Here is a 70,506-nt window from a genome sequence, read left to right as displayed (position 1 = left end):
CTTGATGTTCCGTAATTGCATTTATTGTGTGTACCACATAATGGAAGATTTTATTATCTGTTATCCACTCGAATTCTTTGTGCCATAAAAAGTCACATCTTTTGGCAATCATAGTGCTTGTTCTTTGGGACAAGAATCATAGTTTGCCGTTGTTTTGTGCTCCTAAAGCCTGTACCGTGGTGTTAGACATACAGTATGTGGAGGCCTCCTTGATAAACCAGTGTTTATGGTACACTCGCTCCAAGTCTTGCCTGCCCTGCTTAAATGAGCCACACTCCACAGAGACATTTAGCTTTTCCGCTGGCCTCGCTTCGTCTTAAGGAGCATTCCTGGTCACTTGTGTGTAGGTCTTTCTGATGTGAACCTTTCCCCTTAGCATTAGAGCAGCGATGGGGAAGTTTCATCTTTCTGAAAAGCCCTGCCTCTGTCATCTTTTTTCTCGTGGGTTTCCATTCACACAGGGAAGCGGTTAAGAAGAGAATGGTTCAGAACCAGACCACATGGGTTCAGACCCTACTGTTCCCAGTTATCTCTGCATTCCTTCTGTGCCTCAGTTTCCTTCATTTCAAAGGGGGCTCACAAAAGCAGTAAGTACTTCAGAGTGTTGTTGGGAAGATTAAAAGAGTTGGCTCAGGCCAGCAAAAAGGAACAGTTCTTAGTACATAGTAATGGAGCAATGAATGCTGGCTGTTACCGCTGCGTTCTTATTTGGATTTAATAGCTGCTATTCTTTGTTAAAGGTATCTTCTTAATGCTTTTACTAAATGCCTTTGAAGCAATCACATTTTGAAATTGCCTCCTGAGCCGGGAGTGGGGGGCAGGAAATTTTTGTTTTTCCAGTACCAGCATTTAATCCTCCCATCCTTCAGTAAAAATTGTAAACCATGTGTTAGAGACACTGCTATGACTAAATGCTTATGTCGCCCCCAGTTCATATGTGGCCCAGTTCTCTGATGGTCTTTGGAGGTGGGGCCTTGGGAGGCACTTAGCTCAGGAGCGGGGAGCTCTGGAAAGAAGGACCTTGAGAGATGGTCTCTCTGTCCACCACGTGGAGGCACAGCAGGTGTGTCCATCTGCAAAGCAGGACCATGGCTCTTGCTAGCAGCCGCATCAGCCAGCACCTTGACCTTGAGAGATGCACGTCTGTTGGTCAGGCCACCAGGTTTTGTTATAGTAGCCTGTCCAGACTAAGACAGACACCTGTTTGCGTAGACACAACCTACGGCTTGGGGGTCTCACAGTAAGAGTCGGAAACACAGGTCAGGTCTCTCCGGAGCGGCTTGCTCTGTGATGTAACTGTGTCGGTATGCCCGTGTCCAGGAGGATGGAGCCCACTGCCTGGAAAGTCCAGGAGGTCTTCCCCGAGCAATTGACCTGACCAGCAGCTGAGTCTCCAAGGTGGAGAAGAGATGTGCTCAGCGAGGACGGGAAAGGTCATTCCAGACGGGAAAGGTCATTCCAGACGGGAAGGGTCATTCCAGACAGGAAAGGTCATTCCAGACGGGAAGGGTCATTCCAGACGGGAAAGGTCATTCCAGACGGGAAGGGTCATTCCAGACGGGAAAGGTCATTCCAGATGGGAAGGGTCATTCCAGGTGGGAAGGGTCATTCCAGGTGGGAAGGGTCATTCCAGGTGGGAAAGGGCATTCCAGACGGGAAAGGTCATTCCAGACGGGAAGGATCATTCCAGATGGGAAGGGTCATTCCAGATGGGAAGGGTCATTCCAGGTGGGAAGGGTCATTCCAGATGGGGTCATTCCAAATGGGAAAGGGCATTCCAGACGGGAAGGGTCATTCCAGACGGGAAGGGTCATTCCAGGTGGGAAGGGTCATTCCAGACGGGAAGGATCATTCCAGATGAGAAGGGTCATTCCAGATGGGAAGGGTCCTTCCAGACGGGAAGGGTCATTCCAGGTGGGAAGGGTCATTCCAGATGGGGTCATTCCAAATGGGAAAGGGCATTCCAGACGGGAAGGGTCATTCCAGATGGGAAGGGTCATTCCAGGTGGGAAGGGTCATTCCAGACGGGAAGGGTCATTCCAGATGGGAAGGGTCATTCCAGACGGGAAGGGTCATTCCAGATGGGAAGGGTCATTCCAGGTGGGAAGGGTTATTCCAGGTGGGAAGGGTCATTCCAGATGGGAAGGGTCATTGGGAAAGGGCATTCCAGACAGGAAGGGTCATTCCAGACGGGAAGGGTCATTCCAGGTGGGAAGGGTCATTCCAGGTGGGAAGGGTCATTCCAGATGGGAAAGGGCATTCAGGACAGGAGCCAGCACTGCCATAGCCCTGGGCACACAGGCCGCCGGAGGGAAAGGAGGCTTGGAAAGTGGGAGGAGGGCACAGGCAGGATTTCTGTTTCTTTTATGTCAAGTCAAAGAATTTCTGTTTTATTCCGTAAGTGGGAGCCAGTCGTAAGACCTTTTCTCAGCAGCCAGGCAAGAGGCAAACTGAGCCGGCCATTGAGGTTTTTAGTCTACGGGGCTGAAACCTGCGTAGGTGCCATTCATTCCAGGTGCTGCGGAGGAAAGGTGAACGAGACGCACCTTCTTCCTTGAGGTTCTCACAGCTACCGGAGGGACAGGGAACTATGACTAGCTGCACTGTAGGCTCTATACTCTAGGTGGGGTTTTTGTAACAGCAGTGCCTTTGATATGGTTCCCAAAGAGGAGCGATCATTTACTGTGGACACGTGACTGAGCTAGTGTTACATATGTGAGCACTCTCAGATGCCAGAACTTACTCTTTTTTTAAAAAAAAAAAAAAATGATTTCAGAGAGAGGAAGGGGGAGAGAGATAGAAGCATCAATGATGAGAGAAAGTCATGGATCGGCTGCCTTCTGCACATCCCACACTGGGGATCGAGCCTGCAACCTGGGCATGTGCCCTGACCGGGAATCAAACCATGACCTCCTGGTTCATGGGTTGATGCTCAGTCACTGAGCCACCCTGGCAGATGAATTATTATGCATCGTAGTCACTGTGTATTCTCAGCACTGAGCATCGCTTAAACATCGATTCTAGCATAACCTTTTGTAAGTTCAGAATATAATTAGAGGCATCTCATTAAGATTTAAGAGAAGCACTTTAAACCCTTTCAGGCAAAGTCTTGTGATCACAAATTTCAGAACAATACGGATTCTTTAAATGACACAAGGTGGAAAGCAAACGGAAAGAACCGTTGAGAAGAATAAAAAAGAGAATGCTGAAGTTCAGCGACACACAGAGAAATGAGACATTTTCAGAGAAATCGCGCGCCCTTTTCATTCTGAGTCCTCTCCGCTCTAGACTGACTAATACGCGGCGCTCAGTTGACTGTACTCTTTCAAACGTGACACGCATCCCGAGAACAGCTCTTTCTGCCAGCCCTCCCTGAGCGTGCCTGTGGTTGGAGTCTTAGTGTTCTTTCACCTGACACCCAGAAAAGTCCACCGTTTCCTCTGAATGGGCCATCTTTTTTACTGTGTGATTGCCCCATCTTCATGTGGGAAGTTCTCTGGATCGTAGGTCTGAATTAACTGACGAGTCCATGTTTGCATCTGACCCGAAGCACTCATCACACTCCCTCCCGTGGGAGGTCTGTGACGCCCGTGGTAGCAGAGGAGCTGGAGGAAGGAGGTCAGGGGGTCCCAGGCCCCTGTGAAGGGTGCAGTTAGGACAATAGGGGGACAGAGGACACAGTGGGAGGAGACAAAGTTGGAGGGGGAGCCCCCGGAAATAAGAGTTGTGGGCATAGAAGCGGGGTGCTAACTGTGTCTATTTCTTTAAGAAGGTGACAATTTGAAAATTCACGCCAGTGCAAGAATTGGGGTACGTGACAGTTGGTCCATTGCCATGGTAGCCCGTAATAAAAGCGGGGGGGGGGGCAATTGTTTGTACGTGAGCTATGTTAAACCCTTTACATAGCTTGTTTCATTGACCCCTCCCGGCAGCCTTATGGGGAGGGTACCATTAGTGCTGCTACTATTATTATTACAGGTAGTTACCACAGATAAAGAAATTGAGGCTTAGAGAGACTGGCATATCCAAGCTCGCACAGCTAGAATGTGACTGATTGGGGCGGATGATGTGACTGAGCAAGCTGTGCGCTTCAAACCTCTGATTCGTTCCTTTATTAAGTCTGTATTTATTGAGCACCTACTATGTGCCAACATTGAAGATCAGAGGTGAACCCTATAGAGGTTATCTGGGTCTTCATGGAGTTCTCACTGCAAGGAAGAACACAGACATGTGACTGGACGCAATGAAGCATGGCAAGGGGTATGACAAGGCCGGGACTCAGGAAGTGGGGGCATTTACCTTGGTAAGGAGGCCAGCCAGGTTTGGGAATCTGGAAAGCCTGAGCGGGAATGGCGTTGAGACCTGAGGGATGGGCGGAAACTCGCTAGGGCCCTGGAGAGAGAGTTCTAGGCGAGGGCGGTAGGCGAGGGGGACATCCGCTGACTCACAGACTGCCTTCGAGGAAGGATTCGCTGTCCCCGGCGCGGGCAGTGCTGGCCGCCCCGCTGGGCATTGCCTCAGCTGCAGAGAGGTGCCCACCACGGTCACGTACAACTCCGACGGGCCCTTGGTTTCCCAGCAACTGGCAGGCTGGCCGAGGCAGGCAGACGTGCATCAGGGCCTGGCTGCTCCCTCTTCCCGCCCTGCTTCCGCCCCTCCCTTCCCTGCGTGTTGATCGCAGGAGCGCGCCCTGTAAACATCCTGAGCCCTGCGCTCTGCCCACCCCGCTTCCTGGAGAACCCAGGGTGTTACAACACAGAAGGCCCTGGTGCCAGTGAAGGTGCGGCCGGCATTCAGAGAGGCGGAGAGCGAGTGGGAGACAGGGAGACGGGCGGAGGCTGGCGGTGCACCAGGCTCCAATCCTGATGCCCCTGGTAAGCCTGGAGAAGGACTTTCCTAACGGGGGCGAGGAGGAAGCCACTGTAGCCTTCTCAGCAGAGACGCGATCATATTGGCCATTCTGAAGCATCTCTGTCTGCAGTGACCAATGGACGGCCGAGGGCTTTGGACACCAAACTCCCATCTTTCAAAACCTCTTTTCCTTCTTTAGGGCTGAGTGGCCGGAGGGAGGTCCCGTCCCGTCTCTCCTGTCCCGAGCCACTGATTTTCCTTCCCCTGCCCTGATCGATAGGGGCTGCTCTCGGCTCCAGGGTGCGGGCAGCTCCAGCCCTGAGCGATGGTCTGGCATCAGCTCCCGAGAGGCCAGAGGAAGTGGTGCCCGTGAGGACGGGGGCATTGCCTGTCCTGCGCTAATGACGGCGAGCTATCAGTGTGGCCAGACAAGTGAAAGTGGCACATCTGGGGCTGGGCCCTGCAGATACAGCATCAAAGGACAGACCCGGCCCCCGCCCACCCCACGTCTGCGGTTTCCTTGTTTCTGTTGCACCTTCATCCTGTGTCTGTGTGATCCCGAGCAGCCTGCTATCACAGCTCACCTGGACAGGAATGACTGGACGCTCAGGGTTGGATTAAAAAAAAACTTTATTGTGGTATAATTAGCATTAAATAAACTGCATATGTTTAATGCACATAATTTAGATGCGTTGAAACCTATGCTTACATTGTGAAACCCTCATCATAATTCAGATAGATGTTTCCAGCACCCCAGAAGTTTTGGTGGGGCCCTTTGTCTCCCCTCCCCCTCTTTCTCCTCTGCCCTCTCCCCCGGGCGACCAGGCCCACTGCGGGCCCTCTGGGTGACCTTGCAGGGCCTAGAATTGTAGAGAAGGGTAACTTGTGGCATGTTCTCTTTTTTTGTCTGGCTTCTTTCACTCAGTGGAAGGATTTGGAAAACTAGATGTAAGACGTTCAATTAAACCATATTTTATAGTTGATCAAACTTGTTCCACATAAAAACCCTCCTGTGTAATGACATGGTACCCTCTGCATTGTAAGTATCAGCCATCAGGGTGATGCTCAGCATTTTAGACAAAATTAACTCTTCATTTGGGCCTCAGACTGAAACTTCCCTAGTTTCGAAAGCCACTGTCCTTTGAACTTATATGCAAAAAGCAAGTGATCTGTGAAGCTTACCAACAAGCCCATATGTAAGAGAACATAAATAAGGCATTTGGTAAAAGACTCATTCCACCAAAATCTGTGTCCAGATCATCTGGAAAAGGGGAAGGTGAGGAGCAGCGGTGAGGAGCAGGTGCCGGGGCCAGGAGACCAGAGGGATCACTGAGGCTCTAACCTGCTTGGTGAAAGCCCTTGAACACACACACGTGAGCGTGTGAGCACGCAGCAGGCTCACTCACACGTGTGCGGAGAACACCCTTCTCTCTTCCATCGATCACTTTAGCCCAGATGAGCTCAGCCATTGCTTCACATCACCAGTTTAATTTTCTGTATGTAAAAAGGGTTAAAACTAAAGATCGTGTTAAAAGAGAACTGTATCCAAGGAGACTTGACTTGGGGTGGTGAGTGCACAATGCCGTCTACAGATGAAGTGTTGTAGGATTGTACACCCAAAGCTTGTATGATTTTGTAAACCAATGTCACGCTGATAAATGCAATTTTTAACAAAATATTGTATCCAGACCTCAGGACTAATCAGTGGTGCATGTAAACACTGCAAACCCTGGAGTAGGTCACACAATCACATCTTTAACTTTTTTAAAAATATATTTTATTGATTTTTTACAGAGAGGAGGGAGAGGGATAGAGAGTTAGAAACATCAATGAGAGAGAAACATCGATCAGCTGCCTCCTGCACACCCCCTTCTGGGTATGTGCCTGCAACCAAGGTACATGCCCTTGACCGGATTCGAACCTGCGACCCTTGAGTCTGCAGGCCGACGCTCTATCCACTGAGCCAAACCGATCGGGGCTCTTTAACTTTTAAAGTGTTTTGGGGATGGCGTGTGATGTGCACGCAGGAGGCCCTCAGAGACTGTGGAGGAGACGAGACACAGCTTCCCGCTCCGACCCCCTCTCCTCCACACCATCCCTCCCCGAGAAGCCACCTGTCACTGCCTCGGCAGAGCACACACGGAACTGATGGCCCTTTCTGCAAAGCTCATCAGTACGTTTTCCTTCGTGAAAGTGGACGCCTTTCTCTGTTACTCTTCCTTCTTCCCCACAGAGCAGGGCCCTTTTGTCTTGTTTCAGACGAGGGCTGGGTCACTGCTTTCCATATCTTAGCTTCTGTGTTATTCATTTTTACCTTCAACCAGCTCAGCCCAGGAGAGGAAGCCTCTCACTGCACGGGCCTCGGAGCCTCCCACCGTGTGCCTCGTAATACGCTCACAGCGGTTTAAACCTGACCCGTCCTGTGAGGAATGGGGGGATGTGTCGGTTTCCACATCCCCTGACCACACGCCGTCACATTCCTCCCTGCGTCTGCACTCCCTCGCATCATGAGAATGGCATGCCGCTATCTCCGCTGTCCGGGAACCCTGAGGCATCTGTGGTTTTGTATGTGTTGTAACTCAAGTTGTCTTTTCCTTGTCAAATGTTTTGTCTACTTCACATACTTGTGACGATGTATTTAAAGATCCTTTCTGTATCTTTTGTCTTGGATATGATTGCCTTTCAAAGACCTCTCGACACGTGAACCCTTCAGTTCATGAACCAGGGAGGCCCATTTCTCGTGCCCCTCGGGGGGTGTGCCCGCATGTGGCCAGCCCCCGGCCGTGGGAGAGAGGTTCCTGGAGCCTCTAAAACTTCCGTGTGGAAAGCAGAAGCGAAGGGCGTGCCACGGGCTCACCAAAGCAGGGCCTGGGTCCTACTGATTTTGTCCCAGAGGCTGCGGCGCTAACCTTACCTGCGAGCAGAGACACTCCAAGAACGAAAACTGAACTCACTTCTTCCTGCTGTTTCCCCCTACAGCGTTCTCAGAGGCTGTAGCTGAGACACAACCTAGGGCTTAGTGTCCAGAGATGAAATCCACAGCGTGTAATTTTCAAGTATCAGTTAAGCCAAGCTAATGATAGAGCTCCTGTCTGTTCTGGTTTCCCAATACTTCAAAGAGGAATCCCGTGTGACTCTCTCATTGGGATCGACCGCTGCTGCAAAGGGCTCGGGGGGTGTGGTCAGCTCTCCCCACCTCCTCCACCTACAGGGAGGGGCCCCTCCACTCCCAGGGTGTCTCCTCCTGGCCCGCACGCTCGCTCGCTCGGCTCCCCAGTTCTCCTGTTGAATCCTCTCCTTCCGCCATACCCCTTACTCGGACTAAATGATTCCTGATCGGAAAACTGATAAGGCGGCCCTGCGTCTATACACTGAGTTTTCCCAGCTCCGCCTGGAACAGGGTGCTCACTAGAGGACTGGAAAACCCATTTCGAACAATAAATAGGGAAAGCAGAGCGAGTAAACAAAATGTGGAAGGGCGAGGCCCGTGCTGACCGGTGACTAAGGAGGGCGCTTCCTGTGAGCCCTTAAAAGACCCATTTTTTAAAAGCTCTTCTTCCCTATCTGATCTTCACTGGAGAGCAGACCAATTTGCTTGGGGGAAAAATGCTGATAATTAGGTAAAGCACAAGTGTATTTGGTTTATTTCTTAAATGCAAAAAACAACTGTGTTATTCCAACATCATCGTCTCTGAAACGGGGCACCCTGAATAGAAAAATAAGCAATTTATTCTCATTCACATCCATGTAGATTCCTTACCTCCAAGGAGATTCTCGTATGTGCTAGACCAGTGGTCGGCAAACTCATTAGTCAACAGAGCCAAATATCAACAGTACAACGATTGAAATTTCTTTGGAGAGCCAAATTTTTTAAACTTAAACTTCTTCTAACGCCACTTCTTCAAAATAGACTCGCCCAGGCCGTGGTATTTTGTGGAAGAGCCACACTCAAGGGGCCAAAGAGCCACATGTGGCTCGCGAGCCGCAGTTTGCCGACCACAGTGCTAGGCCATCTAGGCTTGTATAAAATACAGATTGAACCCGGCCAGAGTGGCTCAGTGGTTGAGCGTCAACCTATGAACCAGGAGGTCACGGTTCAATTCCTGGTCAGGGCATAGGCCCGGGTTGTGGGCTCAGTCCCAGTGGAGGGTGTGCAGGAGGCAGCCGGTCCATGATTCTCTCTCATCATTGATGTTTCTCTCTTTCTCTCCCTCTCCCTCCCTCTCTGAAATCAAACAAAAATATATTTTAAAAATTGAAATAAAAACAGATCGGTTCCTCCCATTGACTGTCATTGAAACTGATGGTAGAATAGCGCCTGTTACAACGTGGAGTGTAGGTGTCCGACCTGCGCTAGGTCCTCGGCGGCCCCGTGGGCTGGCAGGTGCTGTGTCTGCCAGTGTTTTCCCTCCTCGCTGGGTGCACGGCCCTGGGAACAGACCACACTCCCCTCACCCCTCTCCCTGTGCTCCCCAGCTCGGTGCTGAGCGGGCTTGGATGCAGAGCTTGCTGCCCAGCATCCCGGAGAGGGGGCAGCAGCCAGTGCAGGCGAGCGGGCGGGTCTGAGGCCCGCAGGAAGGGAGAGTGAAGTCAAGCCAGTGCAGGGAGAGCCACCGATGGCGAGCCACCCGCGAAGCCAGACCCGCTGGGGCCTTGTCGGCCGTGGGAAGAACTTGGGGTTTCTTTTGCGACCGGGAAGCTGTTGGAGGATTTTGAGCAGGTGAAGCGCTTGATCTGATGTATGTTTTTAAACGTTCACTCTGGCAGCTGTGAGGCCCTAGGGGGCGAAAGCGGAGGTAGAGGTCCATGGTTTCAGTAAGCCAGGTGGGAGAAGAAAGGGTTGGAAAGACGGCAGATTGAGAAGTAGTACTGACTAACCTGAACCGAGACCCACCGCATCCAGGCTCAGTGCTAAGACTTTATATGTTGACATGACTTCTACAGACAAGCCTATGAGGCTGACGCTGTTGTCATCTCCGTTTGGCGTACAGGGAGCGCTTACCTGGATTGCTCTGTACTAAGTGGTGAGTGTGAGGCAGGGTGCAGACCCAGGCCCCCCGGCCCGCTGCCTGGCCGGCTTTACCTCTGCGCTGCACAAAAACTGGGGTGCATTTGAAGGCATGGCTGTCAGATCCTGATGCATCTGATGCTGCGTGTGAAGGAAAGGACAAGGATCAGGAAGGCTCCTGGGGCTTTGGTGTAAACCATCCTGTGACGTGCACTGGGATGGAAAAGACGAGGCAGGGAGGGGGAGCGAATGTTCTGCTCAGAGCACATATGTTCGGGAGCCACCAGACAGCCTGCAGAGACGGTGCGGTGTGCAGGCTCCCTGAGCCCTCCGAGGGCCGACAAAGGACAGTTCTGTTGAGCGGGAGGAAGAAGCACCAGCACAGAGTCAGGGTCATGCTCTCTGCGCCGTCTGTCCTTCTCTCAGAGCCCAGCCCCGTGCAGCCTGTCTGTTAACGCAACAGCAGAATATCCGACAGCCAGGCAGGCAGCGAGCAGATGCTTTTCACAAGACACTCAGAGATCTCACCTCAGAGCTCAGGCTGGCTCCTCATGTGCAACCTCTGACCTCCTAGGCTTCTGGAGCGCAGTCCTCCGGCTGCAGAGCTAGAGCTGACTTTGACTTCCACCCCAGCGCCCCGCCTCCGCCGCTGCCTGTCGGTCACTGAACCTTGCCTGTAAAACACACGGAATTGCACATCACAACCTGCTCAGACTTACAAAATACTGCCCTCCTGTCCCCACCGCCCGACCTTGGTGTTTGACCTATCACTCCACCTGACCTCAGGCCTCCAGTGGCGAAGTCCTTCTTGCCTTCTCACACGCTGCCTGCTCCTACCGGTGCCCGGCCCGACGTCCACTGAGCGCCTCGTGCAGGACACTGAGCCGCAAAGGTTGGTGACACAGGCCTATGTTCATCCGTACTCGTCACGCCCTGCACTCAGATACGTCAGTTAAAAAAACTGCCATCCAGTGGGGTGGCTCAGTGGTTGAACATTGACCCATGAACCAGGAGGTCATTGGTTTAATTCCCGGTCAGGGCACATGCCTGGGTTGCGGGCTCGAACCCTAGTAAAGGGCATGTAGGAGGCAGCCGATCCATGATTTTCTCGCATATTGATGTTTCTATCTCTCCCTCCCTCTCCCTTCTCCTCTGAAATACCTATGTTTTATATGTTGGAATGTACATATTGAAATGTATATATTTTAAATTGCCCACAGGAAGCTTATCACCTAAAGGAGTTACTACTGAACAATAGCAGATTACCTGTAAGTGCCAGCTGCGTAACCCCATGTCACTGTTGCAGGAATCGGATTATGAAGGAAAATGTCACGGGGAAGACGGTGCTTGATTTCAGGAGACTGAAGAGCAGAGGGGGTGTGGGGGGATTGCAGGCATGGGAATCCGCATGAGCAAAGGGGCAGAGGTGGGAATGGAAAGCAATGCTGGGAGACAAGCTCGGGTTTATTCTGAGAAACAGTGAAAATGAATCTATCCAGGGATGTGATTTATGGATTCTCTTCCTTGCCAAGGGAAGTTGAGAAAGTATTGCGTGGGCAGCCAGGAGTTACGGAAAGTGGCTGGACAGAAGGAGGATGTAATCTGTGCTTTTGAAAGGAAATCTGCCCCCTGCCACCACGTTCCGCTGCAGAAGCTGGGTGACTCACAGCCTGAGGCCCTTTCAGCGCTCTCAGGGTGTCCCCCGTAACAGGCCTTCCGGGATGTGGGTCAGAGGGAGGACTGGCTTGGGAGCCAGCCCTCCGTGCAGCCAGGGCCCCATTCCATCCGGCTCCAGCTCCCTTTCGGCCTCTACTCTGAGTTCTCCATCGTCCCATTTTCTCCATGCAGCCAGGACCCCATTCCATCCCGCTCCAGCCCCCTTTCGGCCTCTACTCTGAGTTCTCCATCGTCCCATTTTCTTCTTGACTTGACTTTTCTGTCCACCTTGAACATGCGTGGGGACTGTGCTGAGTGGCCGTCCGCTCATTTGCTGTTCTTCCTGCCTCTTAAGAGAGCATTTCTGGTGACAAGGAATTTAGCTCTCTTGGTCCTTATGTCCCTTAACTCTGTGGCTACAGTGCATACTGCTGACCCCTCTCTCTCTTTAAATTCGCTTCTTCCTTGGAACGAAAGCCATGTCCGGATCCCGGTTTTCCTCTTGTTTCTCTGGGGGACCTTCTCTATCTCTCACCAGCTTTTCCAGTGTCCCAGCATCCTCGGAGCAACCTTCCTCACATCTCTGTGTCATCCTTGTCCTCGCCACCCCGAGCAGGCCATCTGCGGCAGCCGGCTTCTGCTCTTCTCTGTGTAGACACTCATGGACGACTCTCCCACCACCGGCGCCTTTTCCGGGGCGAGCCCTTGAACTTTTCTCGTTTTAGTTCTTGTAGTGGTTAGCTTCATATCCTTCAGCAACGTCTGTATCATGATTTCTTAATTAATAAACTTCAGCCGTTATCACTGTCCTTCCACTGAGAAATATGACTACTGATAAGCCTGTTCTCTATAATAGGATTGTTAGGCCTGGGGTAGTGAGAAGTGACCTGCTTCTTGTCTAAGGGTTTGGTAGTGTTACTAGTGGAAAGTTGGGGGGCGGGGGGAGTCCCTGTTGCTTGTGGGAGTGGAGTTATTGCGATATCCCAAGAAAAAGAATTTTCTGAGATTCGCACAGGGGAAGGGGTGATTTTTATTTCTGTGGAATTACATCCCTGAGTCCCCAAGGCGCTGATCCCCACAAGCAAGAAGCCCCATTTGGCCTTTAGCAGAGCCAACATCAGAGCCCGTGTCCGGAGCGTCCAGTCCATGTTGGAGGAACACAGCCCAGCCTCAGGCTGGGTCAGCTGTGCTTCCCGCTGCAGCCGTCACCCATGGCGTGCAAGGATTTTCTGAGACCCACATGGGAGCGCGAGTGGTTTTTATTTCTGTGGGATTGCATCCCTGGGTTTCCCAGGTCCCCTCTCCCTCAGTCCTGCCATCAAGAAGCGTAGCTGCGGCTTCGGCAGAGCTGAGTCAGAGCCAGCGCCCGGAGCTTCCTTCCATGTGCGAGCCGGTCCAGTCCGGCAGCAGGCTGGCTTAGCACGTGTTCCCGCTGCAGCCATCACCCTGTTGTGTGTGGGGTCCGCGGGGCCATGTGGCTGTGGCGGAAACACAAAGTGAAAGGAACCAGGAGCAAGAGAGCCACAAGAGCGAGCTCCGTTTTGGGGGGTTAATGTAGCCCCAGATTTTCATGGGCTTGCAGTGGCCACGCCCATTCTGGCCGGTGAGCTCTGTTCCTAGGTGTGACTGACAGGCACCTTCCCTAGTCACCCCAACTTCACTGCCCACGTACCCACCCCCCTTTGTTGGGCCCCTTGCCCCAGCGGTCTGCAGGGAATGGGCCGGTGTTCCCTGGAAGGGGATATTCAACCCACCATGCCCTTATGGACTCAAGCATTTTTATTCTATTGCACTTAGTTTTTTACCATACGGTATGATGGCGGTATAGTTGGGGATTGTTTTAAAGTCACCCAGTCTATCTAAGGGACATTGCTTTTTTTTTTTTTTAAATTTCCCCAGGGAGTAAGGCTTATTAGAGGCAGAGCCCAAATTCTTTTTTTTTTTTCTTTAATATATTTTATTGATATTTCACAGAGAGGAAGGGAGAGGGATAGAGAGCTAGAAACATTGATGAGAGAGAAACATCAATCAGCTGCCTCCTGCACACCTCCCACTGGGGATGTGCCCCCAACCAAGGTACATGCCCTTGACCGGAATCGAACCCGGGACCCTTCAGTCCACAGGCCGACACTCTATCCACTGAGCCAAACCGGTTTCGGCCAGAGCCCAAATTCTTGCTACAGAAGTTCAAGAGGCCAGATTCTCCCCCCCCCCCCCCGCCCCGCCCCCCATGCCCTGGCTCCTGGGCTGTGGTCCTGTGACCTGCACTCAGCCCAGGTGGCTCCCGCTCCAGGTGGCGGAGAACCACTTAGGCCGTCCTCACTGTCGTGTGGTGGCAGCCAGGGTCCCGAGGCCGCGCACCCATCCAGCTCCTGGGGCTGGGCCTGGGCTGCGTCTCCTGCTGTCTGACCTCCCGTGTCCGCCATTTGTTTCTGAAGCCGGGCCATCAGGCTGCCCTTTGAAGAGCTGCTCATTATCTCTCCAGCGGATTTCTTCGCTGTTTCATGGAGTCGGTTAGATTTTGTTGCTTTCACAAACAACCTTCATCCATGTCAGGTTCTTTCTCCTTCTTTAATGATTTTGAAAGTGATTGACAGTAGCCTAGGGGCCTCATTACCATGTTGATTCATTAATTGAGTATGAAAAATAAATGTCAGTGAGGGGGTATTTATTAGTCCAAACTCTTTCTTTTTCTTTCTATTAATGCAGGCTCAACCGGATGTATAGCTGGTGCCGTACAGTAGTGAGAGGTTGTTTAATGGCCTCGCCTTTTCATCATCAAGGAATGTATGTTTTGTTTGGTTATGGAGTTTATTTTCTAATTCACATTACCAACTGTGGACTTGACTCTTCAATAACCAAAGTATTTGTTGGACTGGAATGCTTTGACCTTTTTTAAAAAGATATTTTTTATTGATTTCAGAGAGGAAGGGAGAGGGAGAGAGAGAGAGAAAAACATCAGTGATGAGAGAGAATCATGGATCGGCTGCCTCCTGCACGCCCCACACTGGGGATCGAGCCTGCAATGTGGGCATGTGTCCTGACGGGGAATGGAACCGTGACCTGGTTCATAGGTCTATGCTCAACCACTGAGCCCCGCCGGCGGGCTGGGATGCTTTAACCTTTGACCACCAGATAAACAGACGTGTGTGAACTAGTTCTGCCATATTTGCCACACGTTGTTGATGTTTTTCATTCAACAGGCTCCAGTTTCATAGTGAATCTTTTTTTTTTTAAATATATTTTATTGATTTTCACAGAGAGGAAGGGAGAGGGATAGAGAGTTACAAACATCGGATGAGAGAGAAACATCGATCAGCTGCCTCCTGCACACTCCCTACTGGGGATGTGCCCGCAACCAAGGCACATGCCCTTGACGGGAATCGAACCCGGGACCCTTCAGTCCGCAGGCCGACGCTCTATCCACTGAGCCAAACTGGTTAGGGCCATAGTGAATCTCGAGGCAGCAGCACATTGGAGCAACCACAGTTTGTGTCCAGCCCCGTCGGTGCGTAAATTTTACCCGTAACAAACGCTCCCTCAGCGCCTGCCGTGTGCTGGCCTCTGCCTGAGGCGCCGGGTGCACCGAGGAATGAGGCTCTGGCTCCTCATACTTGCCCTAGCGGCAGACACCCACGAATGCCTTTGGGTTAACGACATAGTCTCTGCCTCTACAGGCCCTCTCCCGTGGGGCAGCAGACCCCGTTGCGGCACACCCTGGATGCCATGCCCAAAATAGCCACTGATGGCAGTGGGTGTGGAGAGGGTCCTGGCAGGTGTCAGAGGCGTTGGAGAGCTCTTATCGCGGTGTCAGGGTCACACTGTCCCGTCCAGTGACACCTCCTGGCTCTCTGGGAATTGTCATGCAGGCCTCTGCTTCCTGGCCCCTAGGCGAGCCTGTGACACTGGGTTTGAACTCCTATGAATAGGCCCGCTGGCTCTCAGCAGACTGCTGCTCAGCATCAAACAGCCAGAGTCCCCAAAAGAGCTTCTTGGCGCCGAGCCCCTCACGCATCAAAGCCGTGTTCCTCGCAGATCAGCCCCAGTGACGAGAAATAACGGCCGCAGGTCCAAACCCATTGTCCCCTGGACAGGCGTGTCCTGGGGCACACGGTCGGCCGTGTTCATGAAGCAGCGGCATTGCTGGGCTGGCCCTGAAGTGTCAAGGAGAGCAATGGCCAGAAAAGGGGTAACCCGTGTCCCCCACACTGCTCCACCCAGGAGAGCACGAGGAAACGTGGGTGTAGGCACGTTTCAAATGCTTCTGGCCTGAGACCCCACCAGGAAAATGCTGGAACCCGGCTTGACCGGAACTGTATGATGGAGGAGACGGTGTGTTTCTAAATCCAGATCTGAGCCCCGTGCCGTCCCAGGAAAATCCCTGTCTAAGCCCCCGCCTCTGTACCTGTCAAATGGTGCAGACTAGCGCCCACCTGCAGGCTGCTGTCTGGGTGCCAGTAGCATGTTAATAGCAATGAATGGGAGAGCTTGTCAATTAGAACTATTCGTCAAACGTATGTGGTCAGTCCTCATATCAACTCCATGAGGTGGGTGTTTCTACCCCCAGTAATGAGTGGACAGAGACTCAGATTAATGACCCGATAGCCCAGATAGTGAGAGAGACTGGATTCAGACTGGCCAGCTGCCCCTGTGGCCAAGCTCCTCCCCACACCTTGGGGTTTCCCTCTGACAGCCTTCAGGGCCCCCCGCTTTGCTGCCTTGTCCCTCTCTATTGCTTCCCCGACTCCCAGTGTCCCTCTCTTGGCCTCACCGGGGCAGGACCGTGGCCGCCACTACTTGTTCCCGGGTTGACTGGGAACTCCCCGTGGTAGACATGCCACAAAGGCCTCCTGAGGGCCCCTCACTGAGGGAGCTCAGCTGGAAGCCATCTTAGATTTGACCCGAGCCACACAGTTCACCTCAACTGTCAGCGACAGAGCCAGTAACCAAAGCACATTGGAAAAAGCACTGGCTTGGGGGCCTGGAAATTTGTATTTAAATCCCGAATCGAGGATTTAAATACAAATGTAAATGTAAATGTAATCAGACCCTAATCTCTCTGAGCCTGCCCTGTTCTGTGTTAATGGAAGTGGCTGGTTATTCTGCGGGTCTTCCCCGGATGCATTTCCCTGTCCCCGCTCTTCTCTGTGCCCGAGGATTTCCAGCCTCCTCCTCACAGCCTTGCCAGGATCCCTGGCCACGTGGCGTCCGGTTGCCCAGCGCGGTAGCTGCGAAGTGGGAAGAAGGAGGCAGTAAGCTCGCTCTGCCTTCCCTCCCTGCGTGGACGCCACGCTCATGGCAGCGGCTGGCTGGGCCGTCTTCTCGGCTTTCCCTCTTCCTGGGGCTCTGGTAGCGCAGTGTCTGCCCCGTATCCCTCAGGTTCTCTGGCAAGGAAGGCTTCCTGCTCTCGGCCCCTCTGGCCGCCTCAGCACCCTGGGTTTGTCCCTTGGCCTGCCTACGGCCTCTGTGAGTAGCCCTTTCGTCCAGGTCCCCCATCGAGCCCTTGCAGTAAATTCTGTGTCATGCTTGGAACCTGATGGGGACAGTGTGCAGAGGAGTTTGAAAAGCGATACAGCACCGTCTACAAAAACACGTTACCAGCTTCGCGTTGTTTATGACTGTTGGGCCGTAGTTTCCGCATCAATGCCAACTTCTGAAGTTTCCACAACTTCCCTGGTTATATCTAAATATTACGCCAGCCCAGGAATTAAAAAATCAGAAGCCAGGGGTCAAGGCCATGTTGAATAAGTGCCCCTGGATCTGGTTTGCTTCCTGTTTGTGAATTAGGAAATGGTCAGAAAGCTGGACAGTTATCAGAATGGAGGGATTTCCACTCGGGATTGACGTCTCTCCAAGGAGTGGGCGCCTAGATGTGGAGTGAGTAGATCTTGTCTCTGTGCAGGTGTAAATGTGTGTGTGTCTACACACATACACACATACATGGTGTTTTTTAGTGAAGAGACATACAGCTATTACAGCGACTCATTTCTGCTCTGGGTAGCTCATTGGGAGGGTAGGAGTTTATATCGTATTATTTATTTGAACATTAGCAGTTTTACATAAAAAGGTTAGCCTACTCATAATTCCTTTTTTAAATAATGTTTTTTTTTAAGCAAGAATACAATTTTTCTCAATGCTTTGAGAAGTTATGCTAATTGCATATATATTTCAACTGTGCTTTTGTGCCTGCAGGACTGAATTTCTGCGTACCTGTTAAGGAAAACCAAAATAAATTCTCACTTTTGCCATTTTCAACAAATACATTTTCAAAGGTTGAATAGTTTTTAAGATGACATTCTCCAGTCTGTTTATGTGGGTGGGTATCTTAGGGTTCTTTTGGTCACAAGCAACAGAGATGAGCTGAGGCATATTTAAGGGCAGGGGGTTGTTGGAAGGATGTAGTGGTGGCTCAGTAAAGCTGGGATCTGCATGGCAGGAACGCAGGGACCCAGTCCTCAGGGCTCTGCCGTCCAAAAGTCCTGGCTACACATGTTTCCTGCCCTGAGTCACCCTGCTCCAGATTCAGATCCCAGGAGAATCAGCCTGGCCTGGCTCGGGTCCCGGGCACTGCTTGGCCAAGGGAGGGGGTCACTCCATCGGCATTCCTGGTGTGTGGGGTGGAGAGGAAGAGTGGGTGCTGGGCCCGGGAGGAGGGAGGAGAAGCTGGGCCAGCGGGAAGGACAGACTCTACCACAAACGTCTTGGGAGCCTTTACGACACAGGAAGATGTTGGATATGCTGCGTTTCCTTCTTTAAGGTCATTTTTGCAATGTGGACCTTGGGACATGAAGAGTGATGGAGCTCGGGTTGGAAGAAGGCCGCAGAGGTGACACATTCTTGCAGAACCCACCGTTGGCTGCCCCAGCTGCCCTGAGGGGTGGCGTGCTGGGAACTGCTCCCCGGACACCAGCCTCCCTGACCGGGGACCCCGCGAGGGGAAGGAGCAGCAACGGTCCCTGGTCCCCAGAAAACCAGGTGACACTGGCCATGGCAGCAACTGGTGCCCTTTCTCCATCCCTCCACTTAGAGGCAGAAAAAAAGCAACACAACACCTCACGAAGGAAGTCTTTGAAGAGCAGTCATGAACTTGAGGGCGCACGGCCCACGCGCGATGCTGTTTCTGACCCACTTCTTGTCCGTGAAATTCTTGGGCGGATAGGAGACACCTGCCGTGAGGGCCGGGCTTGTCTGCGCTGCGTCCTGTCACCTCCTGCTCCCCACCCGCACTCGCTAGCTGCCTGGGGAAGGAATGGAGCAACGACGGCACGGACACGCTGCCGTCAGTAACAGAGCTGACGACTGGACACTTTCTTTGGCAGAAAACTTCTGAAAAAGTGAGGAGTTTTGGCTCTGCGTATGTAGACCTTTGAAACTTTGGAAAGGAAATAAAATAAATTTCAAACATTTCCTCTGTTTTGGATTTAGATTTATGAGTTTTAACTATTTCTAACATACTATATAATTTACTTATTTATTATATTTCTTATCTACCTCCCCTTGCTAGAAAGTAGACTGCGTGAGGGCAGAGATCTTTGCCTGATTTTTAAACTGCTGGGCTTCTAGTATGTGCCCTATCAGTGTTTTGACTCATGAATACTATACACTGAGTGGCCAGATGATGATGATCTCTGAATGCATAATCATCTGGCCACTCAGTGTATATCCTATATAATAAAAGGCTAATATGCAAATTGGCCCCTCATCCAGGAGTTCGACCAGCAGGCAGGCTGGCCAACCGCCCATGTCCCCTCCCCCTGGCTAGGCTGGCTGGACCCACGAATTCATGCACTGGGCCTCATATATATATATATATATATATATATATATATATACACACACACACACACACACACACACACACACACACACACACTGAGTGGCCAGATTATTATGCGTTCAGAGATCATAATAATCTGGCCACTCGGTGTATAATTTACTTGTTATTATACTGCACTGAGGGTTAGTTGGGTCTCTCCCCTACAAGGCTATCACCCCCACAAGGGCAGGGGTCCTTTTCTGTTTTCCTCGAGTGCCTTGAATTGGACCTGGGACATTTTTTATTTTAAATAAATACTTGATGACTGGATGAATGAATATATAAAATTTTAATAAAAGCCAATCCATCTCTACACCCAATTATAGAAACATACTTAGACGTTATTTATAATGCTGCTAAACTGAAGCTTTAGCATAATATTTCCTTATTAAAGAGTTGTTGTTTTTTTAATTAAGACATAACATGCATGTAACATTTTATAAGTTTAAGGTATTTAAGTGTTAGTTTGATACATTTATATATTGCTACATGATTACCACTGTAATGTTAGCTAACACCTCTCTTACATCACATTTCTTTTTCTGTGGCGAGAACATTTAAGATCTAATCTCTTAGCAACTTTGACCTTTATCATACAGTATCGTTGTCTATAATCACTAAACTGTGCTTTAGATCCCAGGACTGGTTCAGCCTCAGGTTGCAAGCTGGTACCTTAAACAATATCTCCCCAGTCTCTCCCCCGCCTCCCTCCCCTCCCCCCGCCCACCCCACCACTATTGTACTGTGTCTGCACACCTGGCTACAAATAGCTTTAAAGAAGAACAGATATCATAGGACCATGTTCTTGGCTCTTTGCAGAGTCCCCCCAAGACTTGAGCCCTCCCGGAACCTCTCCCCACCTCCTGTTCCAAGAACAAGTCCAAGAGTGGGTGTTGGCCGAGCCCCTGCCTTCTCAAGTTCGCCTTTCAGAAGGTGACGTACAAATGTATTAAATTGTAAAGGTTGCCTCTGCAGCTGCACTGTAACATAATACTGAGGTTCAATCCTTATTAGGACTCGGAGTCCGCGGCGCCCGCGTGCCGAAGGTCAGTAAACTTGTCGAGGATCATACGTTCGCATGTCCGCGGAAACCCAGGAGGCATTGCGGAGTAGGTGAGGCCGGGACACAGAGAGCCGCTCACCAGCTGCTTATTCGTCGTCCCTGAAGGCAACACCGTCACGTAAGGATCCTAGGCGCTCCGTATGTAATGAGCAATGATCCACGGCGGGTGGGCAATCCCTGAACCGTTTCGTGGAGGCCCCGGGTCCAGTGGTGGCGTTATCATTGGGCGGACGTTCCTTCTCTGCACAGTCTCTGCTCCAGACGGAAAAAAAGGAATCTTATCTGACATTTTGTTACAGCTGTCGTCAGTTTGCAAGCAAGAAAGCCAAAATAAAATGTATCTTCATGTTACCTAATTATTAGCCAAACATATAAAAGTGACTTGTTTATGTGTAAATTCTATTCTTGGGAATGAATTCCCGTACTGGGAAGGCTGACAGATCTCGCTCGGGATGTGCGTACCTTGTTCCAGTGTGTGTGTGATTGTGCAGGTTTCGGGGAGAGGTTGCCATCACCCACTTGCTCAGCTAGTGCTTGACACCCCGCCCCGTGCAGGCTTTGTGCCCGGGAGACCACACTAGGTGTCTGGCCTCACCGAGCATAGGGTGTAATAGGGATACCCATCTTGCACAAAGAAACAGTATGATTTAATATGTGAGAGAGAGCCGAAACCGGTTTGGCTCAGTGGATAGAGCGTCAGCCTGCGGACTGAAAGGTCCCAGGTTCGATTCCGGTCAAGGGTATGTAACTTGGTTGCGGGCACATCCCCAGTAGGGGGTGTGCAGGAGGCAGCTGATCGATGTTTCTCTCTCATCGATGTTTCTAACTCTACCTTCCCTCTGTGAAAAATCAATAAAATATATTTAAAAAAATATGTGAGAGAGAAACACACACACACACACACACACACACACAGAGAGAGAGAGAGAGAGAGAGAGAGAGAGAGAGAGAGAGAGAGATTGAGAACACATATGAATACAGGTGAAGTGCAAGCACGTAACCTGGGGCTTGACCAGTCAGGAGCCAGGGAGCGCTTCCTGGAGAAGACCAGGGAAGGAGGAGCCTGGTGCAGGGAGGGCCGTCAGGAGGGGGCGGAGCTGTCAAGGTTATTCCTTGCAACAAATCTGCATGTGCGAAGGCCTTGAGATGTACAAGGGCATGGAACATCTTGTGAAGAAAAGGAAGTTCCTTTGATGAGAATAAAGTGAGGAGGGAAAAGACAGAAATAGAGAGGTTGGCCGAGGGTCTTGTTGACCTTGTTCAATATTTTGGACTTCATTCCAAGGACAAGAAGAAGCTTTTGAAGGATTTTTTAAAAACACAAGTTACGTTTTTAAAACGCTCCTTCTGGCCCTGGCCAGGCCGTTCGGTTGGCTAGAGCATCGTCCTGATACAACAAGGTTGTGGGTTCAATCCCTGGTCAGGGCACATACAGGAATCAACCAATGAGTGCATCAGTAAGTGAAGCGACAAATTGATGATTCTCTCTCTCTCTCTCTCCCTAATCAATAAATTTAAAAAATAAATTTAAAAATCTAAGGAAAAAATAACACGAATCCTTCACAAACTCAAACAAAACAAAAACCTCCAGTTGGAGGACTGGCGTTACCCAACTGAAGAGGTACTGTAAAGCCGTAGTAACCAACACCGTGTGGTTCTGGCGAAAGAAGAGACAAATAGGTCAGTGGAGCAGGAGAGAGCCGGAAACAGGCCATGTAAACAGTCAACGATCTTTGACAAAGGAGCGAAGGCAAGACCGTCTCTTCAGCAAGTGGTGCTGGAACACCTGGACACCCACATGCAAGGGGTGAATCTAGACACAGACCGTGCACCTGCACAGCATTTACCTCCACGTGAGTCAAAGACTCCAGAGTCACACACAGAACTCTAATACCCCTAGAAGGTGACACGGAGAGAAGCAAGGTGACCTTGGGTATGGCGATGACTTTTTAGATACACCACCACCAAAGGCATGATCTATGCGAGACAACATGGATGGGCTGGGCTTCGTTAAAATTAAAAACTTCTTGCCTGGCTGGCATGGCTCCGTGGTTGCGTGTCGGCCTGTGAATCAGGAGGTCACGGTTTGATTCCGGTCAGGGCACATGCCTGAGTTGCGGGCTTGATCCCCTGTGTGGGGTGTGTGGGAGGCAGCTGATCCATGATTCTCTCATCATTGATGTCTCTCTCTCTCTCTCTCTCTCTCTCTTTCTCTCTCCCTTTCCATTCTTCTCTGACAGCAGTAACAACATATTTTAAAAATTAATAACTTGTTGACACTGTCCAGAGAATGAGAAAAAAGCCACAGGATATACAAAAAGACGTATCTGACGAAGGACTGTTACCCAAAATATACAAAGAGCTCTTAAAACTCAACAACAAGAAAACGAGCAACTCGATTAAAAAGTGCTGGAAATCCTGCACAGAGACCTCATCAAAGACCTACAAATGGCAAGTAAGCATATGGAGAAATATTCAACAGCATGCACCATTAGGAAATTACAGATTAAACAGCAATGCGATGCCACTGCACGCCTATTAGAGTGACCAAAATCCAAAACACCGACCACCCCTGGTGCTGGTGAGGACGTGGAAAAACAGGCGCTCTCTTTCCTTGCCGGTGGGAATGTGAAGCAATGCTTTGTAGCTTGGCAGTTTCTTATGAGACCAAGTACATGCTTCCCTGTGGGGGCGGGGCGGGCTGGGGGCTCCCTGGAAGGGGACCCGTCCCCTGGCAGCTCTGTGGGGGCGGGATGTCTGGCACTCAGCTGCAGGCTGCATAGCTCTTTTTGTTTGTTTCTATCCTGTGGCCTTAGCCGTTTCACTCTCTAATGCCAGTTTCTCAAAAGCGGCCTTTCCTAACGTGGACTTTTTTACCTTGTCATTTGCATAACCGAAGTAGCCCAACTTGACGGTTTTTCACGAATCAAAGAAAAATCTGACTCAAATATGTATCGCGTGTCAAATTCCCCAGAAAACTGCTTGCAGGTTTGAAATGAGTCTCTCCAGCGCTTTCCCTCTCTGCAGAGGTGCAGTGACTTCGAGGCCATGGTCAGACATCCGGGGCTCGGGGGCCGGGCTCTCCATCCGGGGCTGGGCAGGGGACGTGCTCAGAGCCGGTGGCCAGGAGCGCACGCTCACGGGGCCACGAGCCAGGCTGATGCCGTCACTAGGCTGGCTGGGACGCATCTGTTCCTCCCTCAGTCGCCCTCCTAGACTGCGCTGCAGGGACCAGGGCTGTTGTATCCTTAGCTTCAGCATACGTGCAGCCCCTGACGTTTGTGTGCTGGGCTAACGTATACATAAGCCCTCCTTAACGTGAGGGAACAGCGAGCCCAGGAGGCGAGATGTGCGGGGAGATGGGAAAGGCAGCGAGAAAGCCCTGTCTGCGGCAGCGGGTGTTCGGTCGGAGATTCTGCACTGTTTTACCTGAAGTCGGGTCGGTGGTGATACCTGTAACGGAGCACCCAGGTGGCAGATGACCCCTCGGACAGGTCTCTCTCCCTGAACGGACTGAACTTCACACTGGGGTAGTCATTTCGCGGACAGCTCTTCTCCGAAGGGCAGTGCATTGTCAGTGTGAGTGTCGTCCGAGGACGGCCATAAACACTTCTACGAAAGCCCCAGGTCTGAGCATTTGAGGGCCAAGGAGAGAGAAATAGCTCTAACTTCTTGTGATGTTCATTCATTCCCTCGGCAGGTATCTTTTTTTTTTTTTTATACATTTTATTGATTTTTTACAGAGAGGAATGGAGAGGGATAGAGAGTTAGAAACATCAATGAGAGAGAAACATCGATCAGCTGCCTCTTGCACACCTCCCACTGGGGATGTGCCCGCAACCCAGGTACATGCCCTTGACCGGAATCGAACCTGGGATCCTTGAGTCCGCAGGCCGACGCTCTATCCACTGAGCCACACCGGTCAGGGCTCCTCGGCAGGTATCTTGGTGATGAGGGTCCCAGGACCCTGCTAGGCCCCAGCGAAGCGCGGTTCCCCTGTAGAGTTTGCGTTCGGGTGGGGGACGCCGAACCAGTGGCAAACAGGTCACGTGCCGGTGGTGATTTCAGGGCTTACAACGAGGTAAAGCAGGTGTGGGATCCTTAGGCGGGGACCCGCTGGCCTCCGCGGAGCTGACGTTGGGTCTGAGTGATGAGAGGGCGTGAGGTGCCTGAGGAGGAACCCACGCTTGACAGGAAGCAGCAAGTTCAAAGGCTGGGGCGGCTCGCAGTTGCTTTCGAGTGCATTGAAGTAACAAGTTTCACTTACTGTCCTTGGTATTTATTTTTTAAAATGTATTTTTATTATTGATTTCAGAGAGGAAGGGAGAGAGAGAAACATCAGTGATGGAGAGAGAGTAATTGATCAGCTGCCTCCTGCACACCCCACGCTGGGATCGAGCCCGCATGTGCCCTGACAGGGAATCTAACTGTGACCTCCAGGTTCATAGGCTGATGCTCAAGCACTGAGCCACACTGGCCGGGGGTATTGTCCTGTTACCTAAAACAGACCCTTCTTTCCAATAAGCAGGACGCCAGGGGAATAAGTACCAGGTGACCTCCCAAGCCTTCCGTGTCCCGCAGTTCAGGTTCAGCGACAGACACACTCTGGAGGTCGGGAAGTGTCGGCTGCGCTGTGGGGACACACAAGTCCCACCTCTGCTTGTCCCCTGGCCGCTAGTGACCCCCTCCCCTCCGGCTGCAGGAGGGAGCGGTGTAAACAGTAGGAACAGGGGCGTAGATGGGGCAGCACTCCGTGAAGAGGAAGTTAGCGAGCTGGGGAGTCGGAGAGCACTGGGGGGCTCTGAGGAGATGTGTTGGGATCCCCAAGCCCGTGAGGAGCGTTTGGTTACTGGTCCCACGCCGGAGGGAAAGAGGCCGCAGTGATAGGTGGCTTTGCAGGAAGCAGGACCGGGAAGGCGGTAATGGAGTGCTGGGGAAGGGAGGGACCTTGGAGGCCTGGTGCGTGGCGGCTGCCTCTGGCCCAGGGGCGGGCAAACTTTTTGACTCGAGGGCCACAATGGGTTCTTAAACTGGACCGGAGGGCCGGAACAAAAGCATGGATGGAGTGTTTGTGTGAACTAATATACATTCAAAGTAAAGGAGTAGAGGGGAGAGCAAGAGAACCCTCCGCTCTTTCGGCTCCGCGGGCCGGATAGAACAGCCGAACGGGCCGGATCCGTGAGTCCCCTGGGACTAAAGATGTACAGCGCAGCCGTCGGCACGTGTGTGATAGGGAAAGCCCTGGAAGGAGGTGGGAAACCCGAGAAAGGGTGAACGGACAAGAGGGAAGACCTAGATTACAGCATTTAAAGAGGCAGTGGGAAAAGCTGGGACTTCGGACCAGCTACGTAAGCTTTCTGTGCCTCAGCTTCTTCATCTGTAAAATGGGTTGTTTAATAGGACTCACTTGTAGAATTGTTGAGCTAAATGTATTACCAATACAAAATGCTTATTTAGTACAGTGCCTGACACATAGCACAGGCTATACAATTACTTCCAATGTATAAAAGGATAGTTAAGATCATATAAAAAAGAGATGCCAGTTAAGAGGCTGAGAAAGGGCAGTCCGAGAGAGAGAGAGAGAGAGAGAGAGAGAGAGAGAGAGAGCAGGACTCCAGGAGAGCAGAGTGGAGAGTGTTGACAACAGCGTCACGTGGTGCAGAAGGTTCCCCTACAGGGGGCTGGTGAGAAGCCCCACTCTGCTGGTGAGGGAGCCCTGTGTGTCCTCAGAGAGGTCACACCAGGAGTGCAGTGTGGCAGAGGCCAGACTGCCTGGGGTCAGAGGAGATGGCAGTGACCTCAGTTCAGAGATGGCAGGGCGAACACTTTCACTTCCTCTCCCCCCCCCCCCACATGCCACAGACCGGGTAGTGAAGGGATTTGTTCTGTTTGCATAAACAAAGAAATAAAGAAAAAGCGAGAGATGACAGCAAGGGAAATTTGGAAACTAAAAGCAGAGGGGTGAGACCTCATTGACTTAATACAATGAAACACGGAAGGCGGGGTTGCAGTGGGGGGCGCCCAGAAGCAGGCTGAGTTGCTCCACCACACCCTGGAAAGGCCCGGACTTGGAGACCTCAGGCATCTCTAAGAGGGGGTGAAAGTCAAGACGAAAACAGAAAGTCTGCGATAGAAGCAGGTAGACTCATTCTCTCCCCTCATCCTGCCCCTAACCCCAACCCCCTGGGTTATGACTTCCCCCAGCCCTGCCCGGCAGAGTGACTGATCTCCTCCATGGGCAGGCGACTTGGGGTGGCGGGGTGAACCCCACAGTCCGAACGGGAGGGTGAAGGGGAGATGCGCATGCCCGGCGGTGAGAGCCCAGCTCCCTTCCCCCAGGAGCTGCCGCCAAGTTGGCATCTGCTGAAGGAGAAGAGATTTTTTCCTCTGGATAAATGAGCATCCAAAACCCCCAAACACCAAAGACACTCACAGGCATGGTCATTAGAGACAGGATGGCTCGTAACAGTATGAAGTAACTGTGGCTATCCTTCTATTGTTTTATTTTATTATTACTTTGTATAACCCGACCAGGGATCGAACCTGCAACTTTGGCTCATCGGGTTGATGCTCCAGCCAACTGAGCCACCTGGCCAGGACACGTACCCTTTTCAACTCGGTCTAAATGCAGCCCAAAGTGAACGCCCCTGAGCCAGATTCCAAAAACGCCTCCAGCAACTCCCAGCCGCTCCCACGCAAGGGGACCGGAACTAGAGGAGGCTTCCTGATGGCAGGAGAAGTCACCGTAGCCAGTCACGGTGAAAGGCCCTCCTTTGAACGTCCACACCACCGCGTGCACACGGCGCGGGCTCCGGCCAGGCCTTCGAAGCAAGAGAGTCTGCATATTCTGAGACATTAGCGTCAACGTCGATTTACCTCTGACAATAGCAATAAAATTTTAGAAAACAAATTAATGTTTAATTTACCAATGAAAGTGTGCTAACAGAAAGGAAAACATTAACTGAAGAGTGGAAAGATAAAGTGGAGAAATCTTCCAAAAATTGGGGGCGGGGGTGGGGGGGAGGGAGATAAAGATGTAGAAAATAAAAATAAACAGAAGGAAATTTAAAAATCAGCCCAGATGGTGCATCATCCACACAGCAGGAGTTCCAGAAAGGTAGGACAGAAAAAGAGAAGACGGGCTTCTTGAAGAAATCATTGCAGGCGACTTCCCACACGGCAGGGGTCACTGTGTGTCTAGGCCAGCCGTGGGCAAACTACGGCCCGCGGGCCGAATTCGGCCCGTTCGGCTGTTCTATCCGGCCCGCGGAGCCGAAAGAGCGGAGGGTTCTCTTGCTCTCCCCTCCGCTCCTTTACTTTGAATTTATATTAGTTCACACAAACACTCCATCCATGCTTTTGTTCCGGCCCTCCGGTCCAGTTTGAGAACCCATTGTGGCCCTCGAGTCAAAAAGTTTGCCCACCCCTGGTAGGAGGAAGCTCGGAAAATCGAGGCGTCGACTAGTACAGTTCAGTCCTGCAGCACGGTGGGCATAGGAGATTCTAGAAACACCCCGAGGAGAAAGAAGTAGCCATAGGTGACGTTCTGGAGTAAGAACAGCTCTGGACTTTCCACCAGCGGCACCAGAAATCGAAAGACAAGGCAGCGACGCCTGCGAAGTTCCCAGGGAAACTTACAACCTACAACTCCACACTCAGCCAAATTATTAGGCAAGTGTAAACACGGAATTTTAAAATATCAGAGAGGCGTAGATTTAGAACGTTTATAACATAAGCAGGTTTTTTAAAGGATAAGTGAACGAATGCCTCTTTAACATGGCAGAAAATCTATGGTACTGTTTAAAATGCTAATCGAGAAAACGGGGGAGTGAACACGGGCTTTGGGATTTGCGGGTCACCACCAGAAGAACATCGGTAGGACTTCAAGGTGGCTGGGAGGCGCAGCGGACCAGAGTGCCTCCGAGGACTGATGTTCCGCCTTGCAAGTTTTGCACTATTTGTGTTGTTTTTTTAACCATGTGCCTGTATTAATTTGATGAAAAAATAACTTAATTTGTAAGTCAAAAAGGCAGCGAGTGGAAGATGGACAGTGGATAGAGGTGGTGGAGGGTGAAGAATTCCCTCTGTCCTGTGGGAGATTCTTTATACACACGCAGCTCTTTATCCCTCCCCACGACTGTGGGAGAGAAATGTCACTGTGCCGCTTGAGAGATGAGGAAACCGAGGCTCAAGGCAGTTCCAAGACGTTGCTCAGCGTCACGCCGCTGGAAATGGGCCGTGCTCAGGCCGACCCCAAGTCTGTCATCCGCCAGCACGTAGTTTGGAATGTTGGCAAATAAGAGAAGAAAGAGATTCTCTTGGGACCTAGCATAAGGGAAGGCAGTAAGTTTCTGGTAGAAGAAGCACACAGATAGTAACGTGAGTTGAAGGTCACCAGAGGCCAAAAATTGAAAATATGAGAGAGAGCAGGAATCACTGAGCTGAGCCTCAGGAAGGTGGGCAGGGGCGGAGCTCAGCAATACGGGGAGAGCTTGCCCAGGGCAGGAGACACTGTGGCTGGCGGTGAGCGGGGGAAGCTGTTACTGAGCTGGAACTTCGGGAGAAGGGAATGGACGTGTGATAACGGTTCTCCGGAAGCAGGAGGCTAGTGAGGCTTTGCGTACAAGAGAAGGGGAGCCTTGGCTCTAACCTGGGGTTGCGGGGAGTAGCGTTAGCAAACGTAGCAAAGAAGAACACAGCTCTCCCGCCCGGCTGGTGTGGCTCGGAGGTGGAGTGTCCACCCAGGAACCCAGAGGTCACTGGTTTGATTCCAGGTCAGAGCACATGCAGGCTGGATGCCCAGGAGGGGGTGTGCAGGAGGCAGCCGGTCAGTGATGTTTCACTCTCACTGATGTTTCTATCTCTCTGTCCCTCTCCCGGCCACTCGCTCTAAAAATCAGTAAAGGAAAAAAACATTTTAAAAATACCGCTCTTCTAGTTAAATATAAATAAACAAGTCATTGCTTTTTTGTTTTGTTTTTTAGCATCTGTCCCAAACGTCGCATGGATTTTCCCCGGCGAGCCTCACAGAGAGACACGGAAGCATGCATAAAGAACAGCAGCGCTGCTTTGAAATCGAGATTTGGAGTGGGGCAGCCCCAGAGTGACTGGGTCATCAAGCTGTGACCGAGGTGCCATGGGAAGTAAGGTAGGAATACCGGGCGTGGCCTCCAGGCAGCAGCGGAAGGGGAGATGGGCCAGCGGCCAGGAGGTGGCTTGAGGATGCGATTCTTAGGGCCTCTCCCGAGAGTCCTGGGAAGAGGCACGTGTGGGAACCAGAGACGGGGAATTGGCAGGGAAGCCATCGCTGCAAATAGCCCCGCTTCCCTCCTCCTTCTGCCTGGTGGTCATCTGTATTTTGCATCCCGTCGGTGTGTATTAAGGGCGAGCATTGCTAAGTAATCACGTGCGAGGCTGAAGCCCGGGGTCAGTATCAGTAACCTGGTCCTCACCAGCAGTGCTCACAGGGAAAGGACGGACGCTGCGCCGTAATGCTTCCGCAGGTGGGAGGCTGCATGTGGTGGTTGGGAGTGGCGGTTAAGGACCTGTAGCCCCGGCTGTGGTCGGTCACAGCCCACGTTAACCAAGCTGCTTACTATGCCTGGACTCAGTTTCCTGGTTTGTAAAGTTAGCCCAAGAATAGCACTCAACTTGAGGGTCATTGTGAGGATCACGTAAGTTAGTATGTGTCACATTTTGAATCTGGAATATTAATACGGAAAGCATTACAGGTAGATGAGAGGTTTTTATGAAAAGTCATTAGTCTGCAAGACATTCACGGGGTTGGGGCTGGGTACGTAGGCAGAGCACAGGAGACTTTTAGAGCAGTAAGCATACTCGTGTGATACCATGTGATGGATACGTGTCAGCATACATTTGTCCAAACCCACAGAATGCACAGCAACCTCACGGCGGAACCCTGAGGTGAGCCATGGACTTGGCTGATGATGATGTAGCCATGTCGGTTCATCGGTTGTAACAAATGCACCAGGTCTCTAGTGAGTGATGCTCACCATGGGGGAGGCTGTGTGTGGTGAGGGGAGAGGGTCTCTGGGGGATCTCTGTACCCTCCACTCAATTTCGCTGTGAATCTGAAACTCTTAAAAACAAAATAAAGTCTTAGTAATAAAAAAGTGGCAAGAAATAAAAATAACATTTTGTAAAACATTTCATCCAAAAGAAAATGCTTCGCCGAAACCGGTTTGGCTCAGTGGATAGAGCGTCAGCCTGCGGACTGAAAGGTCCCAGGTTCGATTCTGGTCAAGGGCATGTACCTTGGTTGCGGGCACATCCCCAATAGGAGGTGTGCAGGAGGCAGCTGATCGATGTTTCTCTCTCATCGATGTTTCCAACGCTCTATCCCTCTCCCTTCCTCTCTGTGAAAAATCAATAAAATATATTTTAAAAAAAAAGAAAAGAAAATGCTTCCTGGTGAAAAAAAGGGACATTCGTGAGTCTCGTGAGTGTAGTTTCGTTGTAGGTTTTACATGTGAGATTTCTAGACTACAGAGTGGAAACAAGCGGTTTCCCAGGCCTTCACTGGCACACCTTGGCACACATTTTGCAGACGCCCATAGTCCGGACATCAGTGCACGTTCAGCCGAGGCTGGAGGTGCCGCCCGCGGTGCCTGCACTGTCTGCTGGCGGGAGGCGTGCGACCTGGGAGCCCTGGCATAGGCAGCATTCAAGTCTGGGAGCCCAGCTCTGCCACTCACCGGCTGAGACGCAGGCTGTCTGAATGACACTTCCCTCACTTAAATGACCAACAGTGCCTGCCTCCCAGAGCAGTGGCATTAAATCAGATCATCGAGCATGCCCCATGGAGGCTGGACGTGCAATGCACTTAAATCCTTCCCTTTGAGGAACTCATACATGTGTGGGCGGGTGGAGTTTGACAAGTCCCCGTTGGGTTGTGCTGGGTTAACTCAACTGATCTCCCTTTTCATATGAAACTAGAGGCCCGGTGCACAAATTCGTGCATGGGTGGGGTCCCTTGGGGTGGCCTGCAGGGATCAGGCCCCAGCTGGCGCCCCCAGCCTCACAGCCCCAGCTCATGCCCCCAGCCCTGCAGCCCCGCCTGGCACCCTGCCATGGCCTGCTCCACCATCCCACCTGCAGGGCGATGGTCGGGGGCTGGGTCCCCCCACCCCCCGCCCAGTCCCTCAACGCCTGAGAGCCCGGCAGCCCCCTGCCTCCATCACTGGTCGCTGGTTGCTGTCTACGGGACTATCGTTGGGGTGATCAGGGCCCCTCCCCACACACACACGCCTTGTCCTGCACCACCCGCTCACCTGCTCCACCATCCCGCCACAGTCCCACTCTCTCAGGGCCCATGAGGGCTGGTAGCGCCTCCACTGCCACCGGCTGCCAACACCCACCATGTTCCGCGCCGCCCCCTGGTGGTCAGTGCATGTCATAGCCAGCGGTGGAACTCCCGGTGGGACAATTCGCTTATTGAGCCTTTATTAGATAGGATGGGATAAGTCCTCGAACCCAATCAGAGGCGTCTGAGGGCCCCTGCTCTGTCTCCAGCTGGTGCGCACTGAGAGGTTGTTGAACTTGTGGGTAGGCGTCGCACGGTTGATGAGGGCTTTCAGACAGCTGTGAATTAACCGACACTTGGCTTCTTCTTTTGCAAACTCATAAGATCCCATAAGCCAGGGGTCTGTTGTTTATTCACCAAGCCTCCTTCTGAGTCATTCAGGTACAGGGCGTGTCTGATTGAAACTGCACAGCGGAGACCTTCTGCATTCACATCTGCAGGGATGGGAAGCAGTGTGACCCGGCGCGGGGTGGGACTGGCTTCGCCGCAGTGCGCAGGGCAACGTGCCATGCGCTGGTCACACAGCTGAGCTGACCCAGGCCACCTCTCAGTCTGCAGCTAAGAGCAAGGAAAGAGTGGGCGAGTTGTGAGCACTGAGGTTTGGGGGCGCCTCCCAAGTAGAAGGGGAGAGAAGGGCGCCCGCCCCCCGCTGGGCGGCAACAGGCCCTGCGGGGTTAGGGCTGGGCCAGGCCCGGCGGCTCTTCCCCTTGGAACTTCCTGAGCTGCCCAGGCGTTAGTAAACTTCGTGGGCCGGGCAGCTGCCCACCTCCTCAAAGGCCTCTCCCCGCTGGCCAGAATCTGGGGCACACTGCCTGCCCGGGCGCCCAGCTGAGGGAGGGGAACCCCCCCCCCCCACAGCACCTCGCGGGACGCTGGCCCATTTCACCCTGCGCCCGGGAAAAGCCACTTTCTGCCCCTCAGACCACAAGTTTCGAGGCGGCGGGACGGGGTGGGAGTGGAGGTGGGGAGAAGTGGAGGGACGTCCGGCACCCCCCTCCCTGGCCCCTCGCTCCGCAGGCCTCTCGCAGCCCCATCCCCAGAGCGCTGGCTCCTGTTCCCCCGCCCCCGCAGCAGCGGCCGGGGCGCCTGGCCACAACCTCGGACCCCATCCCCAAGGGCTGCCTGGGCAGGAGTCCAGAGAGGTGGCTGCGGGCCGCCTGCGGTCCTCTGCCCCCTGGGGCTTTGGGGAGGACAGTCTCCAAAGGCCCTCCGCCGCCTCCCCTTCCGAACGGGGAGGTGGTCTCTACCGCCGCGGAGGAGGCGGGCGGCGCGGTTTATACTTAGTCCAGGGGGCACCAGGCTCCGCCCCTCGGTCGTTTTTTCTGTCGTCCGGGGGTGGGGTGGGAGGGGCTCTATTAGCTTCTGCCCCAGATCTTTCCTGGACAGTGAGTCTCAGCAGCCGAGATCCGAGCCGGGGGCAGCGGCCGCCGGGGAGGGCGTGGGAGATCGGGGCTGCCTCTCCCCGCCTCTTCCTTAGAGGTGCGGGGTGACTTCAGCTGGCGGCGCGGCGCGAGGGCTGGCCAATGGAGTATGCCGCTGCGGAGGGAGGGGACCCCGGCTCCACAAGTTTCTGCGCGGCGCTGTCAGGCTCCGGCAGCAGCAAGATGACGGGCGCGCGGCGCGGACCCAGAGCTCCCCAAACGCCGCTCCGTCCCGCCTGAGCGAGGTAGGGCGCGCGCCGGGCCGGGGCGCCGCGTGGCCGCAGAGCGCGGGCGTCCCAAACGCGCTGTCAGACCCGGAGGAAGCAGAACAAAAACTTTTCAAACACCCGTCTGGGGCGCTGGGAACGGGCATCTCTGGGCCGCGGAGGAGCCCAGCCCGCCGGCTGCTGGGGCGCTGGTGGTTCTGAAGCTTGGAGAGGGGTCAAGTTCCAACTGTCGAGCCAGCTCGGGTGGGAGGTGGGGAAGCTGCGGGGGGTCGGAGGGGAAGGGGGGGAGGCGCTTATTTTTGGAAATGCCAGAAACAAAGAGTATTGGGGTGGGGGTGGGGTTAGGGCTCCAACTTGCACGGGCGGGCGGGCGAGGCGAGTGGGGTTAGAGTTAGAGGGACCCTGGGGCTCTGGGGGTCCGCGGCCTCTCCGGCCCCAGGACGGGTGGGGGCCCTCTCGCCTCAGTTACTCCACTTTTATCCGGTTGCCGCGTTACCTCGCAACACTTAACTTAAAAGTAGACTTTTGCTAACCGCGGCCACGCTGCGTTCCCTCCACACTTTCTAGACCTCCGAGGAGGAGGCAAGGTGCCGGGGAGGAAGGTAAATACAAATAACCCGCCCGGTAGCTTCGCCTGGAGCCCGGCGCCCCTCCTGTGAGGGCTGCAGAGCGTTTGGCACGGGCTGGGCTGTGGCGGCATGCCCGGTTACAGGAGCGGGACTGCTCTCTGCAGGAGGGCTGTGCCCACCGAACTGAAACCCTCCGTCTGCAGCGGAGGGCCCCCGGAGCCTCTGGGCTCATTGCAGGCTCACCGGCACCTGGAGAGGTTCTTGCATTGGGCTCCGGAGAAAGAGAAGAAAAGGGCAGGCGCCCGTTTCCCAGTTTATGCTGGGCCAGGGCAGGCGTGGCTGCCCCTCGGACCCTAGACACACCTGCTCCCGAGGTGATGAATGGAGCCCCCAAAGGACTTGCACTGTCCAGTGACTTCGGGCCGGCCTGACGGCTCGTGTGGCCGCGAGGGGCGGCTCTGCTCCCAGGCTGGGCGGTGGGGGCAGAGGTGTGCGTTTTCACCCGCCTTTGGGTCTCTGAGGAGCCCCAGAGCTTGTGAGCCCCAGAGCTTGTGAGCCCCCGCTGGGCGGTGACTGTTCTGGGCGCCGCCAGGAAGCCTGGCGGGGTGCGTGGTGGGAATCAGAGGGCGGAGTGGGGCTCGCTTCCCCACTGTTCCCGTGTCCGTTGAGTGAATGTGACCATGGGGAGAATTTTCATCTCGTTGAGTCGGAGTTTTCAGTTGGGGCCATTTTTGTTGTTGTCTCTCCCTCTCTTTCTTCCCCTTCTTCCTTTTAAAAGATCTTTTTGCAAGGGGTGAGAGTTGGATTTTTTAAACCCCTCTCCCTGCACTCTCCCCAAGTTTCCTTTAAAGACATAAACAAAACGAGCAGGGCCTCAGCGGGAATGAGTGGTGCCTGTGGCTTTCCCTGACTCTCTTTGTAACTCGTTTAAGGCTGCGGTTCCCGAGGCCCTGTCCAGCCCGGAGACGCGGAAAGCCAGGACCTCTGACTTCCAAGCCCTCCGCCTCCGCCTCGCCCTCCAGCGCCCTCTAGCGCCCGCCGGGGAAGCGCCGCCCGGCCAAGGCTCTGGACGCGGGGCGCGCCATGGGGTCCACCAGCAGCTCTCTCTCTGACTACTCCAACTATGACATCATCATCCGGCATTACAACTACACGGGGAAGCTGAGTCTGGGCCAGGACAAGGACAGCGGCCTCAAAGTGACGTCCGCGGTGTTCATCCTCATCTGCTGCTGCATCATCCTGGAGAACATCTTCGTCCTCCTGACCATTTGGAAAACCAAGAAGTTCCACCGGCCCATGTACTACTTTATCGGCAACCTGGCCCTGTCCGACCTGCTGGCGGGGGTGGCCTACATCATGAACCTGCTCTTCTCCGGGGCCAACACCTACAAGCTGACGCCTGCGCAGTGGTTCCTGCGCGAGGGCAGCATGTTCGTGGCGCTGTCCGCGTCCGTGTTCAGCCTGCTGGCCATCGCCATCGAGCGCTACATCACCATGCTGAAGATGAAGCTGCACCACGAGAGCAGCAGCTCGCGCTCCTTCCTGCTCATCAGCGCCTGCTGGGTCATCTCGCTGGTGCTGGGCGGCCTGCCCGTCATGGGCTGGAACTGCCTCGGCCTGCTGCCCAGCTGCTCCACGGTGCTGCCGCTCTACCACAAGCACTATATCCTCTTCTGCACCACGGTCTTCACCGTGCTGCTGCTCTCCATCGTCATCCTCTACTGCAGGATCTACTCGCTGGTGCGCACGCGCAGCCGCCGCCTGACCTTCCGCAAGAACGCGTCCAAGGCGAGCCGCAGCTCGGAGAAGTCGCTGGCGCTGCTCAAGACGGTGATCATCGTGCTGAGCGTCTTCATCGCCTGCTGGGCGCCGCTCTTCATCCTGCTGCTGCTGGACGTGGGCTGCAAGGTGAGGACCTGCGACATCCTCTTCAAGGCCGAGTACTTCCTGGTGCTGGCCGTGCTCAACTCGGGCACCAACCCCATCATCTACACGCTCACCAACAAGGAGATGCGCCGCGCCTTCATCCGGATCATGTCCTGCTGCCGGTGCCCCAGCACCGACACCCCCGGCAAGTTCAAGCGCCCCATCATCGCGGGCGTGGAGTTCAGCCGCAGCAAGTCCGACAACTCCTCTCACCCGCAGAAGGACGATGGGGACAACCCGGAAACCATCATGTCCTCTGGGAATGTCAACTCCTCTTCCTAAAACGGGGGGCCGCCAGCCCATGGGGAGTGTTCTTGCATGGCCACCCACCGCCCAGTGTTTGGAACAACCGTCTCCGTGCCTGGTGCCTGGACTGCTGCCAGGGAGGAGCTGCCGGAGCCGGAGCCGGAGCCGGAGCCGGAGGGGGGGCGGGGCGAGCAAAGGGCCCGTGACGCAGGGTGGGGTCGGAGGGTACAGTGAGTCCTGGGAACAATGCGCCGGGAAGGGTGGAGAGCGGGCCGCGGGCCGGGAGCCTGCTTCCTCTCCCTGAGCTTTGATTTTGCACTGAGCCAGAGGTTAGCGTGGCCAAGGTCCCGGAGGGCTCGTTCGGCCCCTCCTCGAAGACCAAGGTCCCCTGGAAAGTGTCGTCTGGAGCTTTGAGGAGAAGATGTTTCTTCACTTGAGTTTCCAGCCACGTGCGCACTTCCGCTTCTCTGGGGATGCTCCAGGCCGCACCCCTCCTTCCCCTGCACACCCTTCCTCGACATCCTCCGACTGGGTATCCAAGCGCCTGGCATGCAGCAGAGCTGGGGGGGCCTGGGCCATTGCTCCAGCATCTGTAGCTGGCGGGCTTGTCCAGGAAGCAGACGGAGGCGCTGGAGACGGTTCGGACATGGGAGGCAGTTTCATTTGCTGAGGCCAAAGTTTCCACGCAAGCTGGATCCGTTGTTTTTGGAATTTGGTTGTAGTCACTTCGATTTTTTTTTTTTTTTTTTTTTTTTTTTTTTTTACATCTTTACAATGGAATGTGTGACAGTATCCTGCCATTGTGCCTGAAATCTGCATGGGGAGGCCCGGCTTATCTAATGGTATCAGCCAGGATCCTTCACGTCCCAGGAGAAACCAAGGCCCCACACGAGGAGAACACCCACTTCGGGGGAGGGGTCTCTGGACACCAGGAGGGATTTCCTACCGAATTTGCCTAACAAACACAGCATCGGTCTTTGGCACTTTTGTTGATGTTTATTACGGAGTGTGTGTGAAGCATTTCAACCCGTGGTTGTATCTTGTTGTGTTAAAAGTACTCTTCGTGGTTTTTGAATGTATTGGTTTCAGCATTTTTATTGGATTTTCCTAACCTGTGTTAACACCATTGAATGTGTATTTCTTAAGGAAGTATCACCCTCTTGCGCCCTTAAAGCATTACTTTAACTGGTAGGGGACCCAGAAGTTTCCAGTACAGCTGTTTTTTAACTAGTTCATTGGGCATGTGCGTAAATGTTACAAAGAATAAAATGTATTGCTGTCTCTTTAGTATGGTTTTCAGTGCAATTAAACCAAGAAATGTCTTTTTTTTAAAAAAAAATAGTATTTAATAGTTTTCTGACTTTTGTGGATCATTTTGCACATAGCTTTATCAACTTGTAAACATTAATAAACTGATTTTTTTAAAGATTCCTTTGTGAAGAGCATTTTAAAAATAATTAAAGACCTTCTATTTGACTCTGTGGCTCTTTAGAATCAAGGGTAAAGGCAAATGTCTGTTATTGTTTTAGAAACCACTCTATCTTTTTCAGGAAGAGAAACTTCAATATGTTAACACCAAAGAGTAGTAAAGAATGAGATGAAAAAAACTGCCAGCCTCCAAATACATACCACATGGCAAGGAAATGTCATGGTTTGAGTCTTAAATTGCATCCATGCCAAACTAAACTAAGTCCAATAGTTCTTTCCCAAAACATGGGTTTTAAAAGCAGGAACACAGAACCGTGTGGTTGTAAATCTAACTCAAATCATGAAACTCAATGGTCAGTTCAAATCCACCCACCAAAGCTTGGCTTTCTACCAACATGCTGGGGAAGGGGGGATCTGAATATGGGCGATCATATCAAATCACGTAAATTTTCAGGATTGGTTTCTGTCTTCTCCCAGTCTAATCTCTGAACAATATGGAACTCTGGTATCATTGAAGGAGCGAGTGGTAGGCTGAGTGGCAGACACCTTCTGTCTGAAAACTTTCAGTTCATCGTTTCTGAAAGCTTTAACGTCCCTGGTTATTCATTTCTCCAGCCATAAAATGAGAGCAAGGGTCCTTTACAAGCGAAACAGAATCCTTGCCCTCATGAGTGCTCGGTTTCGTTGGGGATGCAATGAGAGGGTGTGTGTGTCTGGCTCCGCTGCGCTATTGTTACTTTCAGAATGTGTGCTTTCAAGCAGCATTGAGCAAGCACAGGACACAGTTGGGACGTGAAGATAAACCTCCCCTCCTAGCGTAGATGTCATTTCTGGGTAAGGTTCACTGTGGGAAACAGGAGTGTGTTCACTAAGGAAGCCTTGGGTCACAGCCTCCAGTTTCCTGAAGGAAATGCCAAAAATGCTCCAAAGACAAAAGACTGGCAACAGGCGGGAAGGTCTGTCCATCTGTCTGCCGAGGCGGAAGGAATGAGTTCATGGTACACTCACTTCCTAGGGCTCTCAGGACAGAACCCGGTGTAATGGGAAAGCAAGCCCGCTCTGTGTTTCTGTGGGCGATAAAGTGGTCCCGCTCTGGGGCTTGTCTTCCTAAGCACCGCGGTGACTCCGGCGACCTGGGGGAGATGAGGCGGGCACCTGGCCCCGGCGGGAATAGGGAACTCAGGGACAAGGGGGACAGCTTCACCTGCCCACCAGTGAGCCCTTAGTCAGTGAGGAGAGGTGCTTGCTCTTGGAGACCCGGGACAGTGCATCTCATTCCGAGAAAGCAGGACAGCCGTGGACTGTGGTTCCCCGGGCACACGTGTGGCAGACCCCTGGTCAAGAATCAACGGCTGCGATGAAGGAATCCTTGGTTGTATCCCAACGTGAATATCTGGTTTTACATCAGTATATCCTGAAAATAGAGGATGGAGAACAATAAACAAACTAAACCTCAGTAGCTATATGTTTATACCAAAATAAACAGCCACCAAGTTTTGGTTAAATCCTGTCGATGTTTTCAAGAGGAGCAAGTCAGACAATCTGAGCAACACTTGACATATTCTTGTAAAAACATACCATTGGCCCTAACCGGTGTGGCTCAGTGGATAGAGCATCGGCCTGCGGACTCAAGGGTCCCAGGTTCGATTCCGGTCAAGGGCATGTACCTTGGTTGCGGGCACATACCCAGTAGGGAGTGTGCAGGAGGCAGCTGATTGATGTTTCTCTCTCATCGACGTTTCTAGCTCTCTATCCCTCTCCCTTCCTCTCTGTAAAAAATCAATAAAATATATTCAAAAAACAAAAAACAAAAAACATACCATTGGCTCATAAATATTTAGTAGAATTACAAAATGATGGCAAAAAATACTTTCTTCCCCAGCAGCATTGAGCCCAATTACAACTTCACAGACATTCAAATAAGAATCTTGTTTTCTAGTCTCATTATATTGTAAGTAGAAAAGTTTCTTTAATAAAGGTGGATCCAGCATTCCTAGAATTCAAATTTTTTTAGGAATGGGAATTTTGCATTCATGTTCATTAGATACTGGATTCTATTTCAGTAATATCAACACTTTGGTTGTGATTCATAGCATCTCTATTTCCTCCTCCATCCCCCAGTGTAAAAAGTCTTATGAAGATTTGAGCTGTGCTTTTTTTTCAGAGAGGATTAATCTCTGCCCGGGAGATGGCCAACCTTAAGGATGTGCCCGAGGCAGTACTCCGGTGGTACTTCCGGCCTAGACTGCGCTTTGGATGGTTTGGACTCTTTGCCCATCCACTCACTACATCACTGGGACCCCTCGTGGTTTCTAGGCGACTACCCGTGCAGCTCTGTTCGGGAGCTACTGCTCTGAAAGAGTGACTTTAGAACAGGGGTGGGCAAACTGTTTGACTCGAGGGCCACCATGGGTTCTTAAACTGGACCGGAGGGCCGGAACAAAAGCATGGATGGAGTGTTTGTGTGAACTAATATAAATTCAAAGTAAAGGAGCGGAGGGGAGAGCAAGAGAACCCTCCGCTCTTTCGGCTCCGCGGGCCGGATAGAACAGCCAAACGGGCCGGATCTGGCCCGCGGGCCGTAGTTTGCCCACGGCTGCTTTAGAAAGACGATGGGCTCTTTGGGGGGAAATCCTATGAAGTGAAGACTTGACGTTTAAGTAGATCTAAATATTAGCAATCCCATTTCAACGGAGAAGCCAGGGACAATACTCGAGTGGCAACATAAAACTGTTCTGACTCTTTGATCTTCTAAAGAGTCACTGGCTCAAAAATTCATCTCTAGCCAGGAACCGTTGTTTACCCACAGCATTTGCAGTAATGAGTTTCTATCATCTCTGTGTAATGTTGAGTTATTCTTTTTTTTAATCTTGTTTGCTCCACACTCAGCTGGAATGATGTTTGCTGAGGACGCCTGACTGATTAGCTCAAACTAGATTCATCTCATTTGTCTCCCAACTAATTAGATCACAGTAGACAGGTCTATGTTTTTCTCTAAATAAGTCTTAAACATCTCGAGGCAGGCATCACAAATAACCAAAGAAACCTTTATAGGATGTTTTATTCTTAGCCTGTGGACACCTTAAGATCTCAGTGACGAGAAATCATAATAAATTGCATCATTTCCCCCACCCTATCTTCCTGCCTTTTTGATGTGTGCTTCACATGGTCCAGGCATAGGGACCCAAAATATTCTTCTTCATCCATCACAGACTTCACTTCCATACTTACTAACTAGACCAGAGGCATCTCGCAGAACACCCAAGCAAGCGATGTCTACTTGAATCGCGAAAAGCTTTTCGATTGTCTACAACGTCAAAGGAGCTAGGAGAGAGAGGAAGAATATAACACTGAGGGGAGGAGTTTACTTCCGTCTTTTCACAGTCCCTGACCCGAGCCAGGACCAAGAGCAACCTTGGTTCGTGGTGAGACATCTCCCCTAACACATCCTGTGTCTTACTCCCTGTATTTTCTCCTTGGACTCGGACTTCCAAATGGTCCCTGTTTTCCGCATGCTCTCTTCTTCATCCCTTTGAGGACTGAAGGATTAAAAGGCAGATTTGGCTGTGTATAATCAGTAGCGTGGATTGCAGATCGGAGCAGGCGTTGCAACATTTTGTGCATTGTGCCTGCCGATCAGCTTCTGGGCTAATAGTGGATAGACAGACACCTTGCAGTAAGTTCATACTATTCAGCAGTTAGAAATGAGCTACTATGGAAAATGGCATCCCTTGCATAAATCTTAAAACCATTAGGTTGGGCCAAAGGAGCCAGCCAGCCACCAAAGGGAACATAATGAATGGTTCCATTTATATGAAATCCAAGAACAGTAGAAACGCATCTGTAGAGGCAGAAATCCGAAGAGTGTTTGCCTGTGGGAGGAGGGTAAGCTAGAAGGGAACATGAGGGAATTTTCTAGATTGTTAGCAATATTCTACATCTTTTTTTTTTTTTTAAGGTGTGGTTTACTTGGGTGTATTCATTGGTCTAAACTTATCCGACCATATTCTTATGACCTGTGAAATTTTTTAAAAAAATCAATATGGCAGACTTGTTAAACTGGACAGCCAGTGAGGCCAGGCTGCTTGTCACTACCTGAGCCAATTCAGCAGAGACAGGGTTGAATCGTAGATGAGCGTTTATTCCAATCCTGCCGAGAATGTGGGAGAGCAGCAGATCACTCACAAAAACCTGCTCTGCAGCCCCGAGAAGCCAGCTGCTTATATAGGGTCGGACAAGGATTACATGGGGAAGCAGGGTTTACATGGGGAAGCAGGAGGCTGGGGTGGAACTCCATTGTTTGGGCAACAAGGTTGTTCATCTTTCCCTGATAAAATTCAGTTCTTGCATGAGAATAGACTGCATTCAAGGTTGACTCCCAGGTTCGGGGGGTGTACAACTCCCCGCCAGGTTAGAATGGCCTTTCGTTAACCAGAACAAGGCAATCATGGTTCACAGAGCATGATTAATATTTCCCATAACCATAGCTAGTCCCCAATATTCTACTTTGCCCCGAACACTTGCACTTTTGAGCATGCAGGGCTATTGGGGACTTTCTCTGAGAGACTGTGGAACAAGGTTCCAAAGAGTTCAGCAGCGTGAGACAGAAGTTCCACAGCGCTCCACGGAGGGCGCGAACAGTGGCAAGTAACTGCGCCCTCTCTTTGCTTCTGTAGGATGAGAGTTTGGCTTAGTGTTGGTGTTTGTGCGGCTGAAGAATTCCTGTGTCTTGGGAGAGTTTCGGGTTGTCCTGAAACAATACTGAGATTTCAGCCTTAGCGCTCTAAGGTGCTTTGTAACTGTTGATGAAGAATGGACTTTTACACGCTGACAGGGGTTCCGACACACACTCACCCTGGTGCATGTGCACTGGAGTGTTCCAAACCTTGTCTTCTCACCTGGGCAAGAGTATGAAAGGCATTCGGTCAGGTGATAACGCCCATCCCGGGGGGCAGAGATAGAGATGCGGAAGAACTGGAAGACAGGCACGCCCTCCAGGGCTTCCCAGGCTTCTGTGGCCTGATGCCTGCTTGCCTGAGCTCAGCCCGTCTGTGGATTCCTTCCTGGGAGCAGCCCTGGGGAGTCCCTGTGCAGAGGTGCCTGCGGTCTGGGGCCGGCCAGAACCGGAGAGAGGGCAGCTGCTCCCAGGCCTGGCTCAGGGGGGAACGAACGCAGTCTTCTCTGCTTCGCTGGATCCAATCCCATTACCGCTGCATGTTCTGCTTTTGGTTGATACCAGGACAGAAAGAACAAGCCTTGGGGGAAGCCCTGGCTGGCTCCTGCTTCCTGCTCCCGCCCCTCCTGGGTGCACCCAAGCACCCACCCATCCCTGCGACAGGCATGCTGGTCCTGGCTGTGCGCTGTGGATCCTGGGCCAGGGACGGGCAAGGTCCTGTCTGCCCAGACTCAGGGTTTATTATCCCTCCAAGTCAGGGGCTCCTCTCTTTGGGGTCCAGGGAGCCTGATGTTGATGTAAGAACGTCCGAAGCGGGAAATAACTTCAATAAGAGTTTATTTGAGCCCAAACTGGTGACAGTTGCGAGGAAGCAAGATGTCAAGTGCGCCAGGGAGTAAGTTTTGCAGCTTCTTTTATGCATTTGATGTTCAGGAGGGAAGAGTAAGGACCATTACGGGAGCGGGAGGAGGCAAGGCGGGGACTGGATTGCTAGTACCTGCAGGGGTGGGGAGCCTTCTTTCTGCCAAGGGCCATTGGATATTTATAATATCGTTCTCTGGCCGTACAAAATCATCAACTTAACAATTAGCCTGGCCCTGACCAGTTTGGCTCAGCGGATAGAGCGTCAGCCTGCGGACTGAAGGGTCCCAGGTTCGATTCCAGTCAAGGGCATGTACCTTGGTTGCGGGCACATCCCCAGTAGGGGGTGTGCAAGAGGCAGCTGATCGATGTTTCTCTCTCATCGATGATTCTAACTCTCTATCCCTCTCCCTTCCTCTCTGTAAAAAATCAATAAAATATATTTAAAAAAAAAAACAAAACAAAACAATTAGCCTGCTGTATTTGGTCAGACATTTAATTAACTCACCCCTAACGCTTGGGCCAGATGTTTCCCGCGCCCCACCCCCTCCCCGATTACAGGACAGTTAGCAAGGTTATGCGCTTTCTTTCAAAGGTGCGTTCATCTAGATGCACATGAACAACGGATAGGGCTGTTTAAGGCAAAGAGAAACTTTTAGGTAAAAAAAATGTATAGTCCTGACCAACCAGCAGGTTCAGCGGTTGAGCGTCAACCTATGAACCAGGAGGTCATGGTTCAATTCCGGGTCAGGGCACATGCTCGGGTTACAGGCTCAGTCCCCAGTGTGGGACATGCAGGCGGCAGCCCATTCATGATTCCATCATTGATGTTTCTTCCTCCCTCTCCTGTCCTCTCTGAAATCAATAAAAATATATTTTTTAAAAAAACGCATAGTCCTGGGTGTGACTTCTCCCCATGATCCCCCACTTAGGGATTTATGACCCGATCACCTGCCAGGTCGCTTTCCCTAGAACCCCTTTTGCGCCCTCACTGATATGAGGAAACAAGTCCTTCTCATGAACTTGCCCATGGCCGTACGCATCCTCTAATGTGCGGAGTTCTTAAGCAGCGTGAAATAATTTCATTGAACAAATGCGATTGGCGCTGGGAGCATCTCCTCTTTGGCTCTGATAGAACCAATATCCCCAGCTCTAAGGAACATAACGGGAGTTAGTGTTTAGATTTGGAGTGGAGGGCAGTCTTGGGTGTCAGTGTCAGTATTTGTGTTCAGTTCTTCAGGCTGAATCAAGGTATTTTAGTTTCTGTCTCCCCCAGGTGTGCTTGGCCTCCTAGAGCCCTGCTGGGAGCTCTGGCGCGGAGCCACGGGGTTAAAATGGGCGAAGGAAGCCTGCATTTGAATAAGTCCTGGGCGGGGCCGTATTTGACCTGCGGAAAGAGAAGGGAGACAAAAATGCACAGCTCAGGAGGAAAGGTGATGCAAGTCCTTGGTTATCAGGGTCTTTATCAGCAAACTCATCTCAAGGTCAACAATCACCAGCATCTTTATCAGCAAACTCATCTCAAGGTCAACAATCACCAGCATCTTTATCAGCAAACTCATCTCAAGGCCAACAATCAGAAGTATCTGGAAGACCAGAGAGAGGTCTGAATAGGCCTTTTGTATGCTGTACCTACACCAGGGACCTGGGTGGTTGGTACCTGGAGCAGCCCAAGGACTTGGCACCCCAGGCTCGCACCCCGATCCCACGGAGCCCCAGGTGGCCCCCTTCACATTGGAGAATGCCAAGAACTCGGATGCCCTCTCACCATGACCTGATCTACCCCCCAAAGGTGTTAAAGAGAGAAACCTGGACCCAAAATGGCATCCCTTGTGCTTTTAAAACCCCATGGTCCCAAACCTAGATTTAAGGCCTAACTCATTGCAGTCTCAGCCTCTCCCACGAGTGGAATGTCCAACCAGTCCGTTTGGAATTTTCAGATCCGCCTTCATGAAGTGATCTGTGTGCGGGGACCCCCTGCCTTCCTCTTCGGGGAGGCGTCCTGGCCGGAAGTCATCCACTCAAGGTCTCATCCCTCCCTGGTTCAGCCTAATAGCTTTCCATTGTGCACAGCCCACACAGAAAAGAAGCCTTGCAGTGGCGAGGGGCGATGCTGCCCAGGTCACGAGTCACTTGACGAAGCCAAGGAGGTCCTCACCTTTGCTGGTTGGATTTTGTGTATTCACCCAGGGGCACCGGTGGGAGGACCACAGGTTTCGTTCTTTTGTACAAAGGAGAGTCTATTTTTTTCTTTCACTTGTGCCTGTCTAGACACTTCAGGAAAAAACAAATTTCAGTCACCAGCAGAATGACGTTCTAAAACTGGAGAAGACTCGCGCCGAATTGTTGATAAAGAATTAGCGCTCACACGCCTGGAGCCTCCCCCCTCACCACGCTTGTGCGGATATTTCGTGGCCCCAGAAATAGCGGTTCGCCCTCACATGCTGTTCCGCCCGGCGAGCACTGTGCGGCCACCTGCACAAGTACTTCTCGGTTTCTCTTCCTCGTCTACATGCCGGTCAGGGAAGCATTGAGCAAAACACAGATTTCCTATTCCCCACTCACGTGTGGGAAGTGAATTAGGATAGCAGAGAATGACCCAGGCTATTCCAGCTATAAAACCATTTGCCTCAATTTCCTGAATATTTTACTTCATTATGCTGATGCTAGTTTTTATTGATTTTTAGAGAGATAAAAGGAAGAGAAAGAGTGTGGGGGAGTGGGAGAGAAAGAAACATTGATTTTTTTAAAAAATATATTTTATTAATTTTTTACAGAGAGGAAAGGAGAGGGATAGAGAGTTAGAAACATCGATGAGAGAGAAACATCGATCAGCTGCCTCCTGCACGCCTCCCACTGGGGATGTGCCCGCAACCAAGGTACATGCCCTTGCCCGGAATCGAACCTGGGACCTTTCAGTCCGCAGGCCGACGCTCTATCCACTGAGCCAAACTGGTTTCGGCGATTTTTTTTTCCCCCACTTATTTAGGGATTCATGGGCTGATTCTTACATGTGCCATGACTAGGGGGGGTCAAACCCCACAACCTTGGCGTATCAGGATGATGCTCTAACTACCTGTCCTACCTGGCCAGGGTTATTTTCTCAATATTATATGTCCACATTTTTCCTAGCTGAATTATTATTTTTTAATAGTTTATTGGTTTATAGAGAGAGAGGAAGGGAGAGGGAGAGGGAGAGGGAGAGGGAGAGGAGAGAGAGAGAGAGAGAGAGAGAGAGAGAGAGAGAGAGAGAGAGAGAGAGAGAGATATGAGAGAAACATTGATCAGCTGCCTCCTGAATGCCCCCTCCTGGGGATTGAGCTGCAACCTGGCTTGTGCCCTGACCAGGAATGGAAACAGCGACCTTATAGTGCACAGGGCCACACTCAACCAACTGAGCCACGCCCGCCCCAGAACATTTCCTTATTGTTGAAAGCACGTTGACGTCTTCCCTGCTTTTATTAAATCCATCTGAAGGACAACGAGCAATTTGTATTCCATAAAAAGAAGTCTTAGACAGCAGGGGTTACTCCAGTTTCCGTGTCGTCAACGACCACATGCCTTAGACGCTCCGCCATGAACTTGCCTGTGATTTGGAGGACATCGGTACATGAACCCCGATTCCAGAGGCTGCACCCCCTGCCTACAGCCAAGAAATGGCCCCTTTCCGAATGCCTTTTTTTGGTGAATTTGAGGAGGGGCACAGATTGAGGCTGCAACTTCATTTGCACGGTCAGGGTACCCATCCTGGGCCAAAAGCACTTCTCCCAGGCCGGTGGCCGGGGACTGGGGAAGCCGGCTTGCTTTTTCATCACAGGGGGCGGCCGGGGAAAGTCCTGAGGACTCCGAATTACCGACCCGTCTGTCCCAGAGGATCTGAGAGGCTAACGCGTCCAGCCGTGGCAGTTCAGGAATATGAGACTTACTCCCCACCCCTCATCCCTCCTTTCCCGGGTCCTGCTTGGGAATCTGAGTCGGGTTATCATCAGGAGCAATGACTGACAGACATGGGATAGTTGTGTGGCCGGTCATATTCCCATTTCTATGCCTCCAGCTTCATTTCTTTTGAGACCCGGCCAGCTTTTCTTTCGCCCCGAGCTGTTGGCCCTTGCTAAGTTTTACAACAGGGATCCATGCAATGCGGGTTCTCGGGAAATTACAGGGATTCTGTTTCTGCAGCCTGTGGATGGCTGCCGGGCTGAGGGGAAGCCGCAGATCAAAGGGAGGGCGGGCCAGATGTGCAGGCAGATGAGGGCGTCGGAGCAGAGGGCAGGGCCCGCACTGTCCTTTAGCTCCTCAGCGGAGCCCGTGCGGTCGGTGACGCCACTGGAAACCTGGGGCGGGGCTGCGCCTCGCGGCCTGGCCTGTTGTTTGCTTGGATTGCACCGAGCTCGGGAGTCCTTCGGACGTTTGAAAATGCCTGTTTCGGTTCAAGCGCTGATATAGTTTGATTTTCTTCTTTCCTTTCCTTTTTCTGGGGTTGCATTTTGGCGCTCTTTCTTCTCCCCTGCGTTTCCTTTCCATCCGGACAACTGTCCCATTGGCCTGTAACTTCAATGCTGCGACGGCGGCGACAGCAGTCCCCTTCCCAGCGGCCTCGTGGTGGCTGCAGAACCGTTTGGCAGGGGGAGTCGGGTTCCGGGAGAGAACCCCAGGATCTCTCTTGTAATATAAAATGGGGGGGGGGGGCGGAAAGGGGGGGGGCAGAGCTTTGTACAGTGGCAGTATGTAGCCAATGAGTTTTATCCCAGGCACAGTTATTGCTAATTGGAAAAAAACAATAAAATAAAGTAAAATGGGAGACAGAGATGTCATTGGGATTTCTATGTGGAAGTAGTTCCTTCCGCAGGAGGGAGCCATGGACAGGTCACAGTGGCCCCTTTGGCCTGTGTTTGAATGAATGCCTTCCCCACCACATACCTCCCAGGAGAAGTGACTCAGCCTCCCCGAAGTCAGTTCTTCATCTGCTAAACGGCGTTAACAACACCGACCTCCAGGGCTGCTGGGAGAATGAAGCAGGATCGTGTCTGACCACGTCCGGCACGGACAGGTCATCGCTCCGAAACGTTGATGCGTGCATTCCTTGGACACAGCTCCTATGCCCGGGGCAACGGCGACACAGCGGAGGACACAGTAGACCACCTCCTTGCCCACGGCCAGCTGTCTTTCTTCTCTTTCCCTCCTCAGTCACTGGGTCTTCCCCGAAAGCCAGACCGCAAACCGTGGATATTCCCGTCTCTCAGCGGACTCACTCCTTTGGACATTCTGCCGGGGAGCGATTGCATCTTATGCTCAGGCTGCCTGTCTGCCTGAGACCAAAGGCAGAACGTGATGGGATTGCAAGGTTGGGCCTGCATGACAACTGGGATGTGCGGAGAGAGGGCGTTTATTTAGTCTACACTTCTTGGCTTCCTTCCTGAGCCCTTACCTTCCGGGTGGAGGGAGACATAACGTGAGCTAAACACCTGGTTGGAAATGTGCCATCACCGAACCCAGTTGGATACCCTTCTGCTTCCCCTGGCTGGCAGACAACCCTCTTCCTCTCTCGCTTGTCTGGGGCCCTGGGGAAGGGCCGAGGCCGATGCAACCTCACGGTGCCAGGGGTCAGGCTTCCGGATTGCCCAGACGGTTGTCCCTCCCCACTGGTGCTGTGTCCTCTCCGTGTTTGCAGGGGACCTGTGGTTGGTGTCACTCTGGTCAAAGTCCTAGTGCCCTGCCCTCGTTTCAGTTCCCTGCTGCTGCCCTCTTATCAAGTGAGCACTGATTCCTCACTGTGGTGTCACCCTAGCTCCAGGCGCCTGAGCCCCTCTCATTGCAGAGATGAGAAAGGCCTGTATGTTGGCTCTCTCATTTCGTTCTCAGAATCTCCACTGTAGACAGGAAGAAACTGAGGTTCAGAGAAGTTAAAAAAAACACACACACACAAAACACACGTGTGTTTGCCTCGCTGGCGTGGCTCAGTGGTTGAGCAGCGACCTATGAACCAGGAGGTCATGGTTGGATTCCCAGTCAGGGCACATGCAGGAGGCAGCTGATCAGTGATTCTCTCTCATCATGGATGTTTCTGTCTCTCTCTGAAATCAATAAAAACATAGTTAAAAAACAGAAGAAGAACACGTGTTTGAGGCTACAGAGCCAGTCGTCAGACTTGAACCCAGGGCTCATTGGTCCCAAGCCCGTTCCGCTCAGGCACACTGTTCAGAATGAAGATGTAGCCTTTTAGGGTGAGATTTTGTGCAAATGGAATCATTCCACCATAACGCGGAGGAAAGGAAGTCGAGAAGGAGCTTACGATGACTGGCCTAAAAGCCACCGCTTTGAAGGGAAGAATAGGGAACTCCTCCTTTTGAGGGATGATTTAATCTGACGCAGGCCTTTCAGAAGTGCTGACTAAAGGTCTGATGACCGATGTTGCTGTTTTGATCTCGGTGCAAGTCAGGAAGTGGAAAGACACGCAGATTTCGGGCCCTCAGAGTTGCTAACACTGGAGGTCTCCATGTTATTTTGGTTCCAGGGCTAATTGAACCACTTCTTCTTTTGTTCTTCCACTTTGTTCTTGGAGGACAAATCATTTTCCCCTTTTCTCTCGAGGCTGCTGTTAATTTTTAAAGTCCTATTTAATTTCCCGAGTTCTAAAAGCGTCTTTTTACCATCCGTCCTTATTTCCTCCCCTACCTTGCTCACATTTCCCCCCTCTCTCTGGCTTTGTTTCCTGCATCCTATCTCGCCGAGCTCGGCCCCGTTAAGTTACTGGAAATACAATGTACTAGATCCCTAGGCTCCAACGCCCTGGCTGTGACGAGAGGGCCCTTGGAGGTTGGCTTCCAACCTTGGTTCTCGGACGGCCAACTGGGTCGCCAATCACACGTGTGCCGTCGTAGGGTTTGCAAGGGGAGTTTGCAGCCCTGCCGGTCTGTTTCTCACTCTGTGAGGTTTTGCTAAAAGATAATAGTGACTCAATGGGAAAAATGGATTGAGCATTCACTCTAGAAAAAAAAAAGTGTGTTGTGTGTACATTTGTGTGTGTGTGTGTGTGTGTGTGTGTGTGTGTGTGTGTGTAACCTTTGATGGTGAGAGGAGGATCAGTTCTATCTAACGGGTGGATAGTTATTTGCTACGAGCTAGTTCTCAGCACCCTCTTGAGTCAGGGTGGGCTTCAGTACCGAATCAAAAGGATGACTGCGCGTGGATCAGTGACTGACTGCCATCTGAAGGATCTGGGAGGAGAGAGGACTGAAAGAAGGAGAGTTTTCACAAAGACTGAGCCCCAAGTGAGTCTCCTTCCTCATCCACCCGCCTCCATTCCTCCTTCCCCTTCCATTTCCGTGACTGGCATGTCCCTCGGGGAGAATGAGGAGGCTCCGACCACCTCCTACGTCTCGGAACACAGAAAGACCCCCGTTTCCTGTCGCAAGGAGGGGTGCAGAGCCGTCAGGGCCTGGAGGAGGCCAAGGCTAGTTCCTCAGGCCTCTGTTCTCCTTGAGAGATGAGACTTTCATTCTCCCACCCCCAGATGACCTTTCAGGAAACGTCCCTCCCAGTGGTGTCTGAGCCCCTTGGGAGAAATGAAGCCTGCTGCAGTCCCACAGGGACTGATGGGCATGTGGTGTTAGTTAGTGATTCAGTTATGAATCACTAAATTTTAAGAAACGATTTGTGTAAAAAATGTCATTGAATCACATAACTGCTGTGTCCATACGTTTGTTTTGTTCATGTCCATGTCACTAAGCTGGTGGGTTCCATGAAGAACAGCATGTCCAGATGACCCAAGTGACCCTCGAGCCTGCAGAGCCGTGGGGTGTCCGTGCCCAGGTGACAGATGGGGGTGCATTTGTCTGGCTGAGGCTGTTTACTCTTAAAAATGTTTTTAAAGATTTTTCAATTATATGTGACATACAATATGTTATTTTAAGGGGCACAGCATGGTGGTTAGACATTTAGAGAACTTAAAAAGTGACCCCCTGTTACGTCTAGTACCACCTGGCCCCACACATAGTTATGACAAGATTATTGACGATATTCCCTGCGCTACACGTGACATCGCCGTGACTATTTTGTGGCTGCCAATTTGTACTTCTTCATCCCTTCACTCTCTTCACCCAGTCCCCTCAACCCCCACCCCAATTTGGCAACCATCAGTTTGTTCTCTGTTTCTGTGCATTTGTTTATTTAATTTTTTAGATGCCACATATGAGTGGAATCGTGTGGTATCTGTCTTTCCCTGTCTGATTTATTTCACTGAACTAATACCCTCTAGGGCCATCCATGTTGTGGCCGATGGTAAGATTGCCTTCTTTTTTATGGCCGAGTCATATTCCCTTGCATACATGTACCCCCTCTTTCTCCATTTATCTATTGACTAGAGGCCCAGTGCATGAATTCGGCCCCAACCAGGGCGGACCGGGGCTGGGCCTGTCGGGAGGAGGAGATGGCAGGAGGTTGGCTGGCCGGCCCATCTGGATCAGAGCCTGATCAGGGCCCCTGATCAGGACCAGGCTGGCTGGGGAAGGGGCCACGGGCAATTGGCCAGAGGGCCCTGCCCCCAATTGGAGTTTGGGGTCCAATTGGGGGCGTGGCAGGCCATGGGGAGGGGCTATAGGTGGTGGGTCATCCGGCCCCGCCCCTGCCCCCAAATGGGGTGGGTGGGGGTGCCGATTGGGGGCCAGCAGCCTGGGGAAGGGGCCATGAGATGGTTGGCCAGCTGGCCCTGCCCCTGATTGGGATGGGGGGGCCGATCTGGGGTGGGACTGGGCTGGGGGAGGTGCTGCAGGAGATTGGCTGGCCAGCCCCACCCTTATTGGGGTGGGGGGCAATCAGGGGTGGGGCCAGCCAGGGGAGTGAGGGGGGAGGGGCTGCAGGCAATCAGGATGGTGGGGGCCCATTGGGGGTGTGGCTGGCCGGGGGGAAGGGCTACAGGAGGTTGGCTGGCCAGCCCCGTCCCCTATTGGGGTGGTGGGTGTGATCAGGGGCTGGTGGCGGGGGGAGGGGCTTTGGGCCTATCGTGGTGGGGTGGGCTGATGGATCACAGCTGGCCAGGGGGAAGGAAGGGGGCGTTTGGCCGGCAGGCCCGTCTTTTGATCAGGGGCAGGCCGGCAGGAGGGAGGGGCCACCAGCCCCACCCCCTGATCGGGAGGGGAGGTTTGCTGGCCACAGTGGGTGTCATAGTGACCGGTTGTTAGGTCATTATGGCCATTACAGTAGCTGCCTTTTTATATATATAGATGGGCACTGAGGTTGCTTCCACATCTTGGCTATTGTAGATCATGCTGCAGTGAACATAGGGGTGCAGGTATGTTTTCACATGAGTGTTTTAGATTTCTTCAGATGAATACCCGGAAGTGGGACTGCTGAGTCATATACTAGTAGTTCTATTTTTAATTTTTTGAGGAACCTCCATACTGTGAAAGTATTGCTGATAAGATCCTACCAAGAATTGAGCAGAGCAGTGGGCTGTCATGAAGCATCTGCCTGTGGTACTTCCCCAGGTTGTCCACTTCTTCACTTTCCTTGCAAGTGATGCCCTGTCACCCTGTCAGAGTTGACAGAGGAGAGAGTAAGAGTGGATATGGTGATCTTCGTAAGGAGGTGGTCTCCACCACACTGGGCGCAGGCAGGCACGGTGCCTTATGACCCTTGTTGTGAACACGGCCTGGCTTTGGCCTTTCCCAGTCCAGCCCTGTCCTTAAGCAGTGGACAAGCACCCGCTGATTGGTAGGGTGACCAGGTCCGGATGCCTGCAGGGAAAGTGGAAACAAAGAGGGCGGGAGTGACCTGGGAAGTGAAAGGAAAATGACTTAGCCTCCGAGCGTGCTTTCTTGTAGTTTTATCTTCTTTTTCTTTTTTTTTTCCTTTTTAATTCAAATGTGGGTCTTAGTCAAAGGGTCTAAGCAAGGAGGAGTAGCTTCCAAGAGAGAAGTTCGCCCTGGCTGGTGTGGCTCAGGGGTTGAGCACTGACCTATGAACCAGAAGGTCACAGTTCGATTCCCAGTCAGGGCACAGGCCCGGGTTGTGGGCTCGATCCCCAGTGTGGGGAGTGCAGGAGGCAGCCGATCAATGATTCTCTCTCATCATTGATGTTTCTTGTTTGTTTTTTTAACATATTTTTATTGATTTCAGAGAGGAAGGGAGAGGGAGAAAGAGACAGAAACATCAAACGTCGCACATTATAGCTGGCACATAATACTTAACAGATGTCAACTATCGCCCTAGCGCCCTAGCTGGGTTGGCTTAGTGGATAGAGCATCAGCCTGCGGACTGAAGGGTCTCTCTTACTCTCTGAAATAAAATATATATATATTTTTAAATAAATAAATAAATAAATAAATAAATGTCAACTATCCTATATAATAAAAGGTTAATATGCAAATCTACCAAACAATGGGACGACCGGTCGCTGTGATGTACATTGACCACCAGGGGGCAAACGCTCAACGCAGGAGTTGCCCCCTAGTGGTCAGTGCGCTCCCATAGGGGGAAGGCCGCTCAGCCGGAAGCCGGGCTCACCAACGGGCTCACGGCCGGCGAGCGCAGCTGCAGTGGCGGGAGCCGCTCCTGCCTCTGAGGCAGCGCTAAAGGCCCTTTGGGGGCTGTCTGCCTACTGGCGGGCCTCAGCCAGCAGGCGGACATCCCCTGAGGGTCCCGGACTGTGAAAGGGCTCAAGCCAGGCCGAGGGGACACCCCCCGCCCCACCCCAGTGCACGAATGTTGTGCACCAGGCCTCTAGTTAAAAAATAAAAGTAAATTTTAAAAATATATATCTTTCCATACATATCTACCTATTGACCTACATTTTAAAAAGTGATCTAGATTTATTTAAACCATATATTAGGGCTATTTTTTCATGTCAATAGATGTGTTTTGTAGTTTTCTTTATTTTACCACTGATATCCTATGCTTGACAACACAAGAGAGAATGTTGACCATCTCGACTATATCTGGGAACCAACAGCCCTTACCCCTATGTGCAAGGAAACCCCTTCTGAGCCCCAAAGAGGAAAAGGAGTGGTCGAGATGGAGTGTGCACACACCTCCATGAGTATACGCAAAGGTGTGGGCTAAGAAAGGAAGATCCATTCTGGGCCAGGGAAGAGAGGCGAGCCCCTCCCTTCCTGGCTCCATGACCCTCCCTCTCCTCTCCCCCCCACTCCTCCCCCCCCCCCCCCCCCCCCCCCGGCACCTCCCCACATGTGCTCCTGCTGGGAGGAGTTCCCTCCAGGATTTCCTGATTATGATGAGGAAGCACAGCTGAGCGCCAGGGAGTTCTGATAGAGATCTCATCACCTTCTGACCTTCAGCCCCACCTCTGTTTACTAGTCTGCGAGCCAGCGGCTCATGTAACTCAGTGGAGAAGAAAGAGGAGGGCAGAGAAGCAGGGCGGCAGGTGCCTGGGGCTGTCAGCTGGGCGAGCCACACCTTGCTCTCTCTTCCTGTGTCACAGGGCAAAGCAGAACCCGGGGCCATGCCAGCTTTGGGTGGGAACAGAGCTGCAATGTACGCGCAGCTATTTATGTGCTATTTCATTGAGAAAATGCAGGGCCGCCACTGGGCTGGGGCTGACGCAGTCTCCCGCCACCAATCCACGCCTCCCACAGCTTTCCCCATCTGTCCTGGTGGGCCTGCTCTCGGCAAAGGCCGTCTTGTCCCCTCCGATTCTGCCCCCGGATTTTGGCCCTTCTCCTTCTTCTCTGAGCCTTTCTTTTCTTTCTTTTTTTTTTTTTAAAGCATTTTCTTGTTGTTGTTAATCCTCACCCAAGGATATTTTTCCATGGACTTTTAGAGAGAGTGGAAGGAAGGGAGAGAGACAGAGAGAGAGAAAGAAACATCAGTGTGAGAGAGATACATGGATTGGTTGCCTCCTGCACGTACCCCCACCTGGAGCCAGGGATCAAGATTGCAATGGAGGTATGTGCCCTTGACCGGAATCGAACCTGGGACCCTGCGGTCCTCGGGCTGATGCTCTATCCACTGAGCCAAGTCGGCCAGGGCCCTTAGCCTTTCTTCAGCATCATTCCCTCAGCACAGAGACATGGTCTAACAGCCATCGAGTTAAAAAGCATGCATATATATTTTTTTAAGTGAAATCCTCCAGCCACTGGCTCCGTCTACTTCTGTGTTCCTCTGACAGCAAAACTCAAAGAAGTTTTGTTACTGTGCTGTGTCCCCTGCCCGAGCCCCAGCTCGTCCATCCACACCCTCCAATCTGGCCTCTGTCTCCACGCGTCGCTGCAATGGCTTTGGTCAGAGTTACCCGTGATGTCCGCGCTGACAAGCCAGCGGGCGCGCTGTTTCTCGCCCTCGGCAGCCTCTCAGCACCATTCCCCCGGCTCAGCCCTCCTCCCCGATCCCCCGTGACGGCTTTGGCTCCCTGGGTTTACTTCTTCCAAACGTACTGCTCCCCCCACCCCAGCGTCTCTGTCCCCAGCTCTGCCACTGTCCCTGGCTTTGAGCAGTGTGACTTAGGGTAGGGTCCTGGGTCCCTTCCTCCTCACGGGGGCCAGGAACCAAATCCCTGGCTAAGTGCCAGCTGCAGTGGATGCCCCGGGCTCCCAGGCCCACCGGGGGCTCATTTCTCGAGTCCCCGAGGGCACAACTGGACGGACACGCTGGCAGGGAGGGGAGCCCCCAGGGAGAGATAGGATGTGGGGAAGAGACAGCAGCTCGAGGCCCGCTGGGAACCTCTGACACCACCCGCCCTCCTCAGTCAGGGCAGAAGACTCGCACCCTGGCGGGAGGGGGGGGGGGCGCGGGGACATTCATGCTGCTGTTATGCCTAAAGGACGCAGGGTGTATCTTCACGTGGCTCATCACACGCCTGCAGTAGGTCCCCGTGTTTCTGGAGAACGTCTGCAAGAACCACAGGCGAAAACAAGCGTTTTCGATTGTGGCTAATGGCCCTGGATGTGGCTTTATTGGTAGATCAATGAGACGAAGTCAGTGAATAAGGCCTCGGACACGGGGGCCGTGGCCGCGGGTTAGGGAAACGTGCTCTGAAATTCCGTCAGGAGGAGGGTCAGGAGCAGTGCCCTCTCCCGGGACACCAGCAACACTCCGTTACGGCTTCCACCCAGGACCGTGCGGCTCCCCCCGCCCTCGTGATGGAGCCTGACGGTATCCGGGTCGTCTTGAAACCCCACGGAACACGACACTGGTTCGTCCCAGCAGCGACGTGCTGACTGCACAGTCCTCTGTCTAGAAGGCTCCGGGAGACACACGCGGGACAAATGCTATGAAGCTTTGGGGACCTGAGCCTTTGGCGACATTTCCATGGGCCCCGTGGTCGGGAGCGGGCGGGGCTGTCCCCGCCGAGGGAAACATCACCTCCAATGGGGAGGAAGCACAGTGCCTGCCAGGTACACCCTGGACTGCCGCTGGCTTTGCGTGGGCCCAGAGCAGGAAAGAGCTCTGGAGTCGGCGAGGCTGCGGTGCCAGCAACCTAATTTACAAAGAAGCAAAAAGGGAGGGCCGCTCAGGTGGTTGAGTGCTGCCCCATGGACCAGGAGGTCCCCGGTTCGATTCCCGGGCAGGGCACATGCCTGTGTTGCAGGCCCGATCCCCAGTAGGGGGCATGCAGGAGGCAGCTGATAGATGTTTCTCTCTCTCCCTTCCTCTCTCCCTAAAAAATCAATTAAAAAAAAAAAGAAGATGATTCTAACTCTTTTGATGGCCTTGAAGCACCTTCGTGATCAGTCCCTGCCAAACTCTCTACAGACGCCCAGCCACACTGACGGGTCCCCCCGCTGACAGGCCTGTTCTGGGTCTTGTGGTTCCCCCATCGCTCCCTCAGGTGACCTCCTGGCTGGCTCTGTCACACCCGTCAGACCTCAGGTTCAAGTCCCTTCCTCGAGGGCCCCTCCCTGGCCACCTCTGTAGCAGGTCTCCCCTGTCCTCCCCCCAGGACATGCCGCCCGTCCTCCTTACGGCCTCCGACGCCCCTGTGCTGACTTCCCTGGGCGGGTGCGAACTGTCCACTTGCTCCGTGCAGCATTCGCTCCATGGGGCAGGGTGGTGTGAGTCCCGACCTTCCTGCGTCCCTGCTCGTGGCACGGCGCTGGGTTAACCGTGGGTTCGCCGATGCATATACCTAACACGTAGGTAAACGAATAGAAGGCAATACCGAAAGGCGAGCAGACCTGGGCTCTGGAGTCAGACAGACACGGTTTGACCTCATCTCCTGAGCTTGGGGGGCGTGTGAGACCCCCTGAAGCACACGTTGTCACGTGTGCAGGGAAGATGACAATAGCAGCCACCTCGTGGAACTGTCACGAGGCTCCGATGAGACGGCCTGTCCCCGGGCACATGGTGCACATCCAGCGTGCCACACAGCCACTCCTTCACCCTCCCTGCCACGGTTCTTGCTGTGTCACGGGGACCCCCAGCCTGTGGGGCGACAGCCCCGGAGTCAGATCCTGGCCCGCTGCCATCAGCTCAGCTTGGCAGGTGGGGCTGGCGAAGATCTTCGAGCTGGTCCCGGGGGGGAGAGGGGAGTTGTGTGTCGGGGGGCGGGTGCCTGGTTGCCGTGCCCACGATGGCCCTCCAAGCCAGGAACAGTCCCCAGGGACCTTGTCGATTCCCTCCCCTGCTCCTCGCAGCCTTTGTCCAAGCCCCTCCCTGCCTGTGCATTGAACTGAGCCAGCCCGTGCCCAGCTCCCTCCGCATGGACGTGTGTCCTGGGTTGGAGCGGGGGGGCGGGGGGGGGGTGAGGCGTCCTGACCACGGGCCGTGCTCCATGAACCAGGTGTCTGCTGCGTTCAGAGGGGTGACCAGGCAGCCGAGCAGGCTGCAGCCGCTGTGGCCCAGCACCATCACCCCTGTTGTCTGCCTTCTGGGCCACAGGAAACGCTAGCCTACCCCACCCTTCCCAGCGTGGTTGGCAGCCAGCACTGATGTGGCTCAAGAGCTCCTGTGTTTACAGAGCACAGGTGGGGGCGGGGCAGGTAGGGGTTCGACTCTCCCCACCAGGGCAAAGCGTTGGAACTGGGAAGTAAGACGGGCAGGGAAGGAAGCCTGATAGCTTTGTGTTTATTCAGAGCCAGCGCTTCTCTTGGGGTCGGCCGGAAAAGGCGCGCTGGAAAAGTCCCGGATTATCCAGCCCCAGCTCAGGAAGACTGCCCGCCTCCGCCCCGCGCCGGCTGCGCCGCTCATTGTCTGCCTGGCCGCTGTCCTCTCCCAGGAGTGGCCTCTCCTCCCCCTGCGCCCTTGACGACGCCCAGAGCCCCCGCCCCACCACTGTCCCCCCACAACCTCGGCACCCGGCCCGGGCCCGACACGTTGGAGGCGTCCGTGTGTTAGCTGAGTCACAGTGGTCGGCAAACTCATTAGTCAACAGAGCCGAATATCAACGGTACAATGATTGACATTTCTTTGGAGAGCCACATTTTTTAAACTTAAACTTCTTCTGATGCCACTTCTTCAAAATAGACTCGCCCAGGCCGTGGTATTTTGTGGAAGAGCCACACTCAAGGGGCCAAAGAGCCGCAGTTTGCCGACCACGGGCCGAGTGGATGATGGGCATTCGGAAGTTTCGCGGTTCCTATAGAGAGAGCAGCGGGAAGGAGGTGGATGTTGGGTGCATACAAAGCATGCCCCACCGTGGGGCTGTGTCTCGGAAATTAATGGTCCCCAAACGTGATGAAGCGAATAAGGGGACATCATATAAGAAGGAAGGCTGGCCACGTCTTGGGGGACAGTTCCTTCCTGAGCAACAGGAGGAGGGGCCGGGGGTGGTGACCAGAGGCCGTGTCCTGGGAGTCCCACAGAGGGTGCGTGAGCGGGGCTGCTGGTCAACCCTGTCACTGCCAGCCCAGAGGTCCAGCTCCCTACCTGGGTGGGCTGGGGGGCCCTGAGGGTGGGCTGGGGGGCCCTGAGGGTGGGCTGGGGGCCCTGAGGGTAGGCTGGGGGGCCCTGAGGGTGGGCTGGGGCGGCCCTGAGGGTGGGCTGGGGGTCCTGAGGGTGGGCTGGGGGGCCCTGAGGGGGGGCTGGGAGGCCCTGAGGGGGGACTGGGGGGCCCTGAGGGTGGCTTTGGCCCTGGAAGAGCCATATTTTGATCCTTTTGATGCTGAGGTTGTCCTGTGCCTTGTGTGTCAGCGCTACAAACAGTGTGGCATGGATCTCTCTCTCTCTCTCTCTCTCTCTCTCTCTCTCTCTCTCTCGCCCCCCCCCCCCCGCCCCGTCCCCTCTCCCTCTCCTCTCAATCCAGGCTGGAATCCTCTGCATGGGCAGAGGGACAGGGATTCCCCGCGAGCCAGGGGGGTGCTCACAAGTCCCGCCCTCTCCTCTTGCTCTGAAGGTCACATGAAGGACTCCTGCTCTCCTCCTCTGTGGGCCTTAAAGGGGACACTGTTGTCATCTTTTCCGAGAGGGTCTCAGCGAAGCTGGGCTTGAGCTGAAAGAGCTGTCCCGGCTCGTTCCTGTTTCTTATGGCCGTCTGTGTGACCTGATGCTGGCTTCACGCTTTACATGTATGAATATTCATCTGTGCAATCAGCTTTGATGATGGGGCAGAGGGGTATGTCCATGGGCTCAGTAGCCCGTTCACAATTACTTTTGATTTCACATTCCGAACGGAATCCCAGGCCCCGTTTAATTAATCCCTTTGCTGAGCCGATTACTGCCGGGCTGTGTGCCCACCCGGGGGCTAAGACGGGGCACTCCCCTCACGCACTGCGCACAGCGCGTCTCCCTGCCCCTCCTCCACCGCCTTCAGGGAAGAGAGGGGAGGTGCTCTTACTGTTCCCCAGAGGAGGCTGTCTGTGAGCCACACGGTGAGGGGAAGGAGACAGGCCAGGGTCAGAGAACCAGGGGTCACCCAGCGAACCAGGGCCACCCAGCGAACCAGGGATCACTCAGAGAACCAGGGGCCACCCAGCGAACCAGGGCCACCCAGCGAACCAGGGTCACCCAGCGAACCAGGGGTCACCCAGTGAACTAGATGTCACCCAGTGAACCAGGGGTCACCCAGCGAACCAGGGGTCACCCAGCGAACCAGGGGTCACTAAGGGAACTAGGGATCACCCAGGGAACCAGGGGTCACCCAGGGAACCAGGGGCCACCCAGCGAACCCGCATTCACAGGACGAAGCTCCTCAGGACAGGGCCAGGTGCTGGCTGCCAACGCTGCTCAGTCCCCTCGTAGCCATGTGACCTGGGGCGACTCCCATCCCCGTCCGCCCAGCGCTGCCGGTTTAGCTCCGAGGGTCTCAGTGCAGGGCTCGCTGGGGGCCCATGGCCTTGGCGGAGGCCCTTGCACCCATCTGTAGGCCGGGAAATGGATTCCTGTTTGTAGCGTGACCTGCTGTGACGGTCAAACAGATGAGGGGTAAGACTTGGTCAGCTGTCACCTGGGTGAGACACGCCCCACTCAGTGGCTCCCACTGTCTCCCGAGAAAGGCCACACTCCACGTGGGACCCGGGCTCCTTGTGACCCGGCACCGGTGCCTCTCCAGCCTCCTCCTCCCCCGCCCCCCCCCCCCCGCTTTCTCTCTCTCCCTCTCTCTCTCTCTCTCCCCCCACCTTGCTTCCAGGTGCCAGTTTTACTGAATTATAAGTAGTTCCCCAAACAGGCCTTGTGCTCACTGCCCAGTTTGCTCCACCCGCCCTGCTATCCCCTGTCCTTAGCACCTGGACACACACACACACACACACACACACGCACAAACACACACACACACGCACACACACACGCACAAACACACACACACACACACACACACACACACACACACACACACACCACACGCACATCCTGTCTGGCCAGTCGCTCCCAGAGCTCCAAGGAACTCCCAAGAGGATGTGGGAGTCCGGGCGGGGTTGGGAAGATTTTGTTTCCACTTGAGGGTTGGACCGGGTGGAGGGGAGCAGGGAGGCCCACGCCGAGAGCGTGCAGGGCGGTTAGGACACACCCCAGCAGGCTGGGTGGTAGGACCCGCCAGGACACACCCCAGAGCTGGTGGATTACCCGAGAGCGCACGCGAGGGAATAAGGGAGCGGGATGCACGTCGGGTTTCCAGCAAATCCGTGCAGGTGCTCGCTGCTCGCTGCTCGCTGCTCGCTGCCGAAACCACACGTAGAGCCACTGCTTTTTGCCAAGAGGTCATGCCCATGGTGAACAGAGACAGTGCCTGCAGGGACACTTGGCTGTCAGCTTCAAACTGAGCTCAGAGGGTCTAGCCCGAGGGGGAGCAGCCGGGCTGGGAGGCAGGCTCCCCTCTGCGGGAGGGGGATGCTTGGGCCTCTGTGGAGGTAGCCGCCAGCCAGAAGGGAGCTGCTGGAGCCGGAGCCGGGCAGCCAGGCAGCCAGGCAGCACGGGTGGGTGGTGCGCGCAGTGAGAACGTGTGCGGAAGCGGGGTGGGCGTTTGCTTGCCAGAGTTCCGTGACGGCCACGGGATGGGGACGCAGCCTGTATGTCAAAGGGTGGCAATGGTTTGTTTAAAATTTATTTTTATTGATTTCAGAGAGGAAGGGAGAGGAGAGAAATAGAAACATCAAGGATGAGAATCACTGACTGGCTGCCTCCTGCACGCCCCCTAGTGGGGCTTGAGCCTGCCACTCGGGCATGTGCCCTGACCGGGAATTGAACCGTGACCTCCTGGTTCGCAGATCAGCGTTCAACCGCTGAGCCATGGCAGCTGGGGAAGCTTTTATTACAGCCGATGGCAGAAGCAACGTCAGGTTTGTTCCCCATGGTTTTGGTTATTGGCCGCCACCCCCTCCAGTGCACTCAGTTGATTTCCTGTGCACCAATCCGATTAGTGCTTCTCGGATCCCACCGCTGAGATCCGCTTCCAACCTGCGCACCTGGCGAGGGCACGAGGGCACGCGGGTCGACTCCACGGTGCGCGGTGTGGAGTGCAGGGTTCTCCGGGACGTGGCCGAGACTGTGCCGGCCCCACCACCCGGGCTTCCCAGGTGCGCCGGCCCCGTGCACTCGGGGCTCCCCGCCCGGGCCTTACTGTGTGCTTACGAGCAGGCGAGGTAGGAGTGAGGCTGCGCTACGTGTGCAGGCCGTGCGATTCCCGGCCTTCCTCTGCAGTGTCCCCTGCAAACCGCGGACACACGGGAAGAGAGCTCACGGCCTGGGGTGGAAAACAAGCCGACTGAGGAGTCTGTGTGCCGGGAGGGGAGAGGAGGGCATGCACTTCAGCCCGGGGCAATGGCCGGAGGAGGTGACATTTCACCGGAAGCCTTCCGGAATGGAAGGAGCACGCGCGTGCACATGCACACACACGTGCGCGCACACACGCACACGCACACACACACACACACACACACCAGGGCCTGGATGAGAATGTTCCCCCCCTCCCAGGAATGACGTGGGAAAGACAGATGGAGGTGGGTGTAAGGTTTAATCAGAGATGTAGGACTTAATCTGACCGAAGCCAATAAGTTGACCAAGACAAGCAGGGTAAAAGCGAAAAATCGCGTTTATTGAAAGCTCTCGGGTGAGGTCCCGCGGTCCGAGAGCACAGGCCAGGGGAGTCACACTTTATTCACCGGTGGGCTTCACCAGTGGGCTTAGAGAAAATGAATTCAAATTCTAAGCAAGGCTACAAGCAGAACTTCCCTTTTTATTAAAGAGCCGGCCCTATGTGCACTTAGTGGTTATCTCACTGCTGGCCTTGAAAACAACACAGTTCTATCCAATTAAAAATGCACCTGGCATGGCATTGAAATTATGAGCATATCTAGTCTCTGGCCTACAAGGTCAGACAGCTTAAGTGTATCTTCCTCATTATTCAAGCAGGCTAAAGCAGGCTAGAAAGCAAAGTTTGTAAAGTTCCTGCTTTCCCGCCCCAGACCTTACAGTGGGAAAGCCCAAGACAGCTGCGTGGACCCGTTAGATGGCCACTGTGGAGTCCCTGTGTGTTCCGGAAAGACTTTCCAGCAGGGACTCCAATCTCAAAGGCCTCCAGGGGCCGCGCAGACGCGTGGACGAGCCTAGGACAGGACGTGAAAGAGCGGCGGGCGTGCCGAGGACTGGGGAGGGCCTGCTCCACCCAAAGGCAGTTTGGATGGAAACCAAACCACAAAACCGCCGTGTCCTCGTGTCCTCGGCAAGCAGGTGGCTGCGGGCCGGGCTGCCAGGGCTGCAGGCTCGGGCCTGCTTTTGGACACACACTCCCGCATCCTGGGCCGTTACGTAGAGGTCGTAGCTTATCGAGGGAGGAAGAAGTCTTCGGAATTTGTAGTAGTAATTCCCTCTGGCCTCGGGCTGGGTGGCCAGGCCGTCAGCTGTGTGATGTTCAGTCCTTGCTGCTCTTTCTAAGAGCTCTGGGCCCTCTGCTTTATTGTCGCCGGGACGCTGCTGCCACCTAGTGGTCACCTGGCCACACCGGGACACAATGCAGGGACACATGGCTTTCTGTATGTAGTACTTCCATCTCCCAGATGTTTGCGCTGTGACTATGCTGCCAAATGCCCCCCGTAAGCGCCATAACCCTCTATATGGTGTGTTGTTCATAGTGTAAAGTTTCGCAGCCGGTGAGGGCTGTTAGCACAGGAGCTGAGCTGCGTGTAAGCGCCGCGAGGGTGGGGACCGCGCCTTCCCCGGCAGGGAGCCGGCCGCCTCGCTCTGGGGTGCCAGGGCCTTGCTGGGCAGGGCCGCAGTCCTTTCGTACCTCCTCTGTGCGTCTACAGCATTCGCACCCAAGCCTGCGGAGAGGCAGCGGGGAGGGGCGCAAGGACACGTTCCGATGTGGTGCCTTCCCTGTGCTCAGTGGCCTGGGAAATTCCCCGGGCCGTAAAGACTGGGCTTTGTCTCCCAGCGAGAACACGTATGACCCACAGGTGTAAGGGTCATAGAGGAATACGCACCTTCCCCCACACGTATTTCTTCCGTGCCCCGTCTGAGGCCCTGTCCTGGGCCCTGGGCCTCTCCGAGTGTCTCAGTGAGACCCTCCGTCCCTCTTCCTCCTAGATCCCACATGTCTCCCCCCACAAATTTTCCTCATCCTGGTTTCCCCACCCAGTAACCCCCCCTGAAATGGATTACTCTCCCCCTTCAGCTCTAGCTCTCTCTAATCAGGGGTCCTCAAACTTTTTAAACAGGGGCCCAGTCCACTGTCCCTCAGACTGTTGGAGGGCCGGACTATAGTTTAAAAAAAAAACTATGAACAAATTCCTATGCGCACTGCGGGCCCGGGACGCGTCGGCTGCTAAGCAGGACAGGCAGCGGCACCCGGCGGGCCGGATATAAGTCCTCGGCGGCCGCATGTGGCCTGCGGGCCGTAGTTTGAGGACCCCTGAATTGCTCCCGATGACGAGTCCTCGTTCGGGTTTAACTGGGAGCAGATGCCCGCATAATTCCTCAGGACTCAGCACTAAGCTGAGCTGGTAAAGCGAGCAGCCGCACCTGCCTCCTCTCTGCACCGCCTTGGAGGGAAGACGCTGGTCAGGAGGAGCCGGGGTGGAACACGCCTGCGGAGGCTGCGCCCGGCGACCCTCAGCCTCGCCGCCTGCTGCAGACCCGCCGCGTGTCTGTCCGCACAGGGTGCGGCTTCCTTCAGGGCGGGGACAGTCTCACTCGTCTCCGTGTCTGTATTCCCACTGGGCCTGGTGCACAACAGGCGCCTAACAATGGCCCCCGTGTGCACCTTGTAACATGTGGAAGGGGTGTCTCAGGCCAGGCCTGCCGCGGGTTAAAGCTGTGGTTGGGAAGTCAGGTTCAGCCCTTTGCAGCCGCTTCCCAAAGAGAAAACATCCCGGATCTCACCGAGGCCCAGGGGCCGATGACACTCCCCGAGGAAGCGAGGACCGAGCTCAGGAAACGGAGACTGAGGACGAGATAAACAGCCCTGCGGTCCGGATGGGCGGACCCACGGCGGAGGCCTCCGGAGGGACACGGCTCCTCTCCTCGGAGGAACATCCCTTTCCTTCTCCACCTCTATCCTCTTCAAGCACGTTTCACCGCCGTGTCCCATCTCCCACCCCCGGGACCCTGACTGCTGCTCCAGGGACCCACCCCCGGGTCCCCCCAGACTGGCGGGAGCACCCCTGGAAGCGGCAGGAGGGGTTCACACTGCTCCGGGTCGCATCCCGGGCTCGGTTCCTACCCGGTCACGCTCTAAACCAGCCGTGGGCAAACTACGGCCCGCGGGCCGGATCCGGCTGTTCTATCCGGTTCTCTTGCTCTCCCCTCTGCTCCTTTACTTTGAATTTATATTAGTTCACACAAACACTCCATCCATGCTTTTGTTCCGGCCCTCCGGTCCAGTTTAAGAACCCATGGTGGCCCTCGAGTCAAAAAGTTTGCTCACCCCTGGTCTAAAAGGACAGTGATGGCAGTGACACACAAGCCTACAACTGGAAGGTACATTCAAGAAGAGAAGTCAGTACCAGCCGAGTGGCTCAGTGGTTGAGCGTTGATCTAGGAACCAGGAGGTCAGGGTTCGACTCCCAGTCAGGGCACATGCCCGGGGCTGCGGGCTGGATCCCCAGTGTGGGTGTGAGGAGGCAGCCGATCAGATTCTCTCTCATCATTGATGTTTCTCTCTCTCTCCCTTCCCCTCTCCCTCTCCCTCTCCCTCCCTCTCTGAAATAAAAATATATTTAAAAAAAGAAGAGAAGCCGAGCCCTTGCACACATCCGCACCCCGCCCCCTCCCTCGCAGGGGTGGGGTTTGCTCCTGCCCCCCAGAGAGCTGCCATTCCTGGTTAGACCGCTCCCGAGCTTTGTGAGAGTGAGAACTGAAGCGGGGCTCGTTGAGAATCATGTCTGGGTGTTTTTGGACACAGGTGGCAAAATGAGAAGAATGAACAGACTGGGGTGGGGAGGGAGTCTGAGCCAGCTGTGAGGGGCCTTCTAGCCTGAGTTTCTTCATATGCCTTGAAACAGGGGTCATGTGTTCATCCAACAAACAGGTATGGAGCTTCCACTACTTGCCGTGAACAAAACGACCACAACCCCTGCCTCGAGGAGCTGGCTGGGTGGGTGGGGCGGCCCCCCGCCTTCCTTTCCCTTTGGGAGCAAGAGACAGCTCGTCAGGCCCGAGGACGGCCGAGAACAGCAAACGCCTTGTGCGTGGTAACTGCGGGCCAGGCCCCGCTCCGGCTCGGCATGGCCTCATTTCATTGCCGCGGCACCACCTCCAGGAGGTGTTGTTACTATGAGATTAGGAACAGAGAGGGTAAGGGACTTGTCCGAAGCTACACAGCTGGTAAGCCGCCGTTCGGAGCACAGGGAGTCCGGTGCCCCAGAGCGGCTCTTCACTCTGCCAGGTGCTCAATGTCACACCGTCTCCTCGCGGGCACCGGGGGCTGACAGCACGACCGTCATGGGGTCCTCTGGAGGTCAGACGGCGTCCCCACAGGTGGGCAGGCGACGCGTGGCGGCCTGGAGCTCCGGGTCACTCCGAGCAGCTGCCACCGGGGCGCCCCTGCGGGTCGGTGCTCCCAGCGCAGGAGGCGGCAGATCAGCAGCCTCCCTCCGGGAGTCCTGAGGACGGAGGGCGACTCAGCTCTCGGGAACAAGGCAAAAACTCCTTCTAGAAGCACCCCGCCGCCTCTTCTTTTCCGTCTGTTATAGGGCCAGTGACTCAGGCGCAGTGAGTTTCCTGGAGGTGAGTGTGCAGTTGGGGGATGATGACATGACATCCTCCCTGGCTCTCATTCCCAGGAAATCCCCCACCCGGTCATCGTTGCTCAGATAAAGACGTGCCTGTTCTCCGGCGTGCCCTGCCGAGGTTAGGGCCAGGGCCTCGGAGCGTGGGTCGGGTACGTTTCTCACACTGGGAACCGCCCCACTGCGTGCTGGTCTCCTGGGAATGGTCCCGGATGTGGCTTCACCCTACCTACGTGCGGCCCAGACCAACTCACACACAGTGCGGCCCAGACCAGCTCACACACAGTGTGGCCAGACCAACTCACACACAGTGTGGCCCAGACCAGCTCACACAGTGTGGCCAGACCAACTCACACACAGTGTGGCCAGATCAACTCACACACAGTGTGGCCAGACCAACTCACACACAGTGTGGCCCAGACCAGCTCACACACAGTGCGGCCCAGACCAGCTCACACACAGTGCGGCCCAGACCAGCTCACACACAGTGCGGCCCAGACCAGCTCACACACAGTGTGGCCAGACCAACTCACACACAGTGTGGCCCAGACCAGCTCACACACAGTGTGGACAGACCAACTCACACACAGTGTGGCCAGACCAACTCACACACAGTGTGGCCCAGACCAGCTCACACACAGTGTGGACAGACCAACTCACACACAGTGTGGCCAGACCAACTCACACACAGTGTGGACAGACCAACTCACACACAGTGTGGCCCAGACCAGCTCACACACAGTGTGGACAGACCAACTCACACACAGTGCGGCCCAGACCAGCTCACACACAGTGTGGACAGACCAACTCACACACAGTGTGGCCCAGACCAGCTCACACACAGTGTGGACAGACCAACTCACACACAGTGTGGACAGACCAACTCACACACAGTGTGGCCCAGACCAGCTCACACACAGTGTGGACAGACCAACTCACACACAGTGTGCCCGCCACCCCCATGGAATTCCTGAGACGGCCTCGCAGCTACCCGCTCGCTCAGCGTGTGGGGAATCTCAGCGCAGGCTCCCCGCTGCGGGCGGCTTTGCGTGCCGCCCTCCGTGCCCAGGCCTTCACAAGAGCCTGGCGCCAAGAACCCGCCCGCGTCCGGCTGCCTGGGAGAGGGGGCGCTGAGAGCTTCCGGCTGCAGGCAGGATGTGTCCTAGGTCAGCCCCATGGACCCCACGGAGCAAGTGATGCCTGGGGTGGCAGGCGGGTTTTAGGGCGACATGAGGCTGATCTTTTGGGGATGCAGTTAAGGCGGAGGGTGGTCGGGACACGTGGCAGGCAGGCTGGCATCTGGGCTCGGGCTGCGGAGAGGAGGTGCATTACGACGCCGTGCAGCAGCGCGTGGCGGGCTAAGGAATCTATCCAGCACAGCGTGGCAGGTTCCTGTGGCTGCTTTCCAGTTAGCAGCCAGAGGGGAGGTGCTGGCCCCCCGCCCCCCTCAAGGATTGGGGGGAGGGCCTGTGAACCCGCGAGGTGACTGCGCAATGGCCGGGAGGGCTGAGGTCGCCCTGGTGCTGTGGGCACACCACTGCGTGCCTACCCACCCGGGGACAGGGGCTGACCGAGGGCAGTCCAAGGGCGTCCAAGCTGGGCTCTCCTGGGTGGGGGTCCTCAGACAAGGGTGATGGGAGGGGGAGGTGCTCCTCAGCAGGTGGGGAGGGGGCGTCCCGGGTCACAGGCTCCCCGGTGCCCAGGCTCCGTGGGGAGAGGAGAAACTGCCATTGTTTGGAGTCTGTTAAACAGCATCAGGTGAGGAATCCGGGGAAGCCAGGGCAGTGATGTGGGCCTGCGGAGAGCCGTCCTGAGGGGCCCCGGGTTGGCTGAAGGGCAGCCACGAAGGCTGGGCTGCGGGCACCTGCGCCCACGCACGGGGCTGTAGGGGGCTCCTGGGCCCTAACCTCAGAAGACAGGGGTGCTGGTCGGAGCAGGCAGCAGGCGCGGGTGGGCGAGAGCGTGGTGGGTTTTCCCACCCAGCAGTATTCCGGCTGTGTGTCGGCACCCCCCTCCCCCCGCATGCCACGGGTCAAGGTCACGGCAGGGTGGCTGGGGTCCGCGTGCTGTCATGGGAAGCTGCACCGGCCAGGCCTGGGGAGGGGGGCCAGGCGTGGGGATGGGGGCCAGGCGTGGGGATGGGGGCCAGGCGTGGGGATGGGGGCCAGGCCTGGGGGTGAGAACTCAGGTCTCATTCAGCGGCACCCAGCAGGTGGGACCTTTTCTCAGCTGACTCAGCGCCCTTCCTGCGTTAGGAAAAGCCCACTGGTGTCCTAAGGCGCCTGTGTGTGTGTGTGTGTGTGTGTGTGTGTGTGTGTGTGTGTCGGGGGTAGGGGGGTGGGGGGGGCAGCGGCTCTGGGACCGCACCCTCCCAGCATCCCCTGGGAACTCGCTGACAAGCACATTTCTGTCGGGCTCTGCTCAGACCCTCCTGAATCGGAACCTTGGGGGTGGGACCCAGCAGTCTCGTCCCAACCAGCTCTGCCGGCGTGTTGTCGGCGGTGCCCGCTCAGGTCTGATCAGCACAGATGGGGAAACGGATAGAAAGGCTGCACCGACCTGGGGGGAAGGCCCTTTCCTTGGCCCCCCTCGCTGCAGCTGCGCAGCCGCACCCGCAGAGGGCGCCGGGGAGCCCGCCGGTGTGCGCAGCGCAGGGCCCGGCGGTGAGACACACAGGACGGGGACTTCCGAGGGCTGAGCACCCAGTGGCCGCTCCGAGGAGGCGGCCCGGGTCGCCACTGCAGAGGGCGGCGGCCGGCGGCGGCCCAGATTCCGGGGCGTCTCGGCTGAAGGTTTCCTTCGCAGCGTTTCTTCTTTTGTGTGCGGGAGCCTCGGCTTGCCTTTGTTCTGCCTTTTTTGTTTGTTTGTGTTCACACATCAGGGTCCGGTCTGCGTGCCCCACCGCCTTCTTGTTCCTCTTCGTTCAGCGGCCCGGTGCAGGGTGCAGGGGCGCGGAGGGACGGAGGGGGCGCCGGGGGGCGGGGGCGGCAGCGCCCTCCGCCCCTCCCACTTCCTCGCTGGGGTCCCCCTTGCATGCCCTTCCATCACAGAGCCCCAATCACATCAGCAAACCTGAGTTCGGGGTGTGGGGCACCGGGGGGCTTGGGGCTTTGCCCACGGCGTGTCCACCCCCCAGGGGGGTCACTGAGGACCAGGGGCCCCGTGTCAGGGGGCGCCAGGGGGCGGGCGAGAAACCTCCCTGCAATCCCATTCTGCAGAGTGCATGCGACCGAAATGACAAGATTGCGTCTTCCCCAATGGCACGTCTCAGCACGATGAGGCTGTCCTGGTGTGCTTCGTAGAGCGATTTCATGTTTGTAACAAAACAGAGAGGAAGGCACGGAGGTTTCTGCAGGGGTACCCTCTGCCCCACGCATGCACAGCCTCCCCACTGTCAGCATCTCCCACCAGAGGGGCACTTTTTTTTGTTTTGTTTTGTTTTACCGAGGATGAACCCACGTCATAATCACCCAGAACCCATAGCTTACCGGAGAGTTCGCTCTTGGTGGTGTACATGCTATGCCTTTGGACAAGTGGATAATAAATGACACGAATCCTCCACGATAGTATCTCCCAGCGTGGCTTCCAGTCGCTTCCCTAAACACCCTCCTGCCCTGCCTGCCCACGCCCCTCCTCCCAGCCCCTGGTGGCCTGGCCGCGCTTTCCCGTCCCAACAGTCTTGCCTTTTGCAGAATGTCGCAGAGCTGGAGTCCTGCCGCCGGTGGCCTTTCCAGATCGGCTTCCTTCGCTTAGTAATAGGCACGTGAGGTTCAGTTGCGGGGACCCCAGGGTTGTTCTGAGTCCGTCTGCCTGCGCCCACTGACCCACAGAAATGCTCGCGCCGGAGTCTGCCCGGAGAACGGAAATAGTGTAATGCGGAACTG

At 54.1% G+C, this 70,506-nt stretch overlaps 1 protein-coding gene across 3 annotated transcripts; it reads left to right on the top strand.

The window, feature by feature from the left end:
* Positions 1–29,417: 29,417 nt before the first annotated feature.
* Positions 29,418–37,534, top strand: S1PR1 (sphingosine-1-phosphate receptor 1). Of its 3 annotated transcripts, none has more exons than XM_080649331.1 (2): positions 29,418–29,542; positions 34,867–37,534. In XM_080649331.1, exon 2 carries the CDS (start codon positions 35,018–35,020, stop codon positions 36,140–36,142), a length of 1,125 nt encoding a protein of 374 aa, XP_080505457.1. In that variant the 5' UTR covers positions 29,418–29,542; positions 34,867–35,017; the 3' UTR covers positions 36,143–37,534. The 3 variants fall into 3 exon arrangements, with proteins under 3 accessions (XP_080505457.1, XP_080505455.1, XP_080505456.1); XM_080649329.1 differs by lacking the exon at positions 29,418–29,542 and adding an exon at positions 33,098–33,383; XM_080649330.1 differs by lacking the exon at positions 29,418–29,542 and adding an exon at positions 33,476–33,615.
* The last annotated feature ends 32,972 nt before the right edge of the window (positions 37,535–70,506 follow it).

This window comes from Plecotus auritus (assembly GCF_963455305.1).
Source record: "Plecotus auritus genome assembly, chromosome: 12".
NCBI classification, from domain to species: domain Eukaryota; kingdom Metazoa; phylum Chordata; class Mammalia; order Chiroptera; family Vespertilionidae; genus Plecotus; species Plecotus auritus.
This window is presented reverse-complemented; position numbering and strand designations above follow the sequence as displayed.

Excerpts from the sequence above, each read along its gene's own strand:
- S1PR1 (XM_080649331.1), top strand. The coding sequence starts at position 35,018 with ATGGGGTCCACCAGCAGCTCTCTCTCTGACTACTCCAACTATGACATC.